This window comes from Mirounga angustirostris, unplaced genomic scaffold (assembly GCF_029215605.1).
Source record: "Mirounga angustirostris isolate CCGP_5_RB_7025 unplaced genomic scaffold, mMirAng1.0.hap1 SCAF_12, whole genome shotgun sequence".
NCBI classification, from domain to species: domain Eukaryota; kingdom Metazoa; phylum Chordata; class Mammalia; order Carnivora; family Phocidae; genus Mirounga; species Mirounga angustirostris.
Window position 1 is genome coordinate 104,248,984 of NW_026991720.1, and position 71,816 is coordinate 104,320,799.

The 71,816-nt window shown below is 48.1% G+C and overlaps 1 long non-coding RNA gene and 1 other non-coding gene across 8 annotated transcripts; both read right to left on the reverse strand.

The window, feature by feature from the left end:
• Positions 1–34,127: 34,127 nt before the first annotated feature.
• On the reverse strand, positions 34,128–48,703 carry LOC135362135 (uncharacterized). 7 transcript variants are annotated; one of them, XR_010406639.1, is made up of 5 exons: positions 46,059–48,700; positions 39,403–42,583; positions 38,326–38,403; positions 35,813–37,190; positions 34,129–34,466 (listed from the first exon to the last, which is right to left on the reverse strand). It is a non-coding gene; the product is annotated as an uncharacterized LOC135362135 (long non-coding RNA). The 7 variants fall into 7 exon arrangements; XR_010406637.1 differs by having other exon boundaries at positions 34,130–34,466; positions 39,403–48,292; positions 48,631–48,703; XR_010406638.1 differs by having other exon boundaries at positions 34,130–34,466; positions 39,403–47,652; positions 48,097–48,700.
• A 12,925-nt stretch (positions 48,704–61,628) lies between these two features.
• On the reverse strand, positions 61,629–61,718 carry TRNAQ-CUG (transfer RNA glutamine (anticodon CUG)). Its single transcript is given in 2 exon segments — positions 61,629–61,664; positions 61,682–61,718. It is a non-coding gene; the product is annotated as a tRNA-Gln (tRNA).
• Positions 61,719–71,816: the final 10,098 nt, after the last annotated feature.

Consider the following 71,816-nt stretch of genomic DNA (forward strand, 5'->3'; position numbering starts at 1 on the left):
ACAAAAGAAAGAACAAGAATCATATGATCCTCTCAATAGATGCAGAAAAAGCATTTGACAAAGTACAGCATTCTTTCTTGATCAAAACTCTTCAGAGTATAGGCATAGAAGGTACATACCTCAATATCATAAAAGCCATCTATGAAAAACCTACAGCAAATATCATTCTCAATGAGGAAAACCTGAGAGCTTTCCCCCGAAGGTCAGGAACGCGGCAGGGATGTCCACTATCACCACTGCTATTCAATATAGTATTAGAAGTCCTAGCCACAGCAATCAGACAACAAAAAGAAATCAAAGGCATCCAAATCAGCAAAGAAGAAGTCAAACTCTCACTCTTTGCAGATGATATGATACTTTATGTGGAAAACCCAAAAGACTCCACCCCAAAACTGCTAGAACTCATACAGGAATTCAGTAAAGTGGCAGGATATAAAATCAATGCACAGAAGTCAGTGGCATTCCTATACACCAACAACAAGACAGAAAAAAGAGAAATTAAGGAGTTGATCCCTTTTACAATTGCACCCAAAACCATAAGATAACTAGGAATAAATCTAACCAAAGAGACAAAGGATCTGTACTCAGAAAACTATAAAATACTCATGAAAGAAATTGAGGAAGACACAAAGAAATGGAAAAACGTTCCATGCTCATGGATTGGAAGAACAAATATTGTGAAGATGTCAATGCTACCTAGAGCAATCTACACATTCAACGCAATCCCCATCAAAATACCATCCACTTTTTTCAAAGAAATGGAACAAATAATCCTAAAATTTGTATGGAACCAGAAAAGACCCTGAATAGCCAGAGGAATGTTGAAAAAGAAAAGCAAAGCTGGCGGCATCACAATTCCGGACTTCCAGCTCTATTACAAAGCTGTCATCATCAAGACAGCATGATACTGGCACAAAAACAGACACATAGATCAATGGAACAGAATAGAGAGCCCAGAAATGGACCCTCAACGCTATGGTCAACTCATCTTTGACAAAGCAGGAAAGAATGTCCAATGGAACAAAGACAGTCTCTTCAACAAATGGTGTTGGGAAAATTGGATAGCCACATGCAGAAGAATGAAACTGGACCATTTCCTTACACCACACACAAAAATAGACTCCAAATGTTTGAAAGACCTCAATGTGAGACAGGAGTCCATCAAAATCCTAAAGGAGAACACAGGCAGCAAGCTCTTTGGCCTCAGCTGAAGCAACTTCTTCCTAGAAACATCGCCAAAGGCAAGGGAAGCAAGGGCAAAAATGAACCATTGGGACTTCATCAAGATTAAAAGCTTTTGCAAAGCAAAAGAAACAGTCAACAAAACCAAAAGACAACCGACAGAATGGGAGAAGATATTTGCAAATGACATATCAGATAAAGGGCTAGTATCCAAAATCTATAAAGAACTCATCAAACTCAACACCCAAAGAACAAAGAATCCAATCAAGAAATGGGCAGAAGACATGAACAGACATTTTTCTAAAGAAGACATCTAAATGGCCAACAGACACATGAAAAAGTGCTCAATATCACTTGGCATCAGGGAAATCCAAATTAAAACCTCAATGAGATACCACCTCACACCAGTCAGAATGGCTAAAATTAACAAGTCAGGAAACGACAGATGTTGGCAGGGATGCGGAGAAAGGGGAACCCTCCTACACTGTTGGTGGGAATGCAAGCTGGTGCAGCCACTCTGGAAAACAGTATGGAGGTTCCTCAAAAAGTTGAAAATAGAGCTATCATATGACCCAGCAAGTACACTACTGGGTATTTACCCTAAAGATACAAAAGTAGGGATCCGAAAGGGTATGTGCACCCCGATGTTTATAGCAGCAATGTCCACAATAGCCAAACTGTGGAAAGAGCCAAGATGTCCATCGACAGATGAATGGATAAAGAAGATGTGGTATATATACACAGTGGAATATTATGCAGCCATCAAAAGGAATGAGATCTTGCCATTTGCAATGATGTGGATGGAACTGGAGGGTATTATGTTGAGCGAAATAAGTCAAACAGAAAAAGACATGTATCATATGACCTCACTGATATGAGGAATTCTTAATCGCAGGAAACAAACTGAGGGTTGCTGGAGTGGGGGGTGGGGTGGGAGGGATGGGGTGACTGGGTGATAGACGCTGGGCAGGGTATGTGCTCTGGTAAGCGCTGTGAATTGTGCAAGACTGTTGAATCTCAGATCTGTACCTCTGAAACAAATAATGCAATATATATTAAGAAAAAAAAAGAAGAAGAAGAAGAAGAAGGTAGCAGGAGGGGAAGAATGAAGTGGGGGAAATCAGAGGGGTAGACGAACCATGAGAGACGATGGACTCTGAAAAACAAACTGAGGGTTCTGGAGGGGAGGGGGGTGGGAGGATGGGTTAGCCTGGTGGTGGGTATTGAGGAGGGCACGTTCTGCATGGAGCACTGGGTGTTAGGCACAAACAGTGAATCATGGAACACTACATCTAAAACGAATGATGTAATGTATGGGGATTAACATAAGAATAAAAAAAAAAAGAATTCTGAATGACTCGCTAACATGGGAGAGATTCTGAGGAGCAGGGAAGCATGGCCAATGCTGAGAACCGGATGCACACAGAGCAGATTGGAGGAAGTATAACCATGTGGTGATCCCGATGGGCAGCCATCCTGCTGGCTCCAGGGGCCCTGAATGCAGTGGAGAGAGCAATGTAGAAATAGCCAGTAAGTTTGGAAGAGCTCAGACCCTACACTGGCCCCTTCCTCTTGCAAACACACCCCCAGTGAGTCCAGCACGTGGTAGCCCTGAGGCTGGGTGACGTCTGTAAGAGGGGAACCTTGGGAACAATCCAAATGCCCATCGCCGGACAACAGTTCCGTGTCTGATATTAGGAGGCCGTGGGATCTTTGACGCCCCTGTGCTTACCCATCACATGGCACTGTCTCCTTGCGACTGGGGCCATGTCACTCGAGGAAGGCACAGCTCCCGGGGACTGCACGTGGGGAGGCTTGCGAGGACCCTGTGCTCCGGAGTGGACACAGCTCCTTCCGGGCGGGGGCTCTGTCCATGGTGTGGCTGCCTGCCTGATGGTTTTGCATTGGGGCAAGCAGGTGGCGGGCGGCCTAGGGATGCTCATGAGAAGGTGATGAACTCCCAGTTTCCCAAGAGCTACTCTTCAGGGACCCCTGCATCTCATGGAGATTTCTGGCAGGCTCCTGGATGTGTGGTTTGGAGCTCAGCAGAAAGGCTGAGGACGCACAGGTTAAACGTGGGATACCGTTGCATACGGGAGTGTAGAGATGGTGGTTGGAGGTCCTGGCTTGAACCGGGCACGAGGTCTATCAGCTTTCGTGTCTATGTCCTGGGGAGAGACCACACCATCTTGAAGGGGCTCCCAGCTTTGTCTTTTGGGTACGGGCTACTAAGACTTGATCTCCTTCCTCCCTTTCTCCCTCCTCCACCCTTTGCAAGAGGCTGGCCACATGAAGGGCCCCGCTGTGCCCAGACTGTGCAAAATGTGAACATCAGAGCTTTGAAAGAGGAGCCACAGAAATGCAACCCTCCCCACATCGCTCAGACTCAGTTCCAGAGGAGGGAGTGTGGGGACTTGAGAAATGAAAGGGAAGGGAAACCAAGCTGGTTAGGAATGAATTTGAAGTTAGCCTCTAAGCTGTAGGTAGCCAGTTACTGGGGAAAAGAAAACGATATTTTGAGCATGAAGTTTTATACCAAAAAAAAAAAAAAAAATCCATGGAGAGTCAAGATTTTAACTTCTGAAAATGAAGGAAAAGGCAAAAGGTATGAATGTGATCCACTGCATGCTGAGGTCTGCGTGGGAATGCACGAGCGGCTGACAGTAAGCCTCCCAGGAGTGAGTGTGTCAGCTCTGTGTGTGTGTGTGTGTGTGTGTTCGTGCACGTGGAGGATGTGTTTTCATCCTGTGAGGTGCTGGAAGCAATCAACAATAGGGTTAGTGTATCACAATCAACAATAAGGAGAGTATCAGATCTGTCATTTTGCAACTTTAGTTTTCAGATGAGATGCGGAATGCACACATGATGTCTTTACAAATCCTGAATCTCTCCCACCAAATTCTGCCACACTGTTGCTGAAATAGTCATGGTAAGACTACAGAGAGTATTTGAGAATGTAAAGTGTTTTTCTATTCATTGTCGCATCCTCATCAAAATCTGGAAAGGTGGGTAGAATTATTTTTATGTTTTTCTGATTTTAGAAACACTGCCAGGTTTTAGACACACCTGCCAGGGGTCATGTCCTTGGCCAAGGTGTGCAGACAGGACTAGAGCCCACCTCTGTGCCTTCCGACCACCCAGAAGCCCCCGACATCCTCAGAGTGTCCCCTCCTGGCAGCTTCCACGGGGCAGGATGTGTGGACAATCTTCCTGTCAAAATACATCAACATACATCATGCATATGGATTATTGTTAGATGAAGTTACAAACGACCCTCAAATGATGAGCCAGCTGTCTCCAAAACTTCATTTATTTATCAGTTGCTTAGGTCTCGAAAATCAGTTTTCTAGAAGAAAAAAATATTTCCTATAATACATGTTGACGGAGGCCAGTACAATAGCTTGTTATTTTGAGGAAGAGAAGTGTTTCATTAGGGGTGAAAATAAGCCACTTCAAACACTCCCAGGTTGAGCCCTGCATGCAGGAGATGCGGCCAATGTAACCCCGGGAGATTTCCCTCCCACACAGTAAGGGCTTCCCCTGTGGGGTGTCTAGGGAGGACCCGGGTCTGGGAATCAGGAGATCCAGCCCCACCTGGCCAGGCACCCATGCCCTGAGCTTGTTGTTAGTCTATAAAATGGCTAATAGACACATGAAAAAATGTTCATCATCATTAGCCATCAGGGAAATCCAAATCAAAACCACGTTGAGATCCCACCTTATACCAGTTAGAATGGCCAAAATGGACAGGGAAAGAAACAACAAATGTTGGAGAGGTTGTGGAGAAAGGGGAACCCTCTTACACTGTTGGTGGGAATGCAAGTGGGTACAGCCACTTTGGAAAACAGTGTGGAGGTTCCTCAAAATATTAAAAATAGAGCTGCCCTATGACCCAGCAATTGCACTCCTGGGTATTTACCCCAAAGACACAGATGTAGTGAAAAGAAGGGCCATATGCACCCCAATGTTCACAGCAGCAATGTCCGCAATAGCCAAACTGTGGAAGGAGCCAAAATGCCCTTCGACAGATGAATGGATAAAGAAGATGTGGTCCATATATACAATGGGATATTACTTAGCCATCAGAAAGGATGAATACCCAACTTTTACATCAACGTGGATGGGACTGGAGGATATTATGCTAAGCGAAATAAGTCAAGCAGAGAAAGTCAATTATCATATGGTTTCACTTACTTGTGGAACATAAGGAGTAACATGGAGGACATTAGGAGAAGGAAGGGAAAAATGAGGGGGGTAGGGAATTGGAGGGAGAGATGAACCATGAGAGACTATGGCCTCTGAGAAACAAATAGGGTTTTAGAGGGGAGGGGGGAGGGGGATTGGTTAGCCCAGTGATGGGTATTAAGGAGGGCACGTACTGCATGGAGCACTGGGTGTTATACGAAAACAATGGATCGTGGACCACTGCATCAAAAACTAATGATGTACTGTATGGTGACTAACAAAATAAAATTAAATTACAAAAAAAGAAAAAGCATTTGATAAAATCTAACATCCCTTCATGATAAAAAAAAAAAAAAAGAAAAAAAAGATTCATAGATCAAGAGTCCAAGTTATATGCATTTCAGGAACTGGATCTCCACATGCACCTGCCTGCCTTCCTTCTTTCCAGTAAATAGTGACGCGCTTCCCATGGGGACGGGCACTCAGCTCAGCCATGGGCTAGGCAACAGTCATGGTGTTTCTTTATATTCTTTCTCTCGCTCCCGCCCCGCTGTGTTTCGGGGACTTAAGCCTCACGTACAGGGCGGGTGCTCAGCCCACAATGCTCTCTTGGGTAATCTGGGCTTCCAGAAGGCGGCCCTCAGACAGCTGCCAAACGTCTGATCCCAGATGTCTGACTCCACCGAGGATCACAAACCGGAACAGACCCAGGGTCGGACCTCTCCCTTCCTGTCATCGCAGGAGCCCGGGATAAGGGGACATTGTCACTGCGGCTAACTGTCCTAAATTAAGTGCTTTTGCGCTGTTGAAGTTGTATTCCTTTAAAACAGGGTCACGAAATTAGGGTCTTCTGAGGGGAAGCCACATGAGCACAGACTGATTAACCGTGGTTATGGCACATACGCGGCAGGCACGTGTCTGCTCTCCAGCTCCTCGTGTCCTCACATACGTGACACGTGACATTTGCACACGTGGATTTTCATGACAAGGACCTGGGCGGAGGGCACGTTGGTGACTGGTGAACAACGCAGGTGTGTTGATGGAGCAGAGCAAATATACACAGTATGCATTAAGTGTATGCAGTATGTATTTTTATTTCTTAATGCTTAAGTGCTTTTTGGTAAGTTTTCTTATTAAAATTGTCCCTGATTTTACTTTGTATTTTTTTAAAAGATTTTATTTTTTTATTTATTTGAGAGAGAGAGCGAGCATGAGCAGAGGGAGGGAGAGGGAGAAGCAGACTCCCTGCTGAACAGGGAGCCTGACTCAGGGCTCCATCCCAGGACCCCCGGGATCATGACCTGAGCCCAAGGCAGATGCCCAACTGACTGAGCCACCCAGGAGCCCCTTACTTTGTATTTTAACAGAAATGCATCCAAATAAAAATATCGTTTTTGTATGAGAATGTCCCATGTTGTGTTGGGCAGGTGCTTACACTGCAGCGTGAGCCCCAAACTTGGCGGGGACTCCCATACTTTGGGGACTTGAACTTGGGACCACTGCGTGACCTCTCCTTCACACCACCTGACCCATTTCAGTGCCCGATTCCACCTCCTGCTCTTCTCTGCTCTCCAGCCGCTTCCCTCTCACCAGGAAAAGAACCAGCGCAAGTCAGAAATCTAGGTGGTCGTCAGAGAACATGTTCTTTGTGCCTGGCTGGGCGGAGCCCCCGGCCATCAGCCCTCTGCTTCTGACACTGGAAACTGCCCATGGGGCTTCATCCCAGTTTTCTGCCGCATTGTCTATGAGCTCACTATCTCTCACACTCAAAGTTAATTCCAGATGTTCTTTCTTTTTCCCTAAGCTATGAAATCATATTATGTTTTTCCATTAGCCTTTGATGATTACATCAAAACCAATAGATTTTCTGAAGACGAGAAATTCCGCACAAGGGTGGGTCGGCCCCGGCCTCACCAGGGTTTGCGGACTGCAAATATTCGTGCTGGGAGGGAGGGAGGGTCAGTGTGGCCCCCAAGGGGAGTCTTGGACACCAGTTTCCTGGAGCCTCGTGCTGGGAATTGTGAATCCTTTTATGAAAATATGTACTGTAATGTTGTGCAACTAGATAAAGACTTCTCAGGCCCGAGCTCTTTCTTTTTAGCTATTTGCCTCCCGCGGCCCACCATAGACCAGACGCTTTTGGGCATTCTGCTTGGCGGAGGATGGGGTGGCTTTGACAGAGGTGTTTTACTGGAGTAGTTTGCGCGACCTTGTGGAGGCACACAGAACCGACCCCCTGGCCCAGAATATGTCGAAGCTCTGACCCCCCAGCGAGACTGTATTTGGGGAGGGGTCTTAGGGGTGAGTAAGTCTAAGTGAGGTCATAGGTGGGGTCCCGTCCACCAGGACTGGTGTCCATATAAGAAGGGTCACCAGCAAGCTCTCTCTCGCTCTCTCCCCAGCACGGGAGGACAGTGTTGAGCAAGGAGCGCTCACTAGGAACCAGACTGGTGGGCACCATGATCTGGGCTTCCCCAGCCTGCAAGAGACTCCTGCCACATAAGCCCACGATCTGGTGGTATGCTGTGGGGAGCTGAGCAGACTCACACCCCTGTCCTGTCCGCTGGCATCCCTCACTCCCAGGAAAAGTAGGTCCTTTGCCCGATGGTCTCATCCTCGGACTGAGTCTCTGTTTAAAGACCAGATAGGTCTACTTCCTTATTCATTTTATTTATCCATTTCTTCTTTTGTTCCTTCTTTTCTGCAAGAGATGTTTATTGAGCTCTACTTACTATTAGGCGCTGCGCTTCCTTACGGCTTACGCTACATTAAGGAATAGGGTCTGTCATTTGTGAAGCGCTACGAAAGCCATATTCTGAGTTCTGTGTTTCACACACGTATTTAATCAATCCTTCCCAATAACCAAGAAAGATATAGTATCATCATTTCTTTTTATTGGTGATAAAACTGAGGTCCATTGTCTCAAAAATAGCATTTATTGGAGCCAGAATGAGAATGTGATGTGAATGACTCAAAGTTCTCCCATGGAGTAGACTAGCATCCATCCAGACATAAAGCAAGGCACGGAGGGGACAAAGACAAAGTGTGGAAAGAGAAAGGGTTTTTGTAATTCCCTTTTATCTTTCCACAAGATCTGCCCTGACTAGCACAGGAGGGCTGGAGAAAGAAGAGAGGAGCATTCCTGTCCTCCTCCCTGGCCACCATGCTCCCTTCACAGGTCCTCCTGGGGGGAGACTCGGGAGGGTCCCATGGGACCAAAGCCACCAAGCCTGGCTCTGCTGCGCATGCCCTCCTCAGGCCGCCTCTTCTTTTCTCCATCGCCCAGATTCTCTCCATCTACTGGACCTGGTCTTTGTTTCCCATTTCATCTGTCAGTGCAAGCAAGTCCTTCTCCTTCCTTCCTTGCTCCCTGCAGTGACCCATCGCCTGGGGTCTTCCAAATCCCCTTCTCATGTGAACTGGGGAGACGGAAATGTATCATAGACATTCGGTGGGGGGAGGTGGCCCAGCGTGGAAGGGCAGGTGGATGCAGGAGGATGGAGTCTGTCTGTGCCTGTGAACACCTCCACATCCACCCCTCACACACTGCCCCAGACCCCGACATCTGGTCAGCCCTCCTGTCTCGGCCCATTCTGGTCACTCTGGGGCTCACTGTGGACCCTGTCTTTTCCTCTGCCATTGAACAGTTCTCTCCTTGGCACAGTCTCTGAAACCACCCTTGATGAGAGGAAAAGTGCATAATCTCAGTGCTGTCATACTTTGCATTAAAAGAACGTCAAATGCCAGATACAGTCTCTCTCTCTCTCTTTTTTAAAGATTTTATTTATTCACTTGATAGAGCGAGACACAGAGAGAGAGGGAACACAAGCAGGGGGAGTGGGAGAGGGAGAAGCAGGCTTTCCGCCGAGCAGGGAGCCCGATGTGGGGCTCGATCCCAGGACCCTGGGATCACGACCTGAGCCGAAGGCAGATGCTTAAGGACTGAGCCACCTAGGTGCCCCCAGGTACAGCCTCTTGAGGTAAGTTTTTGTATGACCTGTGTCTTATCCTCACATGGTCCTTTCCATTCCTGTACTGCTTTGGCATATTACATCTTTCCACATACCACACAATCAGTATTATAATCATACCCATTTCTCAGATGAAGAAACTGGGGCATAAAGAAAATGCATTATTTTTTTTGTTTGTCTCTTTTTTTCTTTGTTCATTTGTTTTGTTTCTTAATTCCACATGAGTGAAATCATATGGTATTTGTCTTTCTCTGACTGGCTTATTTCACTTAGCATAATACAGTCTAGCTCCACCCATGGCAAGATTTCACTCTTTTTGATGGCTGAGTAATATTCCATTGTGTATATATATATACCACATCCTCTTCAACCATTCATCAGTCGATGGACACTTGGGCTGCTTCCATAACTGGTGGTCATGAGAGGGGAGCTGGGTAGGGGCGGTGGGGGAAACAGGCGATGGGGATCAAGAGCACACCTGTTGTGATGAGCACTGAGTAACGTATAGAATTGTTGAATCGCTATATTGTACACCTGAAACTGATATAACAGTGCATGTTAATTATACTGGAATAAAAACATAATTGACAAGATGACTATGGGAAAAATCAAATAAAATACAATAAAAACGGAAAGAACGTGAGTCATGCAGCAAAGCCAGGTTTTGAACCCAGACTGTCTGAGTTCAGAATCTTATATCCAAACTATAAGAAAGCATGCTTACTTGGTCTTGCTCCCTGTCCAAGGAACAAGAAACTTGTCCAAGAAACCTCTAAGTTGGAAATGTTTGTAAGAAACTGTAGTAGCCTCTGCCACCCTCCTCTGCACAAAGATGTTTTCCCGCCGCTGGTGTGTGAGCCAATGGGAGGCTCCTCTTCCCCTTTTGTTAAGTTGGGTTAGGAGCACAGATCCTGTGGGGTTACTCTGAGTTAGTTTCATCCATAGGTGAAAGGGCCTCCGTAACCCCCAGAGCTAGCCAGCCACACAGACAGAAATGCTGGCTCGTTCTTCATTCAAACATTGCATGGATTTGAGGGAAAAAAACAGTGATGCCATCCTGTTCAATCACCATCAGCCTTGATGGGATCGTAGGTGAAAGGGGGGGAAAAAGCATCCAAAGTGTAGAAAGTATGCGTTTCCTCTTTGTGGCCATTAATCTGTCTGCCTCCCCGCTGCAGACCCCCCACTAGTCAGTGGAATCTGTGAATCGTGTGTCACTCCTGGGTTCTCGAGGAGACGTGGGCATGCCTCGCGGCCTATCCACCCTGCTCGCCTCTTCCCCGGCTCTCACCGGCTTGCAGAGACCGTGTCTACATGCAGGAGGAGACAGAACCAGAACACTAAAGCGTTGCCGGCTTATCCCTGGCGCCAGGCCTCCAGCTGCAAAACCTGGGAATTATTAGGACATTTCAGCACATTTTAAAAACACAAAATCCTGAGTTATTCCGTTCCGAATCTAGGAACAGCAATATCCTGGGGAATTTACGAGATCCTAATGCACATCTTTCTGTTTACTTTTCTTGGTCCCAAATACATGCAGTTAAAAATGTTATCATTGTCATCATCACTTACAAGAATACGGGATGAGCTGCCTTAGATCTAGTGAGTTTTCTCCTCAGTGGCAGAAATGTCCCTCACTCCCTCATGAGCCCCGGGCCCCAGACAGGGCCAGCCCCTGTATCGACTCAGACGGTGCTAACCTCAGACCCCCCCCCACCCCGCTCCCCTCATCTCCCCACCCAGGGACAAGCAGCCTGTGAGGTTCGCACCTGCTGAGTGCCGGCTCTCCCAAATAGCACCACCACAGCCGTGGGCGAGACAAAGCCGAGTTTATTTTTTATCGTGGAAAAGGAAACCCACCTCAGCTGAGTCTTGCAGGCACCTCAGACGAGAAGGGCGAAGTCAGGGTGTTTATCGAGACTTTGTAGTCTGGGCTAAGACGGGTCTTTCATGCTGGGGTTTCGTCAGAGGTGGTCAGTGATCATGAGAGGATGGTTGAGGATGGGTGGGCATAGCGGGAAGGGGTCTAAGAGTCTTGGGGGGAAACTTTCCTCTGATACTTTTATTGAAGGGAGATCTTTCTGGAATGGACAGTTATTCACATGTGAATCTTCTGGAATAAGAGTTTTATGGAATCATGACATCATGCTGCTGAAGACACCTGTGGTCGCCTCCGATCGTGTTCATGTGTAAAGCGTGCCATGTGGGGTTCGTGGTTCCAGCCCTCACACTTCCTGTGCATCACGGGAGCAAACGCCCAAGAGCCCCAGGGGTTCATGGCACTCATCTAACTGAAAAAATTATCAGCAAATTATTAACATTTCCAGTGAAAATGAACCATGGCCAACCAGTGACTGCAATGTCTTTCATATTCTGCTCAGAAGTAGGGACAGCATGGGAAGAAATAAGGTAAAAGGATCCACGTGTTTTCCCTTAAAATGAAATCCTTCCATATGGTAAACGTGGCCAGGTCGTCCTCCTTAAGTAAACACCATGCCACATGGGCCCACAACCATCACTGTCACGATAAGGGTAAAATCCAAGCTCTAGCGGGGCATTGGCACTCCTTCACAGCTTGCTGAGTGGGCCATGCTGCCTCTCCCGTCCTCCCCAAGGGGACTCTGCGTCTCTGTGGCCGCAGGTGGCAGGATGCAATGGGCCGCCTCTGCGTTCTTGTCTCCTGTTCCGCCTGTGGGGGTCTGTTTCAGCTGGGTCCTCACCATCTCCGTGGAGGGTGGCTCCCTCCCTCTGCCATGTGCCCCACGTTTGTGCATAGGGTCACCAGCATTATCAGGGAGTAACCGCGGGACGGTTGGGTATCTCCTCAGGCACGGCAGGGCGAGCTCACTCATTCAGGAGTCCCGGGTCAAAAGGAGATGATGTCTATTTTGGATCTCGAAGCGCAAGCATCAAAGTAAAAGGGTGGAGGATGTACATTTGGTGGAGATCCCTCGGTGTGCAGGGGCCCTTCGGGAAACATGGGTTGCTTCCAGAGCCTTGAGTATGTGAGAAGAGTCCCTGACTTTGTAAGACCCTGGAATGACATGCTGAGACTGTAATGCTTCTCCTGTAAGAAAACAGAATGACAGCCCCTGGAAAGTGTTTTCCGGCCTGCTGGGCTAAGCACCGTGAAGCAGCTGGTTCCACCCCACGACCAGACCACCAGCAACACCCTGACTCAGGCCCGTGTTGTCTGACGGCTGAAGTCACGCTGGATCGCAGGGTCATTCCCAGAATTTCTTGCCCCGTCTTCTGACCGTCACGATCCTCACAAGAAGGTTAGCCCCTGTCGCTGGGTCCCTCGTTCTGTGTTGGGTATCTCGGCAGGTAACGATGCCCCGGGGTGAAAAGTGCAGGGTCCCTGGCTGTGGCATCTAAAAAGTGCTTCGTGGTCATGGAAATAGGCCACGTGGGGACGCACGCCAATCCGGTGTGGAGGACGCGGAGCCAGGGGTCCCCGTGCCACGCACTCGGCTGGACCCTGAGGCCCAGGGGGTGAGGAAGTTTATGTAGGGGAAAGAAATCTTTCTGGGCAGGAAGTACAGTAACAAAGTACAGTTACGTTAAGAAGTCTGGGCTTTCCCCCGTAGATTCTTTAATTGCCCTCGTTGACCCACACCGAGTCATGAGAAGTTAGTGGGACATGACAAGATTCAGTATCAGAGAGGATGCAAGAGAATACAACGCAGTGGAAGAGAATTTGTCTCAGAGCTTTGCAAAAGGTAAGCTTGCAAGCACTGCTTTGCCAGCGTCTTGTTTTGGTTCGCATACCCACAGTTTTGCATGGCTGCGTGGCTCAGCTTCCACGTCTGTGCATTCCCACGTCTGCCTGCTTGTACGTGTGTGGCATGCAGGTCCTGGCGAAGATTCTTCAAAGCCACTTGGGAAGGAAACAGAAGCCCACAGGAGGGTTTTCCGCCGTGCAGAAAGAGCTAAGACAGGACTTGCATTTTCGGAAGATCGCTTTCCCGGCTCTGTAGACAGGGCAGAGATTTTGAAGATCACGTAACGTATTGTTGGTTTGAAGACAGATGCATGATCCAGATGAAGCCTTCTTGTAACCCAGCTAGAGAGGGGGCCCTTTCTTAGCAGTTGATGGAGGGTGACGGGTCCTACCTTGACGGCTTTCTTCGGCCACAAAAGCACTGCAGTCAACCACCGGACAGTAACTTAACGGGGTGAAAAAACCTACTAAAACACTGATTCCATTGGGATGGTCATGAAGAGTTGGTTTTAGGGCAGCTGTTTCCCGAATGATGACTCCGCTGGGTTTGTCCCACACGCCCACCCAATGTAATGCTTTCTCTGACACAGACACGGTTCGCGGTCAAGGACGGGAACACAACCATCACCGCCTTCAAAGGTGTCAGATTCCTTCTCGTGGTGAATCCACGTTATCCAGCAGCCTGATGCCACTCGTAAACTTTTAGCGTGCATGGGAGTTACAGTCGCAGTCTGGACCAGAAGACCTGTGGCTCTCGGGGTCCAGAAGGCTCGGGACGCTCACTGAGTCACTGGGGAGACGTTCACTGAATGCCTACAAGGCATCCCGAGCTACTCTCGTGTGTAGAGATACAGTAACAAACAGAGAGGCAGAAAAGACAATTTTGAAATGGAGAGAACTATATTTTGGGGGGTGGTGGTGAAAGGCTCTAGGGAAGAGAAAAGCAGGTTTCAGTGGCTGGGGAGGGCTGGGTCTGGGGCGGGGTAGCTTCTCTATGCAGTGGGGGCAGAGCTGTCCTTATTTCTAAGTGGACTCTGGAGCAGACATCCGAGAAAGGGAGGTAAGCTTTCTGGGGCCGAAGTGATGCAGGAGAAGAGATGTGAGTAGGAAGACCCAGAGCAGGGCCCTCTTTGGGGAGGTGGCACAGAGAGGGGTCTCTGGGGAGAGGAAGCTGCAGGGGAGACCCCGCAGTGAGGCGGGGTCTCAGCGGCCCAGTGCCGAGAATGCGGCACCTATAGGAGACCGTGCATTTCCTTCTATGTCTGAAATCCTGGCGGGCTGTATTCTCATTCACGCATCATAGAAAACCAACGTGGCAAATCGGAACGCGCCAATTCTTTGTGGGTTATCTAGGTCCCCAGGTCCAGTGCAGGTGTGACAAATCAAAGCTGTCTGTCATAAGCAACAATGTCACACAGGAATATGTTGTCCACGCGATTCACAAGGGCAGATTCGACATTCCAGCCTTAAAACCACAATAATCCTGTACAGTCTTATTCACTTTTTCCGTGGAAACCATACAAAACCGTGCACAAATACCCTTCATCCAAATCAACGTTCTTCATAATAAACTCCACTTCGGGAATCAAGGCAGATCAAGCAGTATTTATAAGAAAAAGATAAGAAGGGTGTGGGTTGCTGGTTTACTTGAAACCTTCCTGCAACTGTTTACTTGCTCCCTTGGTCTGCGGATTAATGATGTCATTCAGAAGGTTTTGGGAGCCATTCCTTTAAAATGATAGGTGCTTGGAGATGGGGGGATTCCAGAAAGCCACGGAAGTACCACTAAATCGCCTTGACCTCGACCCAACCAGGAAAGAACAAAATAGAGCCTGGTGCAGAGCGGAGAATTCGCAGGGCCCCACATCTCCAGGGGGAGGCATGTCTAGGAACCCCTGTGGCTGTGGTCAGTGTCCGCGTGGCCTAGAGGGTCCCTCACTGGCCACAGAGGGGGCACACAGGCTTCTTGCTCCTCCACTTGGAGGGAGAACCTTCTGGGAAAACCCATTTTCAGGATGGCCTTTCCGAGGAGCCAGGATGGCGTTGAGAAGAGCTGTGATGATGGCTCAGGGGGCTGGCCTGGCTCCCCAGGGACCAGCCCCATCGCCTCTATCAGGTTCCTGAGCACGCAACTCTCCTGAGAGCTGCAGGGAGACACGCATTACACTCAAGCACGTGCACACTCAGAAACACTAACTGTACCAGTTCCGTGATGTGCGTGCTCGACAAGGAGCTCACACGCCAGGACGGCGCCTTCCCCCTCATGGGGTCTGCGGCGGGGGGAGGAGGGGGTCGGGACACAGGAGTCGGCGGCGGCTGTGTTGGGTGTGGCCCTCGGGTCAGAAACCCCATGGAGGGCGCCTGGGTGGCTCAGATGGTTGAGCGTCTGCCTTCGGCTCAGGTCATGATCTCAGGGTCCTGGGATCGAGTCCCGCATCGGGTTCCCTGCTCAGTGCAGAGCCTGCTTCTCCCTGTCCCTCTGCCACTCCCTCTGCTTGTGCTCTTCTGTCTATCTCTCTGTCAAATAAATAAATAAAATCTTAAAAAAAAAAAAAAAAAGAAAAAGAAACCCCATGGAGACTCTGAGCCTGGTCTAACCTGGTCGTACGTCACTGCTGTGTTTATGAGCTGGGAAGCAAGACAGTTCATTCCGCCGCAGAACAGTCGCCGAGCTGTGAGACCCCCCAGCTAACAATACATGAACATGAAATCGGTCCCCGATCTCTCCAACCTCCTGCCGATGGGGACGGTCTGGGTGGCTTCCCTGCTCACCCCCTTATCTGTGTAACTATGTAACCCTTCAACCTTGTGGCTGAAATGGTGCCTGGCCACAGATGTCTCCTGTGACCCCCCGGGTCATAGCGACGGACGTCCTCTGTGTCTGACAGTGGGGTCTCTTTGTGTTTCGACGGTGCACCCCCTCCCATCACCTCCCCTCCTGGGTGAGGGGTTATTACCGCCTTAGAGAGGCTGGTGGGTGAGAGTCAAGCCAGTTCACACAGGCATGGTGGGCAAGGCTGGATTTCATTTCCAAATTCCGATATGCCCCATCCTCAACCTTGTCCTAGGAGGACCCAAGGGCAGAGAGTCTCATTTCTCCTTATGGGATTTTAATTGAGGAGGTGCATCATTGAGAGCACGGAGAGCTCCAGGCTGCGCCATGCAGATGCTCTGGATACGGAGAAGCACCGGGGTCAGTGAGCAGCCAGAGGGAGCCAAGGGAGAGCACAGACCAGAGTCTATACTGGGGTTTCCTAGGAAAAGCAAGGCAGGCAGCATAAACAATTTGGGATTGGCTAGTTTGAATAATTCCCGTGCACTTTGAGCCGCAGGGGCGGTCTCTGGGTTGTCTGGTACTGGCCCGGGGAGACTTAGGGCACGGGGTACTGGCTTGGTGTGTGAGGGTCAAATCAGGAGGCGGGAGGGGACTCGGCCTTGGTCGGGCAGCCCGCACAGGAAAGACAAGTCCCAGGCAAGCTGACTGCAGGAGACAATACTCTGGCCCTGTGATAACGGATGCCCAATAGTCATTAAAAAAAAAAAAAAAATCTAGGAAAACACAGAACAGAGAGGAACGAATTTGGAGAAGATGCTTCTGTTTGGAGCTATAGGTGCCCAGAGGCCTCTGGAAGTGCGGGTCTGGGGTCTAGCGGGGCGGAGATGTGGTGGGGAATCCCTGGGCGCTCACAACCCCCTCGGTGGACGGGCTCTAGAACACACGTGTGCGGAAAGAGCCGCCGCTTTAAGTACGAAACTGCCCCGCGGGGCTTCGTGGTCCTCAGTTGTGACCACGGCTCTTCTTCGAAAGGCCTGGGAGGTCAGCAGGGCCTCCGCTGGGGTTTACTGACCTCGTCCAGCGTAAATCACACCAAATGGACAGCCCTTAGGGAACTCAGAAAAAATTAGCAGAAGGCAGAGTTCCCTGAAAATGCTCATTCCTTAGTTTGGACACACTGGGCACGTGTTGCCTTCACGTTCATTTGGGTCTAACCTTCCATAGATGATGGATTGCTTCTGCTGCTGACGAAGTGTCAGGCAGGGAAACTGAGGCCTAGTGCACCGGGAGCCGGATGCATGCAGCTGGGAGGGCAGGAGAGGGGCGCTCGTGGGTGCCGGCTCCGGCTCTGCCCTCCGGGTCCCTGGAGGTGCCACAGGGCCTGGCCCCGCGGTGTGGACAGCACTGGGTGCACTCTGCTCCCTTCTTGTCCCCCTGCTCCTGCGGGACACCGGGCTGGCTCTCCCCGCACGCCACGTACACTTCCCGACCCTGATGGCCGGCTCCGCCCGACATGATAAACCAGCTTGGCTGCCCCTGCTTCAGAAAAGAAGGTACAGCAACCCTCAAGGGCACTGTGGCTTCCACGCGCTTTTCAGATGCCTTGCTTCCCGTTTGTCTTTCCGCCTATTTCCACGTCCTCCCAGGCAGGCTGTAAAACGCTACGGATCTTCGCCCTCATGTATGCAGTGGGGACGCCTCTGTATTTGGTGACCCACCAGGACATTCTTTCAAGACGGAATGGCCACTCTTCACTCTATTTCCACCTGCTAACTCCTGCCTGGGGTCCATCCTTCCCTTTCCCTCAGAATGGTGATTATAACACAGCTCCCAGATCTTACTGGGGTGGGCACACGATTTTCCCTGTGAATTGCTCATTTACCCATCAGGTGATGATGTCTTTATGACTTTGAATGTTAAGAAGATACTTTTTTATTTTTTAAATTTTTTTTAAAGATTTTATTTATTTATTTGACAGAGAGAGACATAGCGAGAGAGGGAACACAAGCAGGGGGAGGGGGAGAGGGAGAAGCAGGCTTCCCGCCGAGCAGGGAGCCCGATGCGGGGCTCGATCCCAGGACCCCGGGATCATGACCTGAGCCGAAGGCAGACGCTCAACGACTGAGCCACCCAGGCGCCCCAATATCTATCTTTTTTTAAAGATTTTATTTATTTATTTGAGAGAGACAGAGATAGTGAGAGCAGGAACACAAGCAGGGGGAGTGGGAGAGGGAGAAGCAGGCTTCCCGCCGAGCAGGGAGCCCGATGCGGGGCTCGATCCCAGGACCCCGGGATCATGACCTGAGCCGAAGGCAGACGCTTAATGACTGAGCCACCCAGGCGCCCCAAGAAGATACTTTTTTAAATGTATACCCTTCTAATTTCTTCGTATCCCTCAGCCAAACATGCAATCGGTCCCTATAGACTGACCTCAAGTGCTATTTTTCAGTACCGAAAATTATTCTGAACGACCCTCAGTAGAGACTCTGAGATTGTGGGTTTCGGGGATGCCGTCGCCAACCAAGTCAGGTGTTAGAATGAGCTGACAGAGATTTTAAAGCAGCTTTCAAAAATGCCTGCCAATCTATCAGAGAGACCCTTGAAACAAATACAAAAAATAAACAAATGAAAAATTTTAAAAATCAGCGAAGAAATAAAAATAATTTAAAAGATTCTAATGAAATGATAGGACTTAAACAAGCAGTAACTGAAATAAAAGAAAAGCCTCCCGTGATGGGTCCATAGCAGAGTGGAGATAAGAGGGGCAGACTCGGTGAACTTAGGGCAGAACGTTAGGATCGAAGCCGACTCAACAGCTTCAGACTGGAATCTGAAAAGAACCTCAGGGATGGGAGGGAAATAACATCATCCGTACCAGAAGGACAGTAAGTGAAGCAGGCCCAGGAGACTATTGCGTGAAACAGTGACTGAAAACCTCCCAAATTCTGCAAAAGAAACAACCTTCTAAAACCTGAAAGCTGAGCAAATCCCAAACTGAAAGCATCTAAAGAAACATACACCTAGGTACTTCATAATTGAAGTGCTAAAAGCTTGAAAGCAACCAAAAAGGACCAGCACATGACCTGGAGGGAACAGTGGTTGGAAGGGCATCAGATTTCTCATCGAGACCATGGAGGGGAGGAGGAAAGAGGCGCGTATCCTCCGTTAGGTGCTGGAGGGAAACAAGCACCAACTGTGATTCTATGTCCAGTAACCATTCTTCGGGAATGAAAGGGAAAGGAGAGCAATCTCAGGTGGAGGGAACTGAAGCAATCAGCGGCCCTGTCTTCCAGGATGGCTAAAGGGTGTTCTTCCAACAGAGAGGACGTGGTCCTGGACGGCCCCGGGGAGCTTCAGGAAGCAGCAGGGCATGGTGGAGAGAGTGCAATGCAGGTGCATCCCACAGACTATCCCAGGCGTTCACTCAACCACAGTGATTATTTAAGCACCACCTGATACCCATGACAATGATATTTTAAATGGGGAAGGTAAAGGGACCTAAAGAGAGATGAGTTGTCCACACTTTCCTTGAAGTGGTATAATTTTGATATCAGCAGAATATTATAAGATATGTGCATACCTTACAATTCCCAGAGCAACCACTGTGACCACTATGTGGAGAGATACGCTCAAAAACATTAAAATTAAACCAAGAGGGAATCCTGCAAGTATTAAGTGACTCACTGGAAACCAAGGAAAGATAAAGTGAGGAATGATAATGAGAGAAAATAGATAATAAAATGCGAGACCTAAGCACTATCATATCAAAACTTAACTGAAATGTAAATGGTCTAAATACACCAGCTAAAGGGCAGAGTAGATTAAATCATAGCAGAAAACAACAAGAACAAAAACATTAGAACAACTCATCTACAGGCTCCTTAAACTCACTCCCAACTCAGCAACAGAGGTCATTGGAAAGTAATTCGACAGAAACATAGACCCTGCGAACGTTAATCTGAGAAAAGCAGGGGTGATTATGTGTAGACCTGACAGAGAAGAAAGTGAGATAAAAAGGCATCACGTATGTCGTAAGACTTTAATCTGCCAGGGAGACAGTGGCTGGAACATGCACACACCAACGGCCAGAGCCTCACACCCGGGGAGCAAGCTGACGGAAGTAACAGCAGAAATAGATGATCCCACAGCTGGGGCATCGAACGTCTTCCTCTCAGCAACTGACAGAGTCACCAGCAAGAAAGCAGGGGAGTTGAACACATAATCAGGACTTAGCTGACCCGCAGAACGCTCCACACAACGACAGCGGGGCAGACATCCCCCTCCACTCCAGGGAGTATCAAGACAGACAATATCTTGAGTCATTAAACAAATCTCAACCCACTTAAAATATCCTACATAATGTGTTTTCTGACCAAACTAGAAATCAATAACAAACAAAAAGCAAAAAGACAAGAAAATCTCTAAAGATGTGGAAATTAATGAGAGATGATGGACTCTGAGAAAAAAACTGAGGGTTCTAGAGGGGAGGGGGGTGGGAGGTTGGGTTGGCCTGGTGGTGGGTATTGAGGAGGGCACGTTCTGCATGGAGCACTGGGTGTTATATGCAAACAATGAATCATGGAACACTACGTTAAAAACTAATGATGTGATGTATGGTGATTAACATAACATAATAAAAAAAGATGTGGAAATGAAACAACACTCTTTTAAACTATCCATGGGTCACAGAAATACGAAAAGTAATTAAAGGGGCGCCTGGGTGGCTCAGTCATTAAGCGTCTGCCTTCGGCTCAGGTATTGATCCCGGGGTCCTGGGATCGAGCCCCGCATTGGGCTCCCTGCTCCACAAGAAGCCTGCTTCTCCCTCTCCCACTCCCCCTGCTTGTGTTCCCTCTCTCGCCGTGTCTCCCTCTGTCAAATAAATAAATAAAATCTTTAAAAAAAAAAAAGAAAAGTAATTAAAAATACATAGAGTTGAGGGGCACCTGGGTGGCTCAGTCAATTAAGCATCTGACTTTCGATTTTGGCTCAGGTCATGATCTCAGGGTTGTGAGGTTGAGCCCCTAGTTGGGCTCCGCACTCAGCGGGAAATCTGCTTGGGATTCTCTCTCTCCCGCTCTCTCTGTCCCTCCCGTTCATGCTCTCTCTCTTTCTTAAATAAATAAATAAATAAATAAATAAATAAATAGTTGAATGCAAATGAAACCACACATATCAAAATTTGTGGGATGAAAGGAAGTATTGACATAAATTTATAGCATTAAATGCTTACATAAGAAGTGAGGAAAGTCTCAGATTAATAAACAAAGTTCTTACCGCAAGAAACCAGGAAAAGAAGAACAAAATAAACCAAAAGCAAGCAGAAGGAAGGAAATAATAAAAATAAGAGCAGAGATTAGTAAATTTTAAAACAGAAACATGATAGAGAATAATCAATGAAGCAAAGAGTTGGTTCTTTAATAATGTCAACAAAGTGGACAAATCTCTAGCACAGTTGATAAAGGAGGAAGAGAAAAGACATGAATTGCAGAAATCAGAATGAAAGAGGGCTGTCATAAGAGACCTTGTAGACATAATGAAGGGACACTGTGATGAACACCATACTTCAAGTATAATCGAAGACACAAGCTCTTAAGACTCACACGAAGATGAATAAATGGAAAATGCTTACATCTATTAAAATTAAATAAATAATTAATACATTTTAAAAATGCACTAGCTTCAGATCATTTCACTCGTGAATCCTCCCAAAGATTCAAGGAAGAAATGATATGAATTCTGCAGGGTTGCTTCCAGAAAGCAAAAGTAGACAAAACACTGTCTCATTCTATGAGGCCAGCCTTATCCTAATCCCAACACAAGATAAAGACTTTACAAAAATATAAAACTGCAGACCAAAGTTTCTCATAAACATAGATTTAAAAAATCAAAACATTAGCAAATCAAATGCAACAATGTATAAAAAGAATTCCAGACCATGACCAAGTGGGATTTATTCCAAGCCTGTAAGGCTGGTTCAGCATTAGAAACGATTACTGGAATCCTCCAGGTCAACAAAAGAAACAAAAATCACATGATCCTATCAGCTGATGCAGAAAGACTATTTGACAAAATCTAAAATCCATTCATAGTGAAAACTGTCAGCAAGTAAGGTCTAGGTGGGTTGGGGGGGAATTTCCTCAACCTGATAAAGAGTGTTTTACAAAATGCTACAGTAAACATCACACTTAAGATGAAAGACTGAAGCCTTCTCCTTAAGACTGGAAACAAAACGACAATGTCTACTCTCATCACCCTTACTCAGTATAGTACTGGAAATTCTCCTCACTGCAATAAGGTGAGAAAAATGTATCTTTATTTGCAGATGGCATGATTGTCTACGTAGAAAATCACAAAAACTCCAGAAAAATACTTGTAGAACTAATGAGTGAATTCAGCAAAGTTGCAGGATACCAGATAAACATAAGAAAACCCATGGCACTTCTATACACTAGCAACGAACTCTTGGTGCCAAGTTAAAAAATATAATCACATTTCTTATCACACAAAAAAGAGAGGAATACTTAGATGTAAATATAACAAAACATGCTGACTTGTATGCTGAAAACCACAAAATAGTAAGGAAAGAAATCAAAGAACATCTAAAGAATATATTTATTGTCCAGAAGATTCAACATAGTGAAGATGTAAATTCCTCCCCAGAATGATCTATAGACAACTCTATTCCTATAAGAATCCCAGTAAGGGCTTTTGTAGACAGAGATAAGCAATCTATTTTATATTGAAAGCCACAGGCAAGCCTGACAAGGAAGACATAAGCGGGAGATTCACTCTACTCAGTATTAAGTCTTACCTGTAAGACTTCAGACAGTGATGTTGGGGAGCAATGGTGAGGAAGGGGCCACAAAGGAGATGGTGTTCGAGTAGAGAGATCAGAGGGGTTACAGGGATAGGTGTGGCAAATCCAGGGGTGACCAAGTGTGGAGTGTAGCTGGTGTGGTTAAGATGAAGGGGTCCTGCAAACCATGAGAGACAATGGACTCTGAAAAACAAACTGAGGGTTCTAGAGGGGAGGGGGGTGGGAGGATGGGTTAGCCTGGTGGTGGGTACTGAGGAGGGCACGTTCTGCATGGAGCACTGGGTGTTATGCACAAACAATGAATCATGGAACACTTCATCTAGAACTAATGATGTAATGTATGGGGATTAACATAAGAATAAAAAAAAAAAAAGATGAAGGGGTCCTGTTAGAGTAGCACCAAAGATCAGACCAGAAGAAAAAAGTGTACCATTGGGGGAAACTCGAAAAAGTGTAATATAAAGGATCTCCCTGCATTATCTCTTAAAACTGCCTGTGAATCTACAGTCTTCTCTATAAAAACTTTAATTAAACGATTACCACTCGATCCTACAGTGCAGGCACTTGCTCGATCCTCAAGTTGAAATGACCTAGCATGATTTTCTGCATTTATCAGGTGACTCTGACCTTCCTTGTCACTCTGCCTCTTGCCACTCAGTGTCCCAAGTCCCAGCTCAGATGTGGGCATCATACACTTGTGGATCTGCAGGTGCACGTGGTTTCTCTCCACCTCTGCTTCTACTTGGAGATTTCTTCCTCACTGGTCAGTCTGCAAGTCCTTCAAAGAGCCACCCCAGATCGTGTCTCTTCTGTATGCCCTCATTTTGAATGCCTTAGAAGGTATTCAGTGCTCTCATTCAATTAATGGAAACTGTTTGGTGAGTGTCTCTTATTGTTGTGATGCTGTTCTTGTATTGTAGACAACACCAAAGTCCAGCCTTCAAAGAACACCCTGTCTGATGGACAGGCACTCAGCTAAGCTGGCGATTTAGATGTGGAGAATAAGTAACACAAGAAGATAAGCTCAGAAGACCAAGGGAGCCACACAAGTTTCTTGTCATTGGTACAGAGGCTTGGGGAAGGCTGATGAGTATATTCCAGACCCTAATGCAATGGGGTCCAAGTATTTATTAATGTGACTTCCCCTCCATCTTTCCTGGAGAGTCCCTCAAAAATATGGCTCCCCATTTCTCCATCTTGGACCGCTAATGCTTAGAATCTTTCCTGGAACCTGGTAGGATTCCTGGAGGACTCCAGCATATTTGTTGAGGCAACATGGAACCATTGGTAATTGGACATTTCAGAATGAAGTCCTGATGGTTGAAGTCAACATCTTGCCATTGGGTGTTCTGGAAAGTTTTAGCTTCTGATTCTCCACTATCTGCCTGAATCCCAGCATCCTGAAGATCAGCACCTCCAGTGTTGCTGTCTCTACTGTGGGGGACTTCTTACTCATACTGTCCTCCCATAAAATCCTAGAAGACCTTCTAGGAGGTTCTGGGGTTTCTGTCTGGGGCTACACAACTCCAGCCTAGCTTTCTTTGATATAACAGCCTTTAAACTATTTTAAGAAAACTATTTGGATCTTCCTCCTGACCAGGCTGGTGCTGTATTCCCATAATCATTGTTTATAGGGACAAAAAGGAAAAACAAAAACAAAAACAAAAATAAAAGCATCAAGCCTTTATTTTTTGACATACGTCCAAAATAGAAAATACATTGGAACTGCTTATTGTTATGGGCCCATTTCCAGGGAATTCCTGCTAAGTTGCAGGAATGTCACCCTACAATGACATTTTTGGTGGCTAAGTAATTAAACCTTCTTGCACAAAGCCAAGGCAGTCTTATATTATCTTATTTTCTCCTTCTATGATGTGACCCTAGGTCCCAGAGCTGAGCTAGGGCAGCATTCCTTATTCTTGTGCTGGTCGTGTTGGGAAAAACCTCCAAAGATAACAGGACCCATTCTCTCATTTTACAAATGAGGAATATAAATTTCAGGATGCTTAAGTGTCTTGAGGTAACTGTAGGAAGGCCCTGCTAATAATTTATAATAGTGAATAACAAGCTCATTATCTTCTCCACAAAAAGGAGTTCATCCTGATTCTACATATGTAACAGAAAACAATTAAATGACATTGGAAATGGTCCTCAAAATGCTGTTTTCTCAATTATCTTTGATACGTTGAGGGAGGGAATTTTCAGGTTTATGCTATGAGATCCTAGGATGGAAAAAGCAATGTTGAAAGCTATATAAACTTTCCGACTGGGGCAATTCGCAAGGCTGCTGGACTGCACACTATTTCGCTACTGCTTTTCATGTAAAATATTGCTGTTTCAGTCAAGCCAGACAGATTCCCGTTATCCGTTCATATCGAAGTGAAGCACTTTTTGGGCCATGGCTACTACTTGCCTTTTTGTTGGTCTGTTTTGTTGTATTTTTAGCTTGTTTCCTTCAGTAAGAATTAGAGAGTCTGAATCTACCTTAAAAACTCAAACGAGGGTTGCATTTTCATGATATAATTTGTACCTAACTGAAATATATTGAAGCTGAAATTCATACTGACTAATAAAGCAAAAACAATTGAAAGTTGTTTGGAAATGTTACTATGTAAAGAGAGAAAAACGAATTTCCCCCAAATGCCCAGTCTGCTGGGTTCATCTTTTGTCCAGGGTCCAGATGATACCTCTTGCCCGTGGGATGTCCTGTGCCCACCACATTGTTTCCCAGGGTCCCGGGCCGGTCAGGTGTTTACATTCTCCTAGAGGACCTGTGCCTTCCAGCTCCGCAGGCCATCTCTAGTTACCTGGCAATCTCTAGTTACCTCCGAGTGAGGACATGACCTCAGTCTGTCCATGTTCCGTGGGCTTTCGCTAATTCAAAGTTGTTCAGTATGAAAATGTGGGACTAGCATGGACATCACATAAAATGAAATTAAATTAAAGTGACCATTATAATCTTGAAGTCAGACTTCACGGTGGCTACATTTCTCAGCCACACTCTCCGTAGGGGAGCCATTTCAGCTGTGTTGGTCTCTCTCCCTGTCTGCTCAGGCTCACTCACTACCAACTGCCAATGGAGAGGGCTCTCCCTACATTTCTTCTTCACTCATTCTCAAGTATTCTTAAATCTCCTCTCTGACTGACTTATTTCACTTAGCATTATACTGTCTAGCTCCATCCATGACGTTACAAACAGTAAGATCTCTTTCTTTGTGAGGGCTGAGTAATATTCCATTGCGTATATGGATCACATCTTCTTTATCCATTCATCTGTCGATGGACATCTGGGCTCTTTCCATAATTTGGCTACTGTTGATCATGCTGCAGTCAATGCAAGGGTACATATATCTTTTCAAATTAAGTGTTTTTGTATTTTGGGGGTAAATACCCAATAGTGCAATTACTGGATTGTAGAGTAATTCTATTTTAAATTTTTTGAGGAGCCTCCATACTGTTTGCCAAAGTGGCTGCACCAGCCTGCATTCCCACCAACAGGGCACGAGGGGTCCCCTTTCTCCGCATCCTCGCCAACGTCTTTTGTTTCTTGTGTTGTTGATTTTAGCCATTCTGACAGGTGTGAGGTGGTATCTCATTGTGGTTTTGATGTGCATTTCCCTGATGATGAGTGATGTGGACCATCTTTTCATGTGTCTGTTGGCCGTCTGGATGTCTTCTTTGGAAAAATATCTGCTCATGTCTTCCACCCATTTTTAAACTGGATTATTTGGTTTTGGGCTTTTGACTTGTATAAGTTCTTTATAGATTCTGGATACTGACCCTTTATCAGATATGTCGGTTGCAAATATCTTCTCCCATTCAGTAGGTTGCCTTTTAGTTTTGTTGATTGTTTCCTTCACTGTGCAGAAGGTTTTTATTTTGATGAAGTCCCAATAGTTTATTTTTGCTTTTGTTTTCCTTGCCTTCTACACATATCTAGAAAAATGTTGCTATGGCTGATGTCAGACATTACTGCCGGTGCTCTCTTCTAGGATTTTTGTGGTTTCAGGCCTCACATTTAGATCTTCAATCCATCTTGAGTTTATTTCACCCATATGTGGAATTTAAGAAACAAACAAACAACAACAACAACAACAAAAACAAAAACAAAGAAAAAGAGAGAGACAAACCAAGAAACAGACTCTTCGTTATAGAGACCACACTGTTGGTCACCAGAGGGGAGATGGGTGGGGATGGAGGACACAGGTGATGGGGAGGAAGGAGGGCACCTGTTGTGATGAGGACCGCATGTTTAAGAAAGTGTTGAATCACTACATTGTCCACCTGAAACTAATAAAACGCTGTATGTTAACTATACTGGAACTAAAACAACAGTGACTGAAGATCACATATAATTCCATTTATATAGGATGTCCAGAAGCTGATCTATAGAAAACAGAAATAGACAAGTGGTTGCCTAGGGCTTAAAGGGGGTGGGTGGTGTGGAGAAGGGGAACGACAGCTAGTGGGTACAGGGTATCTTTTTGGGGTGATGCAAATGTTCTCAAATTGATGTGGCCATGGCTGCCCAGCTCCAAATATACTCTGTTGCACCACCGTGTCACCGCTGAATTGTACGTAGGCAAGGGTGACGTGTACCAGGTGCGGGTTATATCCCAGAAAGCTGCTGTAAAAACCGTTAAGTCTCCAAATTTTGGAATGCAGTAATGGTTGCTAGAGGCAGAGGCTTCATGGCTGGCATTCATCTCTGATGCTTGGAACCATATGATGGAATGTATCCTCTCCTCAATTGTGAAGAAGAATGGCTCATGTGTGGTCATCAGGAAGACGGGATGGCAGCACATTTGTGTGTCTGTCTGTCTGTCTGCTTCTGCACCAAAGCAACCCTCTGGGAACCTGAGTCTCACCAACAGAGGAGAGGAGAGGAGCCTCTGCGGCGGGCGGAAGGTTCCGGACCAGGACTGAGCACCAGCATCGGCTCTGCCTCTTACCTGATAGCATGGCCCTGAGCAAGGGAGAAAACCTCATCAGGGCTCTGATTCTATTCTAGAAGAGTGTCCATGTTTCCCACTGTTAACATCGTGGGCGTGGTACCTACTAAGTTCTGAGAATCCATGTCCCACTTTCCATCCCGCGGACGTTCTGGTATTCATTTAGCCCAAATGCACTGTGGTTATAGAGATGAACCCTGCCATGTGAATCACATGCCTAATCCTTCATTCGAGTTCACTCTGTTAAAAAAAAAAAATACTGGGGGTCGCCTGGGTGGCTCAGTCGGTTAAGCGACTGCCTTCGGCTCAGGTCATGATCCTGGAGTCCCGGGATCGAGTGCCGCATCGGGCTCCCTGCTCAGCTGGGGGTCTGCTTCTCCCTCTCCCGCTCCCCCTTCTTGTGCTCTCTCTCTCTCTCTCTCTCATTCTCTCTCTCAAATAAATAAATAAAAATCTTTAAAAAAAATGCTGGTTTCCTGTCCAGTTCCTTTTCCATAACCAAAATCCCTTCCACATAAGATGATAGAGAAGAGAGCATCTGAGCATCCTGACTTACCCTCCTGATAGCAAATACGTAAAAGATAACCAGCTGTTCATTCACAGGCATGGTGTTGGTGAGAGAGCTCTCCACCACATGCTCTTCCAGGGGGCTCTCCTATATGGAAATTTGGACAAATGTTCTCTGGTTTGAACATATAAGGGTGACAGCTTGCTTGGCTCAAGCCTCAGCTAAAAGATCTGGGGAAAATGGCTTCCCTGGACCACAATGGTACCTACAGCACAGATAGAGACATGCATCAGAGCACCCCTAAATCCTGTTACATGGGCTTCGCAACAGATGGGAGCAGGACTCAGAGGTGGAAGAGTCCCAGGAGGCAGTTTTAGCAAAGGGACAGATGCTTTTTGCAATTAACAATTTTGCAAATAATACTTGACAGTAACAGAAAGCATCTCTGTCCTTGATCTGCAATTGCTTACTATTACTCATAGAGATCTCAGCAACACGTTAGTTTCATACTGCAATTCTCAGAAAGCAGGAACCATAGTCTCCTGAACCTTGGAAGGTCCATTCAAATTATATCTACTTAGATATATAAGGAATTACACACCCTTCTTTCCCCTTTGAGAGGAGTTTATTTTAACTTGTCTTTCCTATACTTCTAATAATTGAACCAGAAAGAAAGCAAAATATTCTTGTTTAAAAGTAGCCTCAAGCTTTTCTTCTGATATCAACTGTTCCATTTCCAAAGGTGAGTAGGTCATGCCTGGCTTCCTCTAGCTGCTGGGGTCCAGGGTGCTTAGACTCGAAGGTCTACTCAGTAGAGACTGGGGTTCCTCCCAAACAGCAGGTGTTTTGCCAGCCCTGTCTGCTCACACTGGCCGGAGGACCCTGTCCCATGCAGAAGCCTGGCTCTCAGCCCCACAGAGGAGCCGTGTGAATACATCCGATGGAGCCTGGAGCCCACACGAGCCCCCAGGCGATGCCCCCGGTCAGCATGGGATGGCACGCGCTGGTTTGAATGGACATGGAATCACACATGTGGATGAGACTCAGAATTACCTGGTTGATGAATCCCCCTGGCTCTCTGGAAACCTTCTCAAAGCTCTTAACATACACAGATAAATATCAGTGCCTTTCTTTAGTTCATTTACTTACTCTCGTGCCTTAGGCATGGGCCTGGGCCTTGGCCATGGCCTTCGGGCTCACTTGGCCATTGTTTTGGGTTTTTTCTCGTGTTTCATGAGCAGAACGTGGGGTTTTGCTTTGAGAGCTTGTGGTGGCCCCTATGAGCTCCGTGCTCCCGTTGACCTGACAGAGGGGCTGGTGCTCACCAAACGAACCTTCCCTGTCCCCATGCCGTCGCTCACTGCCCAGTGCCAGCCCTGTCATTGTTCTGATGGTCACTGTTTTAGTTCTAGGTGCTTTCATGGTGACTCGTAAGACCTGCACGTGTTTCTCCCTGGTCTTTTCCAACACTGATTTATCCTGTCCCTCCCCCAGTGCATGGCGGCTTGTTGGGATTAGCAAAGGCAGAATAAGGGCATTTGCTCCCCATTCCCTCATCCTCCCCCTTCTGTCTCCCAAATCTCATTCCGCTTTGCCATCTTGAGGTGACCTCACGTATGAGTCTCAGGTGACAAGCACACACTCCCCGTTATGAAATAAAGCAGGAATCGTGTTACTTCTTCCTTCTCAGTCACGCTCCCGAGCTTTAATTAGACGGCTCATTTCTCCATGTGTATGTCTGTCGGCACGTCGCTTCTGTCCGTCAACCACAGTTCCCACATTACCGCTGCAGTTGAATAAACCGCATGCTTGCTTTCCCATCTTTGTTGTGGTTTCTGCCTTCCTTGCTTGGGTGGCTGAAGCTGATCCTCTGACGTGTTCTTTCAGGAAGGGCTCGGGAGTTCTGGGATGCAGAAGCGCAGAATGCTTGGGGAGTCTCTGTTGCCCGTCCCCCAAACGTGAAGTATCTGGGGAGAGCCGTGGCCCCTGTTGCTGTCCTCATAGATGATGTCATCTTTCTGGATGGTCACATTAATTCTTCATGTCTGCGCAGGGATTCTAGAATATCTGTCCCTGTCAGTTCATGGAAGAGACGAGGTCTGAGAAGCGGCAGGAGGTCAGTCAGATCATGTCGGTGACCCTTAGAGCATTCTGGAATAATGGTTTTTTTTTTTTTTTTTTTTTACTAAGAAAACTTGGGAAGCCCCTGGAAGGTTTGGAGCGGAGTGTGACATCATCCAGCTGTGGAATCTGACCCAGGTTCAACGTCCCAAGGGCAGAATCGCTTTAGTCTTGATTCACATCCAGCTCAAACCTGAGGGTTCTGATCTGCACTCAGGACAGTAGGAGCTTAAGTCATGTTTGTCTTAGGGATATGCTCAGTATGCACAGTGGACGGTGGTGGAGGTCTGCATACTACCGCATTCGCCGTTCCTGCCGAGGGACGTCAGGCTGTCTCTGCTCTGAGCTGCTGTGAATCCAGCTGCTGTGAACATTGTGCGCGGCCCTTGGTGTGAACCTGAGTTCTGGGATAAAGGCTCAAGGTTACGGTCACTGGGCTGTACGGTGACCGCACATTCGGTTTTTTAAGAAACTGCCAAACTGTTTCCCAGATGTTCCTTTGTTCGCGGTCTTCGAGGAATGGGTCCGTTGCTTTTGGAAGTGTAGTTGGTGGGTCTGTGGCTTCGCAGGATCTGCAGTGAGGTTCCCCGGGCCCTTCTGCTCTCGGGGATGCCTGTCTTCTCTCTTTCTCTTATCTGCCATCTTGCTACAGATGTAGCAATTTTATTGATTTTTTTTTGGACAGGGGGGATGAATCGGCTTTTTCTTTCATGGATTCTCTCTACGGTTTCCCAGTTTTCAGTGTTTTGGGTTTCTGCTCCTTGTTGTTTCCTCTTTCTGCTCAGTGAGTGTGTCTGCTCCTCTCTCGTTTCTTAACACAGAAACTTCACTTATTGGCTTAGAGCGTTTGCTCATTTTTAGTAAGCATGAATGAAATTCATTTGCCTTTCACTACTGCTTTAAATCTGTGTCGCAAATGTTTTCTTCTTTTTTTTAATAATTTATTTTAGAGAGAGAGCGAGCACAAGCAGGAGGAGAGGCAGAGGGAGAGGAAGAAGCAGGCTCCCCACTGAGCAGGGAGCCCAATGTGGGACTCGATCCCAGGACCCTGAGATCATGACCGGAGTCAAAACCAAGAGTCAGACACTCAACTAACTGAGCCACCCAGGTGCCCCACACGTGTTTTCTGTATCCTATTTTCATTATTAAAAATTCTTTTTGACATTTCCCCCATGATCCGTAGGTTATTCAGACGCGAGTTGTTTAGTTTACAGGGTTTGGGGGGTTTTCTTGGCATCTTTCCGTTGATTCTAGTTTGGATCCACTGTGGTCAGAGGATGGACCTGTATTATTCCAATGATTTTAAGTGTGGTGAGGCTTGTTGAATGACCACAGATATGGGCTATCGCAGGGGATGTTACCAGGGTTCCCGGGGTGGGGTGGGGGGGAAGGGAAGGGAGAGCACATCCTGCGGTTGCTGGGTGTCCGTCAGATGCTGTTGGTCACTTGCATGTCCCACGTGTGCCATCATGTATTTGTCCACTTCATTTGTCAAGGACAGTTCTACCAGTTCTTTTCTTTCAGCACCTACAAACATTCTGCCTCTTGGGTCAGATGAGACACGTCTGTCTCCTCACCCCTGCACGGGTCATTTGCTCCTTCACTAGGATTGCTTGTAAGATTTCTCTACTTTCAGCTTCCAGAATGTTAATTATGAGGTACCTCTGCATGATTTTCTTTTGTTATTTCCCATTTAGGCTCTGTTCAGCTTCTTGGATATGTAGGTTCATGTCTTTTGTCAAACTGAGAAGTTGTCAGATGTTATTCTGTCTTTGTGGGATGCCCCAAAGTGCAAATGTTCCGTCTTTGGTTATTGTCCCAAGTTCTCTGAGTTTCTGTTCACTCATTTTTGGCCTCTTTCCTCCCTGGGTTCAGACTGGGTGAATTCTGTTGGTCCGTCCTTAAGGAACCAGGTCTATCCTCTGTCACTGCTGCTCTCCTACTGAGCCTACCCAGCAAATTTTACTTTTTTCTTGTTGTACTTTTCAGTTCTACAATTTCATTTGGGTTCTTTTTATGAGTTTCTGTGAGTTCTATTTCTCTGCTGAGATTGCCTATTTTTACACATTTTCCCATGATAATTCGTAATTTTCAGGTAATTCCAGCATCTGATTTGTCTTGGCCTCAACTGAGTGTCTTTTTTCATTCAAGGTGTGATTTCTTTGGTCCTTGGGGTGATGGGTGACTTTCTGCTGCATCCTAGTCATTTGGCCTACAATGTTAGGAGGCTCCAGATTCTACAGAACCTTTCATCTTGGCAGGAAGTCCCCTTTCTTAGATTTAGGGGAGGGGGGTACTTGGTCTGCATTTGTGGGATCCGGTTCCATTGGAAGTTTGCTTTTCAGAGTTCCTGTGTCATTTCGGCTTGATACATTAACCAGGTGGCCCCGCACCTCCCACTCATCCTTGCTGTTGTTACCTGTGGAAGCACAAAGGGCGTCCCCAGGCTGAGTGTCTGATGTCTTTCAGCTGGGGAGGGCTGGGAGGTGTCTTTGAGTGGGATTGGGTGTGTAAGGACATTGGAAAGAGGTTTCTCAGGCTGTCTGCTTGCTGTGGCTGTGGGCCTTTTCCTGGTTCCACCTGCTTGACTGGGTGTCCTGGTCAGGGAGAGGGGCCCCAGGTCTGTGGAGACAAAGAGGCTTCCAGGATGGGGTACTTGCTCTAGGTAGGTCCCACTGGCCCACCTCAGTATCTCTTGGCCCAGAAATGTCAGGCCCAGTGGGGAAGGGGAGTACCTTCTCTGGCCACTTATTTCTGGTGGGGCTCCCAATCGACCCCTCTCCACGGTGTCAGACTGTCCTCACGGGGTATGAGGGGTGCAGACTCCATCCACAAGGAACAATGTTCCAGGGCAGTCCTTTGTTGTGGTGAGGGGGGGGGCAGAAAATGCCAAGTTATTCTTGGTCTTCCTGGTCTGGGTAAGGGGACACAGACCATCTACTGTTGGGTTTGTCCTCCAGTCCTGGGGCCCCAAACCAGCTGTCGTCTTTCTTAGGACCTTGCAGAGTTCCCCTTTGTCTGCGGTTGTGCCTTTTGTAGGGTTTCTAGTCCTGCAGAGCTGGACGTGCAGGGGAACTAGGTCTACGCTATCCTGTCTGGACTAGCATCCCCTCATCCCACAAGTCTTGATGTGTTTTATTCATTTACACTCAGTTCTACATATTTTTTAATTTCCTTTGAGACTTCCTTTTGACCCAAGGTTTGTAATTTATACACAAGAAGTGTATAATTTATTTTCCAAGTTGCTTGAATATTTTGCTGTTGACTTCCAGAGTTTGATTCCACCGTGGTGAGAAAGCACACCCTGTGTGGTCTCAGTTCTTTTAAATTTATTGTTGTTGTCGTCTTTCATGACCAGGATTTGGTCTGGGTTGGCCAATTTGCCATGCGGGCTTGAAGAGTGTGTATCCTGCTAATTCTGAGTAGAGTGTTCTCTGCATGTCCATCCAATCCTGCTGGCTCTTGGTGGCAATCAGTCCTATATCTTGGCTAATTTTCTGTCTATTCATTGTATCAATGGTTGAGAGTAGAGTGTTAAAATCCCCAAACATCATTTTGATTTTGTTTCTCTCTATTCTTAGCTGTATCCACTTTTGCTTCATATACTTTGAAGGTCTTGAACAGAGGTCTTTCATGGGAGGATGGAGAGAGTCAGTCACAGTAAGTGTGATGAAAGATCCTCCCAGAACATTGTCAGCTGGAGGAGGCAAGGGATTCTAGAATTTCAAAGCAAGGGTCCCATACATTTACTGCCTCATTCTTGTCCATGAATATAAAAATGCATTTGATGAAAATCATTACCAGAATCAATACCACATATTAGTAATTAAATTTAACTCTACACAAATGAAAAACTGAGTTAGGAGTAAATGGGGGGAAGATGTGAATACACATGGAACTCTATTTTAGGGTTTATATTTAATTGTTAAATTTTAATACAGATTCACCAGAGGTTAATGAATTGAATTAGTTTTTATTTTCCTCTCCAACAGAGTAAGTCTGTCAGATGTCTCAGCTGGAGGCTTGATGCTCATTAGTAGTGTAGGCTCCTTCTGTCCTTAATGGTGGCTTTTCTGACGGACCTCCTCGCCCACCTGATGGTCTAACATGGACACTCACAGCATCATTTCCACTTTGAAGGCTGGGAGAAGGAGGCACACTGGCCAAGAGAGGGGAAAAAAGTGTTCTAGGCATGTTATCCACATGGAACAAAAGAAAAGTGAATTCCTGCCAAAAAATAATAACATACAAATTTAGTTGGACTCAAATGATTTAAGTGCAAAATGCAAAACTCTGAAACACATTTTTTTAAACTCTGAAACATTTAGAAAGATATATGGGAGGATATCTTTATGGACCATAAATCAAGGAATGATTTATAAAATAATACACAAAAATTGCTAAGAATAAAAAGATTGATTCAACTATATTCAAATTAAGAACATTTGTTCATCAGAAAACACTGAGAGGCAAGTAAAAAGAGAATAAAAGAAAAAAGCACCAAAATTTCACATACAAAATATATTAAAAGACAAAAACAGAAACCAGAACTCCTAATTAGCAAGAAAGGAAGAAGAACACAAATAACCTTGTTTTGAAAATTTGCAAAATACAGGAATAAGGATTTTCCACAAGGAATATAAATGGGACAGAAACATATGAAAAGAAATTCAGATTTTTAAAAATAGTTAAATGGTATGGAGGTTCCTCAAAAAGTTGAAAATAGAGCTACCATATGATCCAGCAATTGCACTACTGAGTATTTATCCCAAAGATACAAATGTAGGGATCCGAAGGGGTACATGCACCCTGATGTTTATAGCAGCAATGTCCACAATAGCCAAACTGTGGAAAGAGCCAAGATGTCCATCGACCAATGAATGGATAAAGAAGATGCGGTATATCTATACAATGGAATATTATGCAGCCATCAAAAGGAATGAAATCTTGCCATTTGCAATGACGTGGATGGAACTGGAGGGTATTATGCTGAGCGAAATAAGTCAATCAGAGAAAGACATGTATCATATGACCTCACTGATATGAGGAATTCTTAATCTCAGGAAACAAACTGAGGGTTGCTGGAGTGGGGGGTGGGGTGGGAGGGATGGGGTGACTGGGTGATAGACACTGGGGAGGGTATGTGCTTTGGTAAGTGCTGTGAATTGTGCAAGACTGTTGAATCTCAGATCTGTACCTCTGAAACAAATAATGCAATATATGTTAAGAAAAAAAAAAAGGTAGCAGGAGGGGAAGAATGAAGGGGGGGAAATCGGAGGGGTAGACGAACCATGAGAGATGATGGACTCTGAAAAACAAACTGAGGGTTCTGGGGAGGAGGGGGGTGGGAGGATGGGTTAGCCTGGTGATGGGTATTAAGGAGGGCACGTTCTGCATGGAGCACTGGGTGTTATGCACAAACAATGAATCATGGAACACTACATCAGAAACTAATGATGTCATGTATGGTGATTAACATAACATGATAATAAAAAATAGAAATAAAAAAACTAAGGTTTTAATGTATGGTGATTAACATAACATAATAATAAAAAAAAACAGTTAAATAATACCAGGTGTTGGGGTGCACCAGGATCTAAGGAATTTCTGTGTCCCTGGAGACAACTGGCGTCAGTGCTTCCATCCAGAGGCTTTGGACTCGGCGATTCTGTTCCTAAATCTGGCTGCTGGAGGAATAAAGCTCTTGTCTACCAGTGTCTTGTAAACAAATTCAAGGTAGTAGTTTTCAATTCTATTTTTTCCAAATTGCCAATTTTAAAGTTTTTAAATGACCCACGCAGAAACACGCAGAATAGCACACCACCCCCGACACATTCTTCAGCCAGATTCAACGGTCCTCCATCTGGCCACCTGGGTTTCATCTAACTCATTTTCCTCCTTTTTATTTATTTATTTATTTATTTATTTATTTATTTATTTATTTATTTTTCGCTGGTTTTATAAGTCCATGCCAGGTGTAATGCAATTAAAAGCATAATTTCTTCATGACTGAAGTAATGGAAACAACTCCAATAGCCATCCGTGGAAAACTGCTGAATTAAACTGAGGTCTTACACCCAACAAAATACTATAAGCAATGAAAATGAATGAACTGCGGCCGTCGTCAGCACTAACACAGCTTGTGATCGAAACACGAAACATGAAAAAGAAAGTCATGGTGTATAACATGTAATATGATGCCATTTTCTAATACTTGACAAACAGTAAAATCTTCTCGTTTTAATAATGTTCAGTTTGATTTTTGGCAATTGTGTTTGTGAACCCTCCTTTTTATAGAGTGATTTCATATTACCTAACTGTATCAGATTGGGTTCTTTGTAAGATACACAAGTTCTGGCTGTGTTAAAAGGAAAAAGAGAATTATTGGAAGGATAGACTTGAAGGACAACCTGAACAGCAGATCTCAGGAAGGACAGGAACTGGGGTAACGTTGATAGAGATGCATCTTTATGGAGCTCAGCTGTATGAATTGAGCGTTTCTTATCTCCTGCTACCTCTCCAGTGATTCACATTACTGTGTAGGGAAGTCTGACTGGACATAACTACCTCTGGATACAAGAGATAGATTGGGTATGGGATGGTTCTTTAAAAGATGGCCTGCTGATCAAAAATAAGGACATTTGGTACAGAAACCATCTAAAGATGTCTTGATTTTTGGAGAACTGGACAAATAAGATTTTCTTTTTAACATATATGAGGCTGATTACTTAAAGACTTAAAGGTAATGTTTATGGCTAATAATAGCTGATATTTATGGAACACTTACATATGATAGTTACTATTACATCTGGGAGGGATGACGGCAAGATGCACAAAATTCACAATCGTCGTTGTTCCTCAGGGGACAGGGCTGAGATGCTCTTAGTTCCGAAGGTGGGGGACAGCTTTATAGGCATTTAGGATGCTGCTATAAAATCTACATCCAAGTTGCTATTACATAGGGGAAGATATGAGCTCAATTATAATAGGGACAAATATTGGGCCCATTAGGATACAAGTGTAGGAAAATAACACAAAAAAGGCCATGTGCATAAATGATGATAATAAACTATAATTTTTTCATTAAAAATATTTTAACACTCCCCAAATTATCCATTATAACCACAGTGGAATTCTGATGGAATGTATAATTATGTAACATGATGATAACATTCGTCTGGTGGAAAAAATCTAAAAGTATCCCTGAAAATATTTTTAAAAATCAATGGTGATGGGGTACCTGGGTGCCTCAGTCTGTTAAGCATCTGCCTTCAGCTCGGGTTATGATCCTGGGATCCTGGGACCGAGCCCCAGGTCGGGCTCCCTGCTCAGTGGGGAGCCTGTTTCTCCCTCTGCCACTGTCCCCCCACCCCCACTCCTGTTCTCTCTCTCTCAAATAAAAAAAAAAAAACTTTAATAAAAAAGTCAATGGTGAGCTTACCATTTTAGATGATAAGATGCATTATAAAATTATAACTAAAAGACGGCCACAGACAGCACAACAGAGAGGCAGATAAATGGGAAAAAGAAGTGATTTTGAGGAAACAGACTAGTTCTTGTTTAACAATGTTACTGTAAGAGTAAGGCATTGTTACAAACATAGAAGGAAAGGATAGAAAACTGGCGAGCTAATTGTCATACTCATAACTGAAACAATGCATTTGTTTATGATTAAAATTTAACAGGAAAACATTCAAACAGAAACATTTTTTAAGAACATGGAGTCATTTTTAAGGCAGAAGAAGACCTGCCTGAGAAAGACTACACATGTTAGAATAATGTGAAATAAGAAACAGTATCATTTTAAAAAGCAATTAAAATATAAACGATCTAAAAGTATTGCTACTCTTAAAGAAACAGCTCTTTGATGCTCATGATTGAAAAATGTTCTCAGAGGCAATTGAACAAATATTATAAATGGGCAAAGCATTGAAGGAGAAGAAATGAGCCACAGTAACAACTCAAAACAACAGCAAAAGAGAAGAGAAAGAAAGAAAGAAAAGAAAAAGGAAAAAAAAAAATCAAATCCCCAGTAATAAAAGAAGCACAAGGTAAATAAACTAGTGGACACTTGTTGACGTCATACCTGACGAGTTGCACGTGAGTGTGTCTCTGGTGGATCCGCGCTGTTTTCCTGGGAGCAGAGATGCACGGCTTCCCTAGGCTAAATGGCAAGAATGGAAATGGATACAAACTTTCTGGACAACTTAGCTACATGTTGTAAAAACTTGAGGAGTTCACATTCTGACCCAGAGGCCTGCCTGGGGGAGGCGCACCCACAGCCTCTCTGGTTGTGCTGGTTACCATCCTGAGCACCAGTGCTCACCCTGCTCCCTAACATGGGTGCCAGTCCCATGGCCTGCAAGTGGGGTCATCGGTAGAGCAAGGACTGCCGCTGGCCCAGCCTGGGGAACGGGTGTGAGCGACTGTGAATTGCCCTAGCTCCCCTTATGACAGCACTCTGCTCCCCCAGGAAGGGGAGGAGGGGGAGGAGAGCAGAAGGAAAGGGGGGAGGAGGGGGAGGAGGGAGGAGGGGGAGGAGGGAGGAAGGGAAGGGGGAGGAGGGGGAGGAGGAGGGGGCAGGGGGGAAGGGGAGGAGGAGGGGGCAGGGGGAAGGGGAGGAGGAGCAGGGAAGGGGGGAAGGGGAAGAGGAGGAGGGGAGGAAGGGGAAGGGGAGGAGGTGGAGAGGAGGAGGGGGAAGGGGAGGAGGAGGGGAGGAGGGGGAAGGGGAGGAGGTGGAAGGGAGGAGGGAGGGAGGGGAGTGCTAGGCAGCGGGTTATAAACATCTGCCCAACCTGCGTTTAGTGGCACAGAACATTATTTTGCTATGGTTTTGAATAAAAGCATCATTTTAGTAAAGAAATAAGTCCCAAGTTTGAGAGGCTAGATACTGAAATAGTAATGGTGATGTCAAAAATCCAGAAATAGCAAAATTAACAACCCCAAATCGATAACTACTATTTCGTAAGAGTTTAGCGTGTGTGGAAAAACAGCCAAGGGGGAGGGAGCTTCCAGATTGAACCAACGGGGAGCTCGGGGCACAGGGGGGCTCGGGGGGGGGGCCTGCAAAGCACCGATGAGCAGGTTCACCCTCGACGGTGGTTGGTTAAGACGCTGGGCATCTCCAGACGGCGGGGGGATTGGCTAAAAGTGATTGTCTTACCCCATTTTCAGGAAGGCGACTTGAATTTCTTTGACAATCCTCAGAGGCGTTTACAAGAAATCAGTTAAGTCAGGTTTCGTTCATGTTCGTGAAACACCAGGTTTAGTTTTGTTGACGTGGCTTCGAGGGTTGTCCGCTCCAGGAACGCTCAAGTCCGGTCTCCCTGTCACTTGTAACTTTACCGGTGGCGCCTTCGGTGGTGGCGTGGTGGGGGGTTTGCTTTCTTCACTGGCGTCTCAGGATTTTCCAAATTTCGCCCAAGAGATTCGCTCCATTTGTGTAAGTAAGTGAGCTCAATCACGGAGACGCATCTGTGCTTGGACCCTCGCTCTGGCCCGACATGACTGATCGCCATTCATCAGCCAGTTGAGGCTAGGACGACAAAGCGAGTCTGGGATCATCCATGCGAACCCCCGTCCTCCGTACCGACACCTGCCCGCCGTGACTTGGAACATTTGACGGATTTTTATGCAGGCTCCTAATCGCCTGCATGTTCACAGTCACCCCAGTGCATTACTGACTCGTTCAGTAAATGTCTATGGGGCCCCTGGGCCAGGTACTGTGTACAAGAAACAGATGTTACCACTGTCCGTCGTGAGGTCTGTGCTGCCCAGCGAAGGCCAAGGGCACGCAGCGAGTCTCCATAAGTGCAGCTGGGTGGAGCTCTCTGCAGGACCAGTGAGTGCGCTCCGTGTTCCCACTGGACACACAGCACCACTCCTGAGTTCAGCGAACGCTCGCACCCAAACCCAGCCTCCTCGCCTTCCACCCCGGGGCCCCGCACGCGTGCTCGTCACTCCAGGCCTCCATGCTCTCACGGACATGCTCCCTCTGTCCTGGCCCCTCTGTGCCCATCGTCCGGGAATACCTGTAGTTGGAGCCTATGGGCAAATTGCTCTGGTGGGGACCTCAGGCCCCCCTTCCAGGTGAAGGACAGGAACTCCAACTGGACTTTTGTGGTGCTGAGCTCGTTCTGTTCCCCAAATCCATCAGCTCCCGTGTCGATGGCTACGTCGGTCCTTCGCAAAGCCTCCCACCATCTCTTCCTGGCGAGTTTGCAATTATCCCCTAAGAAAGCCACCCAGAGATTATGCTGTGATATGATATGACCCTTAGGCCACACACCAGCCGATTGTGTTTGCAACCCCCTGTCCCCCATCAGCACAGTCTTCCAAAGCTTGAGGCACGGACCACGTTACGTGGTGGGTGGCTAGCACTGTTTTGTATATTTAGAAGGCACTTGGTAATTGTTTCCTGGCTTTGAATTTGTACATTTCCAGTTTGCAGAAAAGGGATATTTAATCATTGGTCTTAGGGGAAACTGCTTGCCATTTGAAAAGAAAAAGGGGGATATCATGTTGACCCCCTCCAGCAAAACTAAGCATCAGATACTTTAAAACTTATGCATAAAAAAATTTTTTTTAATGTAAGAACAAAGAAAAACTTGGCTGACCTGTTTGTTTTCAGTGTTCGTTTGGGTGAGTGGGGCGCATCCTGGTCACACAGTGTTGCGGGTAACGTGAATCCAGTCTGTTTGGAGGGTAATTCAGCTATCCGGACTGGAATTTTAAATGTCAATGCTGTCTGATCCAACTTGAAAACTTTATCCTCCGGATACATGTGCATAAGTGTACATGGATATTGACTCCAGATTTTTTTTTCATAATAGTAAAAACTGAGAACAATCTACATGCCCACTGATCGAGAGCCAGTTACTTCTCACGAGGCACCTGAACATTTGGATACACTATGCAGATGTTAAATATAGAAGGAGAATCTGTTCATACTATTGTGGAAAGATGCCCAGGGTATATTGTTAGCAAAGAGAAAACTAAATAGTAATACCAACTTTATGTAAAAATGTGCGTAACCTATCCAAGAACCTATGCTTGCCGGTGCATCACAAATGTCTGAGATTCACAAGAAACTTAATAGTGGTTACAGTGGGCTTTTGCTTTTGACCACACACCCCTTCTATGTCCTTTGATTGTTAATTTTTAGATATTTTTCCTAACTCAGTGCAAAGAGGGGAAGATGCATTCCCAGCCCCTGCCCGGAGGGAAACCTGTAGGTGCTTGGATCTTGCACCTGTCTGCGTTCCCCACCCCATCTTCTCTGGAATACCGATTTCCCCATCTCCTCTCCTCGATGAGTCCCACGTTATTCAAGACATTTATACAGACGGTTGGGTGAAATGAACCAAGTCACCAGGAGTTTCCCTCACATTGACTGTAAGCTCGGCGGTATGCTTAGTCCAGGTCAGGTTCTTTGCCCCTTGATTCTGGTAGTGCACAGAAGTGATTTAGGATGACAAAGTGGCAACAAAATCAACTTACGAAGTGGCTGACGGAGGCACACATGTCTTTCTAGTAAATTTGATCCCCGAATGTAGAGGCAGCTGGATCTTTTTAGTTTTGTTCCCGCAAGCATGTCACACCTGTGACTTAGAAAACCTTTCCGAGAGCTTTTATATGTCGTGCTAGACGATGACCCCTCAAGGTCCAAAGGCACAGTACATTCCTTTTGGAATTTAATGCTGGGAATAGTTTATCCATCATAGATGTGACTTCAGTTTTCTTCTTTATTTTTAAAGTTTTTATTTATTTACTTGAGACAAAGAGAGAGCACAACTGGGGAGTGACAGGCAGAGGGAGAGGGTGAAGCAGACTCCCCGCTAAGCAGGGAGCCCGATGCGGGACTCGATCCCAGGACCCTGAGATCATGACCTGAGCTGAAGGCAGACGAGTAACCGACTGAGCCACCCAGGCGCCCCTTCATTTTCCTTCTTAAGAAGATAACAACAGGTGTTTGAGTGACAGTGTCTTTCCTTTCTCCTCGACTATGAAGGTGCCCGGAAGTGGTCCGCTTGCTGTCCGATTATCATGGCAACGCCCTGGGTAACCGACGTGTTTGGACCTCTCCCCACCCAAGGTTTTCCTTGTTTTAACCATATTGCACGTGTATCTTTGGAGTCTCTACGAGTTATTTATGGTAGAGAAATGAAGACGGGATCATGGACACTAAAGAGGGTTACTTCAATCTTTCATTTCTGGGTTTTGGATTGCATCTGGGGTACAGAAGGGAGGAGGCCAACATCATTCTACTGTGGGCTTCTTTGTATTTGAAGTGCAGACATCAGGAAAATCACTCTTTTGCTATCTTGGCGTGTCTGCCTCACACTCTGGCCCGAACCAAGAAGAACAAGGAGTATTAAAAACACAAAGAGAACAGTTATGTAAACATTTTCAGAAGATCACAAAAAGGTACAGATTAGGCTCAAGTAACGTATTCCTTTCCAGATGATTTACTTATTCCTTGTTTAACACAGATCCTATTAAATATTTCCTCAGCTCAAATGTTTTATCCTAGTTACAGTGATCTAAAGAAAGCCAAAAAACAAACGAACAAACAAACAAAACAGAGAAAAAGGAACCTAGGACTTGGTAAGGAATTGACCTCAATATAATATTCTCGTGGATAGCATCCTAAGACCTCAGTCCAGAGCAGTTTCCCGAAAGCGCCTTGCGGTGGTCACACACGCACACGGAGTGGGGTGGGAGAGACGCAGCAAGGTCATGGGTTCAGTTTGCCGTGGGAGGGACACGGAGGACCGGGGGTTCGAGTCAGCACAGGACAGCCTGTCTCCAGTGTCGGAGGCTCTGACCACAGCCACGTACTTCATGGAGCACAACTGAGCGGATGGGTGGAAAGCTAGAGAAAAATGCGTAACTTCACAAAGCCCAGAGTTGGTAATCACTAAGCTACTGGAAACATGAACACGCTTGCCCTGGGCTGTCCCAGGAGTCTGCATGCTGACTGAGGAAAGCCCACTCCCACGGAGCCTTCTGGGGAAGAAAGCACAGGGAGGGACAAGTTCATGGACCGCATGGCCCGCAGGGTCCAGAAGGGTCCTCCCGTTCTGGGATTCGGTCGGCAGGTAACCCCCAGAGCACCTCCCTGCCCGGCACCACCCCCAGTCGTCTCCTTGCATGAAGTCAGAATGGGGCATGAGACTGAGGTTCAGAGTGGTGGATTACCTGCTCCCGAACAACTGCCTAGCAGCAGAAAGAAGATGACCGGTTGGCAGAGCCCTGTTCTGTGAGCCCTACATGCGTCGCTGCAAAGAGCGTTTCAGAGATGGGCCCACGGAGGCTCTGACAACAGGCTTGCGGACACGGTCACTGCTGTTCTAGATGATGAGGCCAAAGCCCAGGGAGTAAGGAGTTGAGGCCAATTGAAACCTCGGGAGGCTGGCTTGACCTCTATGTCAGGACGTCTGCCCAATAACACCCCCAAGGTGGCTCCTTTCCCTAGACCTGCCTCCGTGGACGTGCTCCGATTGTTTCTGGGGATCTGTGTGCCCAACACAGGCTTCCGTGAGCAACCTGCTCTCCTCCGCGCTTCTACCATCGAGGAGAATCAGTAAACTCCACGTCAATATGGATTTCATTGGAGATTCCAATCTTTACGTATTTGCATTATGCTTGATTCCATGGTACGAGTCAATCACTTCTGAAAGCAAATATTTAATAATTTATGGAATCAAAAAGTTTCAACTTCTAAAAAACACTTGGAATCCTCCAAATTCAAAGAAAGACAAGAAGGAGGGTGGGAAGGAGGAGGGAGAGAAGGAGGGAAGGAAGGAAGGACAGACGGACATCCACTGACTTGTTTAGATCGCCCGTGATCATTTCCAAGAGAAGCTGAGTTTTCATGAGACAAGTGCTTGACAAAATCAGGTAGCAAAGCTAAAAGTGTCCTTTCAAAATGATGTCATTCAATAGTTCCCAAGTTCTTCGTTGGTCACTTTTGATTTAGATGATGAAAGGTTTTTCTTTAAGAAAATCTAATGAGAAGCCCCCGAATGTTGGGGCTGAGCCTGGAGGCAGGCAGGGGAGGCTCCGGCGGCAGCTCTGGATAAATCTTATTCTGCAGACTTCATTCCAAGGAATGGGGATCTGACATCATTACCGACTGGACAGGAAGGCCCGCTGGAGGTAAGCACCTGCTGGACCCACCTGTCCAGGTATGAGGCAGGCTCCCTGGGGGACGCATGCTGGCTGAGGTGAGAAGAAAGTCCTAAAGTCCCCTCTGCCTCCAGCAGTCCTTCGCCGAGGAGGGAGACGGGGCACCTCGAGACCCTCACGTGGTGTCGGCGGCTCTGTAACTGACTGCACAGGAGTCCGGGACAGGCAGGGACTCTCCCTTTATTCTCAGCCCTTGGCCTCTCAGCTGTGTCTCCGGCTTCATGTTGAGAAAGGCATCTTCCTTGGAGAAAGGTCATCTGGGGTGAGAAGGACAGGAGGTGGCCTCCAGCCCCACCCACAGGGATCGTGGAGAAAACCAAGCAGTGAGAGAGACTCGCAGGCATGATCTGGAGAAGGAACCGGCCCCTGGCAAGAGCTCTCCAGGGACGCAGACCCAGTTCCCAGGCCGCCTGCTTCCTTCCTGTTTCCTCCTGTCTGCAAGCCAGTGGTTCTTACAGCAGTAAAACGGTGGCGCAGGAAAGTCTCCTTGGCTTATGTCCAATTCAGTAACAATGGGGGTGCCATGGGGAGAGTTCAGTAACAATGGGGGTGCCATGGGGAGAGTTCAAGTCGGCATCACCTGGAAGGCCGGAGACCCTGCACCGCAGGTCGGTCGGGAAACTCCAGAAACGGAGGACGGGGGTGCCTTGGGGGTGGAGGAAACAGATCCCCAGGACAGCCCGGGGGCTGCTGAGTTGGGGGAAAGCAGCCGCCGCCCTGAGCCCCAAGCGGCCCAAGAGCCCCGGTGTCCATCAGCTTGGACCGGCCTGTTTGTACTTCGGGCTCGGAGGCTACTGACGGTGGTGATGAGAAATGCAAGGCAGCTCGTCTTTGCTGTGTGTGCAGGTGCTTGGGCTCGCCCTGCTGCTCCCTCTGAGCCTCTTCTGTCTTTGCCAAGGGTGGCCCTGAGCGGCCATCAGCCCCTCGGCTGCGAGCCTGCGCCTCGTCCCGAGGCTGGAGGTTTGTCCCAAATAACTGAACTGACATACGGTAAAGCTCCAATTATGTGTGTCTGAACGTAATGGAACCCATTCAAGGTGCCTGATGCTCTAGCTGGTCCTTTCCCTCATGCGTCGCGCACACCCCTCTGCTGCGCTGGACGCAGACTCTCCTGCCCCCCCAGTTCCTCCCGCCTCTCCTGTCCGGGACTCAGTCTCTCTCTCTCCCTCCCTCCCCCACCCTCCCTCTCTCCTTCTCTACTTTTTTTGGATCAGGATTGGAAATTGAGGTGATTTTGTCTAAATTTCCATTTATTTATTATTTATTTATTTTTTAAGATTTATTTATTTATTTATTTATTTGACAGAGAGAGACACAGTGAGAGGGGGAACACAAGCAGGGGGAGTGGGAGAGGGAGAAGCAGGCTCCCCGCGGAGCAGGGAGCCCGATGTGGGGCTCGATCCCAGGACCCTGGGATCTTGACCCAAGCCGAAGGCAGACGCTTAATGACTGAGCCACCCAGGCGCCCCTAAATTTCCATTTAGACACACGGTCTTGTTTCCTGGTAACTGGATGCAGGTTAATGCATCAGGTGAGGCCAACACGTTGACCAAGCCTCTCATTACTGCAACTCACATTTGAAGACACAGAGGCCACCAAAGTCATCTATTTCTCTAATAAGTCACTTACCAAAGTGTCTTCCCTGTTGGTGTTTAAGACACTCAGAGGCAGGGAGCAGGGTCCCTCACGAGAGTGTGGGCAGGGCAGGGTCAGTGGGATCCCCGCCTGCTCACCTGGACTGAAGCAGTCATCGAGCCCCAGGTTTTGTAGGTAAAGGCACCCACCACCGTGCATGGCGGTCCCTTGCACAGCATCCTTTGGAGCAGGTCATGTCCATCTTGACAGGAAGCTCTCCACGGGTAGGAAATAGTCTCGAGAAGCAGACGGCTATGCGTTCCAGCGACTCGTCTTCCTGAGAGCAAACTCCCCCAACCTGAGAGGGGAAGAACCAGATTTGACGATCCACCTCCCCCACGCATGGGGTGCGTGGTTCGAGGCAGATTCACTCAGCATCTCTGGGGCTCCAGCCAATCAGCTCTGAGGCGAAACCCCAGGCAAGGCCCGCCGGGGCTGCCGGGAGGATGGGCTGACACGGCGGACATGTGCGAGAGACGGAGGACCAGCCCCCGGAAGGGAGTGGTGATCCCGGAGATGCGCGGTGGGCAACCCTCCCTGCATCCCTTCCACGGCCAACCCTTTGCTGAGAAGTCTGGCACGGCAAGTAGGCTTCGCGTCACGGGCCACCTAGGACAGTGGTCTGGGAGTCCCTTCATCCACGTGGGCGAGAAAACTGCTAGAATTAATGCAAGCGTTTGGGCAGAGGGTGGACGATTTTCTATTAGGATGGTTATGTAACAGCTCCTGGTCGATTTCCAGCTCCCGGAGCCTTGGTTGTCGGAACGTAGGAGGGGGTCTGCCCCTGAGACGGTCCCTAAGCAGAGACGCGCAGGGTCCCCGAGGCCAGCTGGCTCCCCGCTGAGGCTTCCAACCAGATGGCAGGGAACCCAGCACACGTTTGCTGGTGCTGGTAGCAGACCTTTCACTGACACCCCCACGTGCAGACCTGAACCCTGCATCCTCCGCGTCCTCCAGCGTCACCAGTGTCTGTTGGTTGCATGTTGTCTCGCTGCGTGATCGGTAAACAAGATAAAGTTCACAGAGTTTAATCTTACTCAAGTGCGCTCTAAACAGACCCGGTCCCTGGCAACCACGGGGGAACCTGGCCGGGGCCCAGCGTGGCGTGTCTGAAAGTGGCTGGGAAACACAACTCTCTGAAACCGTCCGGAGGGAGCTGTGTTCTCTTTGATGCTTGACTCTAGCTGCAGGAATGCTGAGTCACGCACGCTTGAGCAGCGCTTCGGAGCCATGATCGTGGGCCTGACCGGGCCCGATCTTGCCATTTTCCCAAACAGACCTTTCCGTTGAGACGCACCGTCTTGTTTCCTGTTTCCGCTGAGTTGCTCCATGACAAATCCGCCGTCCTCGCCGTTTCTCCACATTGCACAACGAGCTTCCTTCCGTGCAGGGGAGCCTGTATTTCCAGACGGATCCAGCGTCAGGGGAAACCGTCTTCCTGTCTCCCCGGGTGCCGTTTGCGAAGGGGGGTTGGACCAGCCGGAGCCCCGGCTGCGCTGCATCCTCACGCTCGCTCCGTGACACGCTCTCCTGCAGACCCCCTCTCCCACGTGACTCTTTAAGATCCATGCCACAGAAGCCTTTGAAACTAAACGTGCACATTGTAAAGCTTTGAGCATCCTGACAGACCAGCCCCCAAATGAAAAATATGTGTTATGTTGTTCATGATGTTTAGTTAGATTTTTTAGGAGAGGGACCTTCCCTTGGTAGAGAACACGTGTATCGGCAGTGTTTACAGAAAATGCAGAACTGCTTTGCATGCACGCACTTGCCATTAGCCCATGATTGGGCGTTGAGCGGGACGATAAGCGGGGATCGAAAAGGCCGTCCTTTGGGCTGCTGGGCTGTGGGGGCTCCATTGCTCTGTCTGGACCCAGGGTGATGTTTTGAAGCAGAAAAGTGAAATGAGAAGCAGCCAGCATCCAGGGCATGAGTTCAGTTAAAGGCAGCCTGCCCAACCCAGACCCACAAGATCGTTTTTAGCAGAAAGACTGTTTTCTCTAAAAGCTAATATATCTAATCTGTTGCTTACGGTGTTTGAGCCACCTGCCAGCCACGAACACGGGATGAGAGAGAGGGTACGTGCATGCGTTTGTGTGCATCTGTGGCCGGAGACTGTGCGGGGAGCCCTGTGCCCGTCTGTCATCGTAACCGAAGCCTGGTGCCGTCCACGCATCACGTGACCTGTTCAAACTTCATTCTGCTGCAGCGACATCAGCACGGCAGAGCTTGAGGAGAAAGACAGGTGTGAACCAAGTTGCCTAGGTGCTGGTCTCACCTCGGGCAGGACCTGGGGCTCAGTGCCCGGCACCCATGTTCAGAGGACATCTCTGGAGACACGTGTGGCCTGTGGGGCTGCAGTGGCCAGGGAGAATATCTGGGAGCTCCGCATCTGGTGAGCACTCTCGGAGATGCTGACGGGCCCGCAGGATAAATGAGCCACAAGGGTCCCCTGGAAGGACGGTATTCTCCCATCCCTGCAATCCCAGAATCGTGTCTGCAGCTTGGAGGGGCTGAGAGCCGGGGGACAGGTGGAGGGGGCAGACGGGCAGCCCGTGGGTCCTACCCCGCAAGATGTCCCTCTTCTTACGACCGGGGTCCGGGATGGGAGCGTCTGAGAGTCTGGACTTGGCACCCGGTCCAGCTTGACTGGCGTTTACGGATGCACTAACGAGACACAGTTGAGGAAATGAATCAGCTTCCTCTCTGATAGGCTCAGTGATTTATCTCCAGAATGTTCTCTCCCCGTATCTCTCCCTGGTAATCTACTTACTGTCTGAAATCTAGCTAACAGTGTGGTTCTGTGTAATATCTTTTCTTTAAACATCCCCATCCTCCCTCAGAACATGCTGTGTTTTCCTTCAGAGTCCTGATCCCTTTCCAAAAGCACCCTGCCCTCGATTTGGGTGCTTTTAATTCTCTCCTTCCCCTTCCAGTGCCCACCTCCCCTGCAATCCCCCGAGGCAGGGTGGGAGCCTGAAGGAAAGTGACCAACTCAGGTTACCCCTGAGGGCCACGGTCCTGGAGGGGCGTGCAGAAATGCACACTGATTAAGATATGAGCGTCAAGAATCAGAAGAAGCGGGCACAGATCACAGCTGTGTGGTCCAGTCCCCAGAGAGGAATACCACTCTTGGCCTTCGCAGTGTAGACAGCGGGTGGATAGTATTTATTTTCAAATAGTATTTCCAAATGGCATCAAAAGGATGCCTTGCTCATGGTGTATTTCTTCTGTGTATCATCCTTCCCCGGTGGTTTGGGGAGCAGCCCAAGGCTTCATCCACCATCACAGGGAGAGGTCTGGAAATAGTGGGACAGTGGGCCAAATGCCTCTCTCTTGTTCCCAGAGTCACCTCTTAAACCATGGCTTTCTGCAGCAGAGAGATGGACTTTTTGAGAGAGAGAACATTGGATTAGCCTCCATTTGTCCTAAAAGTTAAGGGCTTGAGACTTCGCCCAAAGAAGTTATATCGTGAACGAGAGAAAGAAAATAAGACACAAGTGATCTTTTTTTCCCTCTACAAGCTGTTTTATGATTATCTGCCACTTTTGTGACCCGCATAAGCTGAAAATTGTAATAATAGGGCGAACGCAAATGGACCCATCACCGAACTGGAGAGCTAGTGCATCACGGGCGAGTTGGCTTTGCCTGGGGGCCCCTCCCACACTGGTCCACGCCAGGTAAAAGCTCAGGGTGGTGGAGGGGGTGCAAGACTAACTGTTCAGCCCCCTGTACCCGGTGGGAACCTGTGCTTTCAGCTGGTATTTGGCGGGGGAATCGGACAGGTGTTGCCAGAAGGGTATTCTATGGTTCAGCGGGGCTGTTGTCCCAGAACTGCCCAGCCTGGGTGAGTCAAACAGCAGATACTTACGTCTCACACTCCGGGAGGCTGGGAGTTCAAGACCCAGGTGCCAGTGGACTTGGTGTCCGCCGAGGGGCTCTCTTCCCAGCTTGCAGACAGCTGCCCTCCCCGAGTCCTCGAGTGGGGAGAAAGGCTCACCTCTCTCCCGTCTTTCTTAGGAGAACACGAACCCCATTTCCGAGGACTCCACTTTCGTGACCTACTCGCCCCCCAAAAGCCCCACCTGCTGATACCATGATTCGGCCTCCAACAGAGGAATCTGGGGAAGGACAAACATTCAGGCCACAGCAATTTCGCTTCTCCCGATCCTTAGCCAAAGCAAATGGGTGTTTTATTTATTTTTACTTTTTTTTTTTAAGATTTTATTTATTTGACAGAGAGAGAGAGACAGCAAGAGAGGGAACACAAGCAGAGGGAGCGGGAGAGGGAGAAGCAGGCTTCCCGCAGAGCAGGGAGCCCGACGTGGGGCTCGATCCCAGGACCCTGGGATCCTGACCTGAGCCGAAGGCAGACGCTTAACGACTGAGCCACCCAGGCGCCCTTAATTAAAAAAAATATTTTTTTTTAATTTATTTTGAGAGAGCTAGCACACAAGTGAGAGAGCACAAGCAGGGGGAGTGGGGAAGGGAGAAGCAGGCTTCCGCCAAGCAGGGACCCCGATGCGGGGCTCGAACCCTCGGACCCTGGGATCATGACCTGAGCCGAAGGCAGACGCTCAATGACTGAGCCACCCAGGCGCCCCCAAACGGACATTTTAAGGAGCTATTTTTTTGGTCTGTGTCCATTGGTAGTTCTAGATCAAAGGCCCATGCTGTCCCCCACCTAGGATGTATGAGACGCAAGAAGAATCTGCCATTGTTCTGTTGTCATGTTTTGTTGAAAACTGGGCATACTAGCTGGTAGAGTGCCCTCAGCCCGGACACCGAGAACACCCTGCCCAAGGTTTGTTGGTGTTTCTTGTTGGCTGACTTGGCCCCGTGCGGCCAGTGTCTGTCCCCACGGTGCTGAGGGGTAGCCTTCTGCCTGAGCCCAAACCGTGGCGGTGACGTGGTCTCTGACCCCCTGATGCAGTGATTTCCACGGGGCCCTGGGCGCTGGTCCCCGGCTCCCCGCTGAGCGTCTGGCCGGCCCGCCTCTGTTGTCCCTCTCGCGGCTCGGAGCCTCCCCGCATTGCTAGCCGATCCTACAGTGCTTTCCACAGCACTTTTCACAGCCTGATCCAATTACCGTTGGGTTTTTTGGCAGGGCCAGGATGCTCCCAGGTTTTGAGGCTGGTTTCAACCCCTGCAGGGCAGCTCTTTTTCTGGACCTCTTTGTTAGATTTGTAGCCGGCCGACCACTTCCCTGGGTGCTGCCGGCCCCCAGCGCCGGCCTGTCAGCTACTCAGCCCTCAGATCTCTGCGGTTTGGGATAATACCGTGGGCACCACCTTCCCCACACTCCATCCCAAACAAAGCCAGTCCCCGCGGGGATGTTCTTGCAGCCTGCTTTTCCCCAGCGGGCCTCTGCACTGATGAACGGGGGCCAGGCAAGGACGTGCTCACTGATCCTGGAGCAGAGGCCCCTGATCTTTTGGGGTTGCCCCTCCCAACACGGAGCTCGCCCCGTGAGCCAGATGGGCTGGGTACTGTCAGCCTGCTGCACCTGGGGAGAGCCCCAGCCCTACAAGTGGGGTGCAGGATAAAGGGAGCGCCAATCCTCTGGGCCACGCCTGCCAGGGAGAAAGTCCGCACAGCACAGAACAGCGGGTTAATGACGGTTCCAGGATCCCCCTCTACCCCAGCGCACAGCTGGGGGGCAGGAGCCTGTCCCCAGAGTGGCGCTTGCATGGCTCCGAGCGGGAGGCTGGGGATGGCTCCTGGCTCAAAAGCCACAGGTCCTCACTGCTCTTACCAAGATGCAGTAGCTTTTCATGCGTAAAAGTTCCTCCTTTCGCTGTGCACCTTTAGAACCGCTTCCAAGTGCTTTAAAAGGTTGGGCTTAAAAAAGTAATTTTTACCAGCTAAGCACTGTTGCCCGAGGAGAGCATGGGCGAAGCTCCCGCGGCCCTCTGGAAGTCCTGCCTCTAAAATGTGTTGGATAAATCTGGTGGCTCACAGCAAAGGCAATTTATTCCGTCCCAGCTCTGGAAGCCAGAGGCTCCACACCAGTGTCTCTGGGGCAAAACCAAGGTGTGGGCTCGAGGGGACAGTCTCTTCCGAGTCGCTCCAGCTCTGGGGTCTGACCCTTCGTTCCTTGTGGTTCTGGTCACTCCCACCTCCGCCTCCTTGGTCCCATGGCCTCCTCTCTTCTGTGTCATAATTCTGGCTGTCTGTCCTGTAAGGACATTTGTGATTGAGTTTAGGACCCACCAGGGCAATCCGGGATACGGTCAAGCTCCTTTATGACATCTGCGAGGACCTGCTTCCCTGTGAAGTAGTCGCCTCAGGTTCCAGGACCCAAATCCGGTATCTTTGCAAGCCTGTTATTCAATCTATTACACCTGATGTGCCTTCTTCCATCCTTTGACTTTCAAACGATCGGTGTCCTTGCATCTAAAGTCTGTGTCTTGGAAATAGCACAGAGTCGTCCGATCTCTCACTTTTTTTTTTTTTTTTTAATTACCTGAGACAGAAAATCTCTGCCCTTCCCTGGAGTGTACAGATAGTTGACATTCAGAGTAAATATTGGTGTGGTTAGATGTCCATATCCTGTTTTCTATTTATTGTCTATATGTCTCTCCTCTGTTTCTCTGTGCTTTTTTTTTTTTTTTTTTGGCTTTCTTTTGGGTTACATAAATTATTTTCCTTTTTAAAGATTTATTTATTTATTTTAGAGAGAGAGAGAGCCTGCAGGGGGAGGGGCAGATGGAGAGGGAGAGAGAATCTCAAGCAGACTCCACACTGAGCATGGAGCTGGACATGGGACTGGATCCCACGACCCTGAGACCATGACCTGAGCCAAAATCAAAAGTCAGATGCTTGACTGACTGCACCACCCAGGCGCCCCTTGGGTTATGCAATTTCTTAGTATGCCATTTTAATTCCTCTTTTTTTAAAACTATGTTTCTGGAATTGTTTTCCTAGAGATTGCTCCGGGGATCGCAATATGATTCCTAACTCCTCACAAGTGACTTCAAAATAATGCTAACTTACTTCTGGTGAAATACAGAAACTTGAATACAGTTCCATTCTCTCTCTCTTTCCTTGTGGTATTATCAACAAGCGTATTTGTGGCGGAAGGAGGACATATCTGGTCCTCGTCCCTGGTTCCTGGCACGGAGCTCCGAAAGCCCATGGGATTTCTTGGATGCTGGCACTGTCTTTCTTATGCTAGTTAAGCTGATCTTTGGGCACCCCTAGAATAGGGTGGGGATTGGGGGCCAGCCCAATCTACGGGCTAGAGACACTTTTTCCTCCATCACGTCTCCCTAATGGAGCCCTAGTAATACTCTGCCCGCTGGGCTCCCGGGAGCTTCCTGGTTGGGGGACACGCTGTCCCGGGATGGTGCCGTGCTGGACCCCAGGAGAGTGGAGAGAAGACAGGGGCGCAGAACCTCCTCCCCAGCCCCATGACCCGTTACCTCACCCTGTGCTGCTCTTCCTGGGTGCTGTGATCCTTCTAGCAACGTATGGAACCTGGGGAATCTCTTACCAGAAATTCCAAAATCCTTTTATCAGAAGGAATTTTTGTGGTTACCATAAATTCAAAATTTGTTTATGTCTTTGGTTGCTTTCCAAGATGCTGAAGGTTTTTTATTTTGTTTGTTTTGCTTTTCAATCCTGTCCAGATTTATAGTGGGTTTTGGGGAGAGGATCCTTGTTTCTCACTCGGCCATAATCAGTAGTCCTTCCTTTTGACTTTCAGAACGGTCGTTCTTTCTATCGGCTGTCTTGTAAGTCCTTTGATATCCAAGAGTTTATTTGTTCTTGTACTCCTCATATTTTCTGAAATGATTTTCTATTTTGCCCCCCCAAAATCTTTGTGTTCTGTTGTATCTTCTTGCAAATCTTTTAGTCCAGGTTTATGACCTCGAATCTTTCAGACCTTGAAATACACTTTTATCCCTTTTCCCTGTTTCTCAGGTGGGTTTTGTGGGCATGTCCTCTGGTGCACCTTCCCAGTGTGGGGCATTGTTCTGCTCTTGGACTTCCTCTTCTCACAGGGGCCGCTAACACACTCCGTTGCATGGCTCCCACGAGCCAGGTTCATTTCCAGACCCTTTGCTGTTTATTCTCATATCATTCTCTATAGGCCCTGCCCTTGTGTTCTGCTTCGAAACTTCCCTCCAAGACATATTTTCTGCTTCCTTCCTTCCTTCATGGATAGTCCTCCCATGGGTCTTTACTTAGCATACCTGTTGGCCTCTTTAATTAGCAAACCCCCGTCACTGCACCTCCACACGTCCTCTCCCTGCCCATCTACCAACAGTATCAACACCCGCACAACTGAAGGATCACTTAGTTATAAATTTACTCATAAACGTGTAAATTAATACGTCATGAAGTCCCAGTGAGACCAGGAAGGTTTTGCACACGACTCTCCCAGCAGCACCAAGGAAAGCGTTTTCCTTCGAGGAGCTTTTTTCCGAAAGACTGACAAAGTGAAGAAACACATTCTCCTTTACATGTGCCACACAGGTTTTATTTGTTCAAAGCTGTATTTGTTCAGGTGTCCAGCCTGCATTTATAACATGTGTGGGATGTTCCCCCCGTGCATTCAGAAGTCTGTCCTAAAGCTCACAGAAAATTACTTAGCTATATAGAAAAGGAGATTAAGACAAAACCGGGCAGCCACCTCCCAGAGCGATGGGGAGGGGTGTGCTAAGTTCCTAGACACTGGGAAAGCATGAGTTTTGCAGTCCGCTGGTGAACAGGTGTGCCCTTAGCTTCATCCCAGGGACAGGGGATTTGTCCAGCAAGGTGGGCGGTGATGCCGATCTGAGATCAGACGTCAGAGTCGAGGCAGAAGCGAGGTCCACCTGGGACACACCTTACTTCTCCAACAGTGTGCTTTAAAGACCGTGGCCCCGCCCCCAGCAGTGCCCAGTCTGAACCCCTGACCCAGACCCCACCCCCAGCAGTACAGGCTCTGAAGCCCTCAGACCCCGCCCCCAGCTCTGCCAGGTCTGCATAAATCTCAGTAATGGTGCAGGTACTCGGAGAGTATTGGGCGCACCCACCCCTAAAACTGAAGATCTGAGGCGGTCCTGCGGGCCAACGCTGGCTCGTGAGCTTATTCCCTTCGTGGGTCTGTTCTCAGTTCCCGTAGCCATTCTCAGCGCAACGTGCACGCCATGAGCTGAGAACCCACATGGGCAGGCTGCTTGTGCGAAGCTTTTCTACAAACGCCTGGCACAGGGAGTAGCTTTGAATGGAAATCCGAAGTGGCCCGAGGTAAATCCAAATAAATGGGACAGCCGAGTTCAAATGAGCATTTATTTATAGCTACGATTTCTTGCAGCATTTATTTTCTCCCAAAGCTTTAAAGGAAATTTAAAACTAAATACTATTAGTTCACTCAAAATTGGTATCTCCATACAAATTATTGTTAGTTTTTCTTCTTTTACTCTTTCATCTTTCCTGGCCGCTGATTTACTGCTGGGTATGAGCCGTGTCTCCAAGTCCCCTGGAACCGACCCCAGTGCTTGATGAGCCCAAAATAAGTTCCTAAACTCACATTCAAAGAGGAAATAGGCTTTACATGAAGCACTGTTCTGAAATATTGCATACTATTTTTGCAGTGACTGCAATACGAAATATTTGGGTTTAAATGCTTGCCTAACTATGTGAGCTTAATTGTCAAGGCGGAAAATAACCGTGGTCCGCCCTTGGTGGCTGGGCCAGGAAGCGAGTTGCCAGGGGCCGACTCGTCTGTGGTGGGAAGGTGCCGCTTACACATAAACCCACTCTGGACAAGTTTGCACATGAAGACACACTTTCAATCAATGCTTTATTTAGACTTAGCGATCTATTCAGAAATGAATGAGCTCACGGGTTCTTTCAACTCAGGATGAAATTTCCTTCCGGTCCGCTTCTAGCTCCCTCCACAATGATGTTGACCTTGCTCAGTCCTTTCTTTAAAAAAAATTATTTCTTTTGCACGTAATCTTGAATGATGACTTAGTTCAATGACCAGCTGCTTTTTCTCACGTTGACACTGGCTGGCCTTCTGTTGCCTTCTTAAATCTACCTCTGCTGAAGCCAAGGCCACTGCCGGTCTAACACTCATTTTGGGGAGAGAGGAGGTGATCTGCCTTTTCTCTATTTTACGTTTTGAGTTTCTGCTTTGGTGCTGACGTCCTGCGGTCTGCGCAAATGAATGCACACACATGCACGTGGTATGCATAGGTCACACATGCCTGCACACACATGTATAGAACGCCCCAGGCGTTCACTTATGTTTCTATTTCTTTTTTTAAGATTTTATGTATTTATTGGACAGAGAGAGAGAAAGAGAGCACGAGCAGTGGGGAAGGGCAGAGGGAGAGGGAGAAGCAGGCTCCCTGCTCAGCAGGGACCCTGATGCGCGGCTTGATCCCAGGACCTTGGGATCATGACCTGAGCCGAAGGCAGCCGCTTAACCGACTGAGCCACCCAGGCGCCCCTATATTTCTTATTATGTATCCCAATCATGACTCACTGATTCACTCAGCACTTCTTTGGTTGTCTAACATGTTCCAGATTCTTTCCTAGTCATAGACATGTTTATTCATTTGAAAACAGGTGAGTTTCTTCAAATAAGGAAAATTCTCAAAAATTGCCTTCAGTTTTTTCTCTATACCATTCTTTCTCATATATCCTACTTTTATCCTTTTAAGTAAACCTTAACTTTCTGTTCTAATTTAGGAAGCTTTTTTATTTGCCTTAGTGAAAGAGCCTCAGCCTCATTAGCCCGGCCCCCATATTATACTAGATTCTCAGATACAGACACCTTGCCCATTTGTCATTTCCAAAAGCAGTAGTTTTGTTTTGTTTTTATCAAACAGTGGATATTATTACACAGTGGATATCAATGCCATCATAATTTTTCCTGCATTTGCTCTTTCATTTTATTTAAAAAATAAATGTATACTTGGGGCACCTGGGTGGCTCAGTTGGTTAAGCATCCAACTCCTGGCTTCTGCTCAGGTCATGATCTTGGGGTTCTGGGATGGAGCTCTGCATTGGGTTCCGCACTCAGCACAGAGTCTGCTTGTACCTCTCCATCTGTTCCCCCCCACCACCATGCATATGCTCTCTCTCTCTCTCTCTAAAATAAATAAATACATTTAAAAAAATTAATGAACTGATATTGATATGTCATCATTCACTGAAGTCCATAATTCATATCACAGCTCATTCTGTGGCTTGAATAGTTCTACGAGTTCTGACTAATGTAGGATGTCATGCGTCCACCCCTATATCATACAGAATAATTTCACTGCCTAAAATTCCTGTGCTCTGCCTATTCATCCCTCCCACCTCCCAGTCCATGGCAACCTCCCATCTTTCCACTGTCTCCATAGTTTTATTGCTTTAGAATGTCATATAGTTAGACTCAAACAGAAGGCAGCCTTTTCAAATTGGCTCTTTCACTTAGTAACATGCACGTAAGTATTCTCCACGTCTTTCCGTGTCTTGACAGCTCACTTCTTTGTATCATGGAGCAATAATCTATTGTATGGATTTTGTTTATCCACTCACCTCCTGAAGGGCATCTTGGTTGCTTCCAACTTTGGGCAATTATGAATAAAGCTGCTATAAAAGTCTGTATGGAGATATTTTTTTTTAAAGATTTTATTTATTTGACAGAGAGAGACACAGTGAGAGAAGGAACACAAGCAGGGAGTGGGAGAGGGAGAAGCAGGCTTCCCGCTGAGCAGGGAGCCCGATGCGGGGCTCGATCCCAGGACCCTGGGATCATGACCTGAGCTGAAGGCAGACGCTTAACGACTGAGCCACCCAGGCGCCCCTGTATGGAGATTTTTGTATGGATGCAGGTTTTCAACTCATTTGCGTAAATATCACAGAGCTCAACCTCTGGATGGAACGGTAACATTATGTTTAGTTCTATAAGAAACTGCTAACCTGTCTTCCAACAGGGCTGCCCCAGGTTGTATTCCCACCAGCAGTGGATGAGCCCTCCTGTTGCCCCATATCCACACCAGCATTTGGTGTTGGCAGTTTTGCATTTTTGCCGTTCTAATAGATGTGGACTGCTTTCACATTATAGCTTTAATCCGCAATTTCCTAATGACCAATAATGTGGAACATCTTTTCATATGATGGATCGCCATTAGCAAATCCTTTGGTGAAGTGCCTTGTCCATATATTCTTACCCATTCTGCATTGGGTTGTTCGTTTCCTTACTGTTGAGTTTTTAAAACATCAGATACTTCTGGTACAGTCAATTATCAGATATACGTGTTGCCAATATTTTCTCCTTGTGTGCTGCTTGTCTTCTCAGTCTCTTGGGGTCTTTCACTGAGTGGAGGGTTTTACATTTAGTGAAGTCAAACTTACAAATATTTTTGTCATGGATTATGATGTTGGTGTTGTATCTAAAAAGCCATCACCAAAACTGAAGTCACCTAGATTTGTTTTTCCTCCGTTATCTTCTAGAAGCTGTATAATTTTGAATTTTACGTATAGGTCTATGATACGTTATGAGTGAATTTTGTAAAAAGTATGAAGTCTTCATCTGACTTCATTTTTTTGCATGTGGATGTCCACTTTTTCCAGCACTGTTGGCTGGAAAGACTCTTCTTTCTCCATGGAGTTGCTGTTCTCTTTTGTCAAAGATCAACTGAGTATACTTGTGTGGGTCTGTTTGGGGGCTCTGTATTCTGTGCCATTGATATATTTGTCTATTTTTTTCACCAATACCACACTGTTTTGATTAATTTAGTTTTTTATGTTAAGTTTTGAAGTTGGGGAGTGTCAGGCTTCCAAATTTGTACTTTAGCATTATGTTGACTATTCTAAATATTTTGCCTTTCCATGTGAACTTCAGAATCTGTTTGCTGATATCCAAAAAAAAAAAAAAAAAGATTTTTGGATTTTGATTGGAACTGCATTCACTCTATAGACCAAGTTGAAAAGGAAGGACATTTTGACAATTTGAATTCCCTATCTATGACCATGATGAATAAATATCTCTCCATTTATTTAAATCTTCTTTGATTACTTTTATCCAAGTTTTGTAATTTTCTGAGTATAACTGTTATAGATATTTAGATTTATCTAAATCTAAATCTTTATATAAATATATAAACTGTTAGATTTATACCTGAATATTTCGTGGTTTTGGTACTAATGTAAATCATGTTGTGCTTTTAGTTTTAAGGTCTAGTTGTCATTTCTGCTTTAGTTGATAGCAATTGACTTTTGTATATTAACCTTGTATTTGACAACTTTAGTGTTATTTATTAGTCACAGGATTTTTAGTTGCGGTTTCTTTGGGATTGTCAAAGAGAGTCAAACAAAGAGAGTATTATTTCTTCCTTCCCATTATGTGTATCTTTTGTTAACTGTTCTTGTCTTACTGCACTAAGTAGGATTTCCAGAATGATATTGAGTAAGAGCAGGAAGAGGAGACATCCATGCCTTGTTCCTGATCTCAGCATTTAGTGTCTCCCCATCTTGATGATGAAGTGTTAAGGGAAATGTATAAAATAATTTAATTTTAATTGTCAAGTGAAAATATAATTTGAGAAGCAGCTCTGGAAATTTTTTAATATGTTTCTTTCAACATTACCAACACGGAAATATGGTTGATGTGGTTGATGCTTGGAATTTCATGGAAACCACAACAAAGTTTGTGAAGTTTGAGAAAGCGTCATTCCCTACTTGTACCTAAAAGTTCTCTCCTCTTACTGCCTATCACTGCTGTGTCATCTTTCCTCACTCACCCTTTGCACCTTGCTGGTGGTTGTCTGTCCGTCTTCAACTTTCTCTATCTGTTGCTTGTGTGGAAGTTAATGGGCATTCAAACAATTATAAATTGCTAGTGCTAAGTTTTTTTTTAATATTGCCAAATGTCCACAAACTGTTATTAGGTGCATTAATTTCTCTCTAAATATCTTCTTTCCTCTTAAAACTTGCATCATGTAGTCATACTTTGAGGTCTCATTACTGGGACAGAAAATTGTCTCAATGAGTTTGCTCAAGATACTGAATTTAACCCATTTCCCTGACTCCCCGTTCTGTGGGACTGCCATGCTTCCAGGCTGTGCTCACTGTTACCCAGGGATCACCTGGAACATTCATGGGTGCAGAGCACAGACCCAGTTGCTTCTGATGGGAGCAACGTCTCTAAGGTTCCACCTCAGAACTTTGCATTATCAGCTGTATGCTAAAGGTGAGTGTGGCGGTCATGAAGTCTAACAAAAAGAGTGGCCGTTGGCTTTGATGATCTGATTTCAAATTTTCCTACTGTGTATACTTGGGCAAATTTCTTAAGCTTTTTAGATTCAATTTCCTTATGTATAAATTGACTTGATTTTCATGTTTGGTTAGAATTACAGAAAACCATGTCTGCCTGGAACGGTTATAGTACCTAGATCATGCTAAATGCTCAAAATATGGGGTGTCTTATTAACAAAATTGTTAATAGAAGCAATTATAATCATCATAGTATCTGTCTGGTAATATAGAAGAGAATGGGAATGGTTTTTTTTTTCTTTTTTTTCATTATGTTCAATTAGCCAACATATAGTACATCATTAGTTTTTGATATAGTGTTCAAAGATTCATTAGTTGCGTATAACACCCAGTGCCCATCACAACATGTGCCCATCACCCAGTTACCCTATCCCCCCACCTCCTCCCTTCTGTAACCCTCAGTTTGTTTCCCAGAGTCCAGAGTCTCTCATGGTTTATCTCCCTCTCTGATTTATTCAAGAATGGGAGTTGTTAATCAAACTTTCTTCTCTCAAGGATTGGATGGACAATTTTACATTTTGCCAAATTCCAAATTTTGTATAAGAAAGTTAAATGAATCATAGGGATCCAAGTTCAGCAGAAACATATTAAAATGTAAATTACAAAGTTTTCAATTATATCACCTTATAATGATGCATAAGAAGAAAACACTTCCTGTTCATTTAGAACGATCCGTAACATTCTCTGGAAAACTTTGACAGACTTAAATTAGTTCTACTTCTGAATACATAGCTGGTATGAATGGGTCCACGCCAATACTTGGCTTTTGAGCTTCTTACAGAAGTATAGACTTAGAGCCTGAAACTTGGAACAACCCACTTTTTAGTTTATGTGTCTAACCTTTGTTGAGCTGCTTCACTTTTGATGACTTATATTCTTCAGCCTTGTGAAGACAAATTGTTGCTCTATTTACTAGAGAGAAGGGCTTTGGAGAAACCGAAGGATAAAGCAAGCTGCGGGTCTTCTGTCTTCAGACTCTGCTGGAAGGTCCAGAGCAGAGTCGTGAGGCTGCATTCATTTTCTCAATGGGTGAGGAAAGCGTCCTAAAGAGCAAGTAACAGAAGGGTGGCAGGAGCCCAGAAGAACCAACAAACTTTCCTGCCACCCCTCATTCTGGATTATTTTAGTGCTTTCACGGATTCTTCTGACGGCTCACATCTGCTGTCGAACCCTCCTAGCAGTTTTGATTTCAACTACTGTGCTTTTCACTTCCAGAATTTCTGTTTGGCTCCTTTTGTTTGTTTCTTTTGTTTTTGTTATTGTTGCTGTTGTTGTTAGCAAGGTCCATGCCCAGTGTGGAGCCCAACGTGGGGCTCGAACTCACGACCCTAAGATCATGACCTGAGCTGAGATCAGAGTCAGATGCTCAACCGACTGAGCCACCCAGGCGCCCTTTGGTCCCCTTTTATAACACTCTTTATCGATGTCCTCAGTCTGTTCACGCATCGGTCCCCTGGTTTCCTTTCATTCTTTACCAGTGGCTGCCTCGGCTCTGTGAACATGTTAACACGGCTGACTGAAAGTGCAATATCTGCACCTCCTTGGGGACAGTTCCGTCCACTTCTTTTATCCTGTGGATGGGCCATACTTCCCAGCCTCTTTGTACGCCGTGTAATTTTTGGTGGCAGTTGGGTGTGGTGGATATTGTAGTAACTCTGGGGACCAGGTCCTCCCCTGCACCGGGATTTGCTGCTTGTCGACTGTTTGCTGCTCGTCAACTGTCGACTGCTGGTTGTAGTCGTCCATTTGTGGAGTGACTTTTCCAAACCGTTGTTTACAAAGCTTCCATTCCTGCTGTGCGTGGTCACTGAGGTCCCTCTTCTGCTACCTCAGTGGTCTACGGTGACTTGGGGAGTTGATGTCACATCTGGGGTGCAAAAGACAGAATCTCCCAGTACTTGCAGATTGGCTCTGAGCAGGGCATCCCTTCAGCACCGCGCCGAGCCACGTAGAACCCTGCCTTGGCTTCCCGTCCCGCGAGCACAAGGGCAGGGTCCCCTCGGTTCTGTTACAAGCATGTGTTTAGCCCTGGGCACACGTGTCATGCTTCAGACTTCCCAGAACAATCAGCCTCCTGCTTCCTGGGCTTCTGGTGGTTTCTTCTGCTTGTCCCATCCGCCATCCTCTGTCCCAGACATCCACAGTACTACCCGTCCTGAAGGCTTTCGCTAGATGCCATCTGGAGGGTCACTCCTGCCCATGACCCTGGGGCATGGGGGTGGCTAAGCAGGTGACCACAAACACCACAGCCCATTCCAACAGCCTCCAAAGCCTCGTCCCTCACTAATCACCCCCTCGGTTGCTGTGAAGTTTCCATGAGGTCTCAGGGTTCTTCTGTACAAATTGCTTCTCTCGGTTTCTTGCTTCTGCCTCGTCCCTGCAGCGGAAGGATGGGGTCTCGGAGCTCCCCACCCCACCGTTTCTGCGATGTCACTGGGCACTCATGTTCCGTGACTAGTTGACAACCGGGGAATCTGCTTCTATGATAAATCTGATGATGCAATACTTACCGTGATTTCCACACCCAATTTGTACCCATTTCATACCTTTCTGTCAGGTGGACCCGAACGCGTAAAGCTGTAATCTATGCATTCATGAATATTTTGAGTTGGACAGAACTTGAGAATCCATGTTGTTGAAATCAGATGGTTTTCCAGATGAAGAAATGCCGAGCTGATAGGAAAGTAAAGCTTCTACTTTGTGGGGATGCAAGCAGGGGGTATCCTTTTCTCCTCTCCTGTGACTTCGGCTTCCTGCCAATGTCACATGAAGTGTATGTCACAGACCATGAGAAAAATACGTGGCAGCCGTGGCCCTCCCTGAGGAGACGGGGGACACCAGGGACAATGATGACAAGCAGATGGAGGACAGGTCCTGGGTGCGCTCTGGCCGCGAGGCCCCAGGCAAAGAGACAGAAGCTTGTACAAGGATTAGAATGTTGTTCATCTCTGTTTTCCCAAATGGCAAAATGTCACCGTTGGAGAACATCTCTTCTGTTTCTCCTCTTTGAAGGGTGGATGTATGGCTTTTACAGTCTGAGGTGGCAAGAAATCGCCCTCCTAAAACAATGATTTCAAATTAATAAATTCATCTGATCACTAAGAAATGGCTACAACATCGCAGAAAAGACAGCAGTTACGCAAAAGACAGAAGTTGCTTCTCTGCGGATGGGACGCGGCACAACCAAGGATACATCAGCACGTCTCCAAAGAGGAGCGTTTCTGTTTGTAAACGGCGGGTCCAGCCCCCAGAGCCGCCTCCACGCGGACTCCTGAGTGTCTGCAGATTTGCCCGTGAAGCCGCGGGGCCCCAGCGGAGGGCTTGTGACCAAGTAGCAAAGATGACACACAGAGGCGCTGATGGGAGCTAGGCGTCTTCTGACACTCGTGTTTCTGAGTTTGGTCCATTCGTTCCCGCATGTGCTCACTCCTTTGTTAAATACTTGTTGCGCGCTTGCTGGGAGTTTCCAAATCAAGAGGATGTGAGGGGCGGTCTGTGCAAGGCCCACGCAGAATCGGGGGGTAAACATGCAAGCCTCACCAGCGACCTGATGTCCGTGGGGGGGGGGACAGGAGCCGCTGGGCCCCCTATGACCTTCCGATCCTCCCCCGCCGGGGTTCACGTTTGGCCCCACCAGTGGGAGACACTCCCCCAGGGGTGAATGGAAAGGTTGTTCTCCAGGGGCCACTGTGCGGGAGACCATGTGCCGCACTGCATTAGTCTGGGGGAGGCTCCACTGTGTGGTCCCTCGGTTCCCATGGCTTCCAGTGGAGCCGTCCCCGACATCATTCTGCCGGCTCCCCCACTTTCTCCAGGGCCCAAACCTCTGTTTTGAGTGAACAAGGATGTGCGTGTCTCTTTACAGATTAGCCCTTACTTAAGGAGATGGTTCATGTAATAAAACGGTTATTCGTGCTTGGTCTCCTAAGAGAAGAGCCCACAGATGTGATGTTCGGTGTGGAGTTTACAGGTTCTGGGAAGAGAAGCGATGCAGTCAGCAGCTCCAGGGGGTGGAGACCCCATGGAAAGCGTGAGGCCAGGTGGCAAGAGGGAGCCGTGTGGGTGACGGAGGGCGGGCGTGGGACGTCCTGGAGAAGGCAGGCACCTCGGATGCCAGGACAAGCCATTGAGGTCTTTCTCGGGCAATGAGGAGTCATTGGAAAGCCTTTCGTCAAGCTCTGTAGCAGTCCCTGTGAGAGGCACTGACCGTGAGAATTAGCAGAATCAAAACACGGTGTGTCCAGTTAAACTTGCGTTTCCGTTAAAAAATAATTTTTTATGACAACTATTCCTCGTGCACCATCTATGATATAGTTACACTGAAAATTGTTTGCTGTTCTCCGGAATTCAGATACCACTGGACCCTCCTGGCAACTCTTGACAGAATCGGGGCCTTTATGTGACCTGGATTCTCCAGTCCCACGGCTGGCATTCTTCATCTACCAGCTAAGGTTACGAACCATGTTCCTCAGTCATCTTTTGCCTTTAAATTGTTTTTCCGTGAACTTCAAGGTAAGGGAAAAAAGAGATGGGTTTGCAGGCTGTCTTGGTCTGTTCGGGCAGCTATAAGATATCGCCAGGGGCCGGGTGGTTTAGGAACAACTGATATTCATTCACCACCATTCTGGGGTCTGAGATCGAGACGCCAACACGTCGGTTGTCTGGTGGGAGCCCTTCTCACGCATCATACCATGCTTTCCTACTGGGTCCTCACAAGTGGAAAGGGCATGGGGGCTCTGGGGGCGCTCTTCTATGGGAGTCCACTGACCCCATTTCCTGGGGGGCTCTACCCTCATGACCTCATCACCTCCCGCAGACCCCAGCTCCTAACACCATCTCTGTGGGCTTAGGCTTCCACATGTGGATTTGGGGGACCCGCACGGCAGGCCCGTGGCTCAGGCTGGCGTGGGAAGCGCTGATGAGCACTGAAGCTCTCTGCAGTGGGTCTGCAACGTGGGGGGATCGTGGGGGAATCGCTGGTCTGGCTGCCTTCCACCACCGAACCCTCAGCAGCTCCGCAAGCTCTGGGTTGCTTTGCCCACAGATTGCTTATTAATCCATCATCAGGTGAATAAACTGCTGTGATGAATCTGTCGTTTAAAAGAATATGAACACAAACCCCCAGAGCTCTGTGATTCTGGGCAAGTTACCAGCGCCAGATACAGTTTCATAATGCATACAGTGGGCCATTATTTGTGGCCATTATTTGTTGTTTTATATGAGCTATACCTATCCCCATCTTTTTAGGTAACGTCAGCAAGGTTTTGCTCTAGAGGAACCACCAATCAATATCTTTTTCTAGAATTTATGGTTTGGTTGAGCAGGTCCTTGGTCCCGGCACTAAGGTGAGCCTTAATTGGGTGAAGTCAGCCACTTTGGGAGTCCCATGCTTTTTGCCCTGAGGAGGGTTCTGGGATGGGCACGGGTAGGACCAACTAGGAGTAAGTAGGGGCTTACTGCATTTCTGGAAGGAAGGGGTCCTTCTCCCACCTGCCTGTGAACCCGGGACACTGTCGTCCCAGCAGCCGCCGGCAGCCACGTTATGACCATGAGGACAGGGTTTGTCTGAGGCTGTAGCCAGCCCTGAAGAAAGGGACTGAAACGTTGAACGGGAGAAAGACAACTTGGATCCCACTCACCTTTTGTGAGTTCTGGGTCAAGGCTCAGGTGAAACCCTTGGCTATCTTGTTCTCTGAGCTACTGATTTTCCAGTTTTGCTTGAGCGGCTTTGAATATGTCCCTTGAAATTGAGACATCCTAACCTCTAGATGTGTGGGAAGGATCCCATTTGCCTTGCTTTTCTTTAGTTGTTAGAAACAAAGGAGATGTGATCCCCTTAAAGAATCATTCTTTTGTTTTTAATATATAAATTTAAGGTAAAAAAAAGTAGAGCACAAAGTTTATTGTGATTTCCAAAGACACTAAAACGTCAAATGAGTCATTTCTCCTGTTTACAAAAGGTTTAAACAGGATAAATGAACATACTGAGGGCCACTCTACACTTTAGGATGATGTGGGAATGGATAATACTACCCATTCATTTTACAAATGGTTAGTAACCATGCTGTGCGCAAGGCCGTGGGCTGGGTGCTCCCGTTACGGGGCTGAGTGACGCAGCTTTGAAACCCTGCCTGATACACGGTGTCGAAGTGACAAAGGACAGATTATAGAAGCAGATCCAACAAAGACATCAGCGATGAATGGACTTTCGCAAGTCTGGTTGAGGTGCAGAGGGTCAGGCCTTTCGGGAAGCTTGAGGTCACGACGGGGGTCAGGAGGTGGGCCTCCCCTAACACACATCTGGATGCATGTGCGCAGAGCACGGAGCTCCAGGGGCACCCAGCTGGGTACAGACAGAGCCACGGCTGGTCCTGGCCACAGGAATCACCCTGTCTGAGTTACTCAGGTGGTCCGCACATCAGCCCCTGGGTTAGAACATTCTCCCTCCGGCTTACATGAATCTGGGTTTCCTCACTTTAATGTGGTTGTTACAAGCAACACAGTCCCCAAACATGGGGACTGCAGACAGCTTGCATAGAAGGAGGGTCGGAAAAAATGTATTTTTGAATTAAAAAAAAAAGAAATACAGCACCAAGTCTGTTATGATGTTTTGTTTGTTTCCTATAATAAGCTGAAAAAACGTAGCCCCAAGGGGATTATTTGACCACCTCTCAGCCTGGCCCACAGCGCGTACACGAGTCTGTCCCCCTGTTCTCTCAAACGACCCTGCCAAAAATTAAAAAGGGTAAGAGAAAGAAGAGCATAAGATTGTCCCATTCTGTTTCAATATTTAAATCGCAGCCACAAAGACAGACGCCCATTCTTCCTGCGATGCCGAGGGTGCAGGCAAGCAAAGCCCAGAACATTCTACCCAGACCCGGAGCCAGGCAGCCCAAAGGTGATGTTCGCAGGAGACTTGCAGGACCTCAGAGGGACCAGATGAGCCGAGCTCCAGCGAAGGGCGGCTGACTGAGCAGCGACTGGCTGCTGATCTGTGTCGGGGAGCACGGGGAGCATGTCCCGGGGGATCTCTGGACACGGAGGCCGCGATTAGAGGCAAGACTGAGCTCATGGTGAGCTTGGCTACTTCGGCGGATACGGGATGTGCGGCCATGTCTGCGATACTTGAAATGAGTGAGCTGTGTCTGAACGGTGCCCTCCGCCCCGGCCGGCCAGATCGCGCAGTCCACGATCCTGGACACAGGACGCAAACTGGCATCGGGGGGCCGGGCGTCCTGAGACAGTTAGGTCATGTTTAGGTGCAGAGGAAGCAGGTAGTAAAACTTCACACTCACGCCAGGAAGCCAGATTCGGTTGTTGGGGGATGATGTGCAGGGGTCGCCCATGTCGTGAGCCTGAGAGCTTTGGGTGCAGACTCTTTCTCAGGGGGTGGGGAGCGCAAACAGCCTGGAGGACGGGGACAGAGTTTCCTGGACATGAAGGGCAGGTTCGCTTCCTGTCCCAAGTCTTAGATACGACGTCTCCCTCGGGACGAAGGGCAGTTGGTGCCCAGCGCATCAGAGGGATTGGGGTTCCCTGGACTTGGGGCCCCTCCGCTTGACGCAAATAGGCTGGAAGGGCCGCGTGCACCTGGACTGTTTGCCTCCACCCCCTGGGATGTGGGGAGAGAACAGAGGCACCCAAATCATCACAGGGAGAATATTCCAATTTTAGTATATGTGCTGCCGAAGCGAGCACCACAGGGAGAATATTCCACGTCCGTTCACAGCTCCCAGAGATGGCAGCTGTTAGGACGAGTGTTCTGGGGTGTCCGGGCATAGTCATGGCCATGAGGACGCATGACCTGGCATCTGGCGTCGTGGGGACAGGACTCTCCAGATGAATGGGACTCGCCGTCCCATTCAGGGGGACATCCCATCAAGCCTGGACATACGTGGGGAGCTACATGTGGTCCCTGGTGGGGGGGGGGAGGGGGGAAGGGATCCCAGGGCAGCAGGGTCCCTGCAGACAGTGCCAGACCACAGCCTTGTTGCCACCTGCCCCGTCTCCGAGAAAGTGCCGAGGTTTCCATCTGGGGGAGTCCGCTCTCCTCACTCGGCTTCTGTTTCCACCTGAGAGTGTTTATTAGGTGTGTGGTTTGGAAAATTATTTGTCGTTTGCAGAATTATTTGCTCCCCCAGGCATGGGTGTGGCCACAGCCGGGCGGTGGGGGCGGAGGGGCAGAGGGGCCCAGCAGGTGCAGTTCTGGCTCCCCCAGTCCTACCCATGCTTGGTCTTGACGCTTCCCGGGGACTGGGGGGTGAGTGCCCGGGCACCAGCCTGTGAGAGCACGCAGGGCACGGACTGAAAGGGCCAGCTATACTCAGAGAGCCTGTCAGCTCTGACCTCCAGATGCACGGGCCTCACGAGGAAATGAGTGTGAGGCAGTTCATCTGGGGGAACATCACTGGAAGCAGGACTGACAGCCGCGAGGCTGGAAGACCCCTGAGTCATCCATGGGGATCGACTTCTCACTTGGATCCAGGCGACTAATATCTTCATGTTTCCAACGCATGCTATTTAAAGGGTTCCTTTCTGCGCCTCCTTGAGTGTCTTTCCTTGGACCGCAGGGCCCTTCCCCTAAGTGGCAAGAGGGTCATTTCTGGAAGGGGGAGGTCGTCCGGACAGCACACGCCACAAGCGTGGGGTTTGTCCTGGCGTCTGGACCCATGTCGGATTTTGAAGGACACGAGACAGCTTATTTTCCCCTTCTTCAAATAAATGAAGGTCTCACGGGCTGGGGAAGGAGAGGGGCTGAGGCCCCGGGCAGGGACCGCTTGTGACTGTCGATGGGACTGTCCGTCTGTGTCCACCTTAAGACGATGAGCCACAGTCCTTACGTGGCCCAGGAGCCAGTGTCCCCGCTCTGGGCGTGAGGAAAGGTAAGTGTGGAGCCCCAGACGCGGGCGGACCTTGTGAGGACGGAGGGTCAGCCGCCACCTAGCTGCCCTCTGCCATCCGGGCTGGAGAGGCCCGTCCCTCCCACCTCCCGCTGCTCCCGCCGCTGTCCGCGCTGGGCGTTCGTAGAGGTGACAGGTGCGTGTTTCTGAGCCGACACCAGCCCTCTTGCAGGGCAGGTGGTGGGATGCAGGCACTGGGGAAGGTCCCGGGGAGCCCGACACGGGGATGGCCACAGCACATCTCCAGCTGTCTGAGACGCTGCGTGTGCGGTCTCCTCCGAAATCCCACCCTGACGGCTCAGCCGTGCCTCTCCGGGGGAACCTCCATCTTCAGGAGGAAGGAAGGGCTCCCTTCACTGCCGTGCAGTTTGTTCAGAAACGCTCCCTGAGCCCTCTCGGTGCCAGGCTGAGGACTGGCCGGAGCTGGGGCAGGGGAGAGGGGGCCCCTCGCTGGGGCTGTAGGCCTCCCGCTGCATGCACACGAGTCTCCTTAGTGGGTATTCCCCTCATTTTTACCGTGTTTTTCTGTGTGGCAGGTGCAGAAAGGACTAGCGTGCAGGATTCCTGTTCCTAAAGGTTGGAGGAAGGCATTTCGGGCCTGCGTGTGAGGCAGAGCCCCCATCCACTATTTTCTTGATGTTTTGTTGGAACATAAGGAGCACGTGCAAGAGGGCACGTAACCTACGGGCACAGGGAGGAGGGCAGGGAGCTCCCTTCCCTGGGACGGCACCCGGGCAGCCCCTGGGGGCGCCGCTGTCCCCAACAGGGAGCCACTCCCTTGGATTTTGTGATAAGTCTTCCATGCTTTTAAAAATATCTCCATGCCACGTGCACACATGTTTAAACCACGGAGTGCTCAGTGTTGTCTGGCTTTTCCCGTGACATAAATGGTGTCTTGTGTGTTCTTTTGGGCCAGCATCTACACTTCCACATTGTTTTAGATTCCACCACGGTGACACAGGAGGCCGGTGGTCATTGCATTTCTGATACTAGACTCTCCAGTTCCGTGTGTGCACGGATGTCCTTCGCTCCGCACCGTCGTCCACAGACATGGGGGTGGCCCCCCCTGTGCTAACACGGACACACGCCTGTGTGGACACGTGGGGTCCCGGGGAGTGCCCGCCTCACACCCTCCGCCCCCAGCCTCATTCCCCGCAGTGCTGATCCGTGGTGCGCCGGGCACAGACCGAAGCTGGGCGCTCACTGCCTGCTCCCCTCTGACCACTGTCACTGCCTCCTGCACAAGCCTGTCCCCGTGCCTGGTCCTTGTTCTCTGCCCCTGCTGGCCCCGTTTCAAACCCACCATCTCTGAAGGGCACCTTTGGGTCTGGCTCCTCCTCAGGGCCCTGCCCCGGGGCTTGCATGCTGCAGAAGAGAGGACGAGGACCTCTCCCCGCGGCTCTGACCATCAGCCTGGGAAGCAGCGGACTCGCGGGCCATCACTTGTGCCCGTCAATGGCGTGTCCCCTCTGGAGCATTTCCACCATCCGCTATCAGAACCCAGGGTCTATGCTGAGGGGAACCAGACTGGGGCTTCTTCACGAGAGGGGACAGAACTGAAAGAAATCCTCCCCGCGACACATGAGCCTTAAGATATCTTCTGAATCATGGAGTAAATCAAAGGCAGATTCGGAGGAAACCACACGACCTGTGCAAAAACAAACCCCATGCACCTCTCCCCTCTGGGATGGTCTGGGATTTTCCCTGGGCAGGAGCCAACAACTTGCGAAATAGTCACACTTTGAAGTTCAAGGATGGATGGGCTCCCAGGCCGAGGTGATGAGCTCTGGGAGAGAATGGGCGGACAAAGAACGGGAAGATTTCCACAGTGCTTGCCCCTCTGCTTGCTATTCTGTAGGTGTTTGGATCCCACTGAGCAGGGGGGTGAGCACAGGCACCCTGGGAGGGCCCCGGCAGGGAGAGAGATGCGCGGGGAAGCCTTTCCCAGAGGCTGGCTGGTGGGACCTGTGCGTGGGTGGGAGGCGGGACTCCGGGGGCTTTTCCAGCAAAGGTGGAGCTCCCTCCAGCTCTGGGCTCCCAGCTGCTCCCCAGGCCCTGCTCCTGGCGCCCTGTTCTCCATCTGCACCTCAGGGTGGCCCCCATCCCTTCAGCCAGTCTCGGCCGTGGGCGCCGGGCTGTCTCACTCATGGTCACGTAGGGAATTCAAGGGGAGGGCTCAACATGCTTGAGGGGGTCCTCGTAGCTGGACGCACGATAGGACAGCTTGGCCTGGGGTCCCTTCCATGTCCCGGGGGAGGGGGCCTCTTGTAGGCACGACTGCTCCCTATTTGGACACCAGCATCCAGAAGCTTCCAGAAGGCTCTCAGTAACTACATTTCTAAATAGCAGAAATTGAGGCTGATCCCGGTGTGGAGGCCCACTCTGGAAGCTCGGGGTGCTGCAGGAGCGATTTTGGGGACAGTCGGAACTTACTGCAGCTTTAGACCGTTCCTGATCGTAGAGGAAAGCAAGAGGCCTGTCACTAATGCTGTCCACCGATTCAGGAGAGCTGCTGCCCCATGAAGACCATCAGCAAACAGGAACGAAAGGTCTCCTTGGGAAAGTGAGTAAACATTCGACTTGTTTT